The 72,089-nt window shown below is 39.0% G+C and overlaps 1 pseudogene across 1 annotated transcript; it reads left to right on the top strand.

Annotated features, from left to right (window-relative positions):
* The first annotated feature begins 28,366 nt into the window (after positions 1-28,366).
* Positions 28,367-57,201, top strand: LOC308347094 (ATP synthase F(0) complex subunit C2, mitochondrial-like; annotated as a pseudogene). Its single transcript has 2 exons — positions 28,367-28,536; positions 56,655-57,201. The product of its transcript is annotated as an ATP synthase F(0) complex subunit C2, mitochondrial-like (transcript).
* The last annotated feature ends 14,888 nt before the right edge of the window (positions 57,202-72,089 follow it).

Here is a 72,089-nt window from a genome sequence, read left to right as displayed (position 1 = left end):
ATATTATATATATAATGTGTTATACATATAATATATATGTGTATATATATATATATAGATAGATAGATAGACTGCACATAGTATACATATAGCTTGGTGAGTTTGGAGAAGAGTATACATCTGTTAAAAAAAATTACCACCATCTATGCCATCAACCTGTTACCTCCAACAATTTCTCCCTGCCTCTTGTTTTACAATTGTTATTATTATTTTTTGAGAAGAATACTTAAAATCTACCCTCTTAGCATATTTTAAAGTATACAATACTGTTAACTATAGGCTCTATGCTGTACAGTAGATCTCTAGGGCTTATTCATAACTAACTGAAACTTTATGCCCTTTGACTACTACCTCTCTGTTTCCCTATCTTCCCAGTCTCTGGCAATCATCATTCCATTCTGTGCTTTTGAGTTTGACGATTTTAGATCTGTTGTATAAGTGGTATCATGTAAGTATTTGTTCATTTGTATCTGGCTTATTTCACTTACATAATATCTTCCAGTTTTATTCATGTTGCAAATGGCAGAATTTTTTTAAAGACTGAATAAAATTCTACTGTAGGTATATACCACATTTTTTTAACCGTTCATCCATGGATGGACACTTAGGTTTTTTCCATGTCTTGGCTATTGGGAATAATCCTGCAAGGGACATGGGAGTGCAGACATCTCTTTAAGATCCTTTTTTTAAAAAAAATTATTATTATTATTATTTTTTATTAACATATAATGTATTATTAGTTTCTTTAAGATCCTGATTTCAGTTCCATTGGTTATGTACCCCAAATAGGATTGCCAGATCATATGACGATTATGTTTTTAGTTTTTGAGGAACTTGTTTTCTATAGCAGCTGCACCAATTTACATTCCCACCAACTGTGTGCAAAGGTTCCCTTTTCTCCACATCCTCACTGATATTTGTTACTATTATTTTTGGATAATAGGTGATATCATTGTGGTTTTTGATTTGCATTTTCCTGGTGATTAGTGATTTTGAACATTTTTTCATAAGCTTCTTATTGCATTTATATGTCATCTTTGGAAAAATGTCTATTCAGTTCCTTTGCCCATTTTTAAGTTTGAGTTTCTTTCTTTTTTTTTTTTTTAAGATTTTATTTATTTATTTGACAGAGAGAGATCACAAGTAGGCAGAGAGGCAGGCAGAGAGAAAGAGAGGAGGAAGCAGGCTCCCCGATAAGCAGAGAGCCCGATGTGGGGCTCGATCCCAGGGCCCTGGGATCATGACCCGAGCCAAAGGCAGAGGCTTTAACCCACTGAGCCACCCAGGCGCTCCTAAGTTTGAGTTTCTTATGTATTTCAGTATTAATCCTTTCTCAGATAATGGTTAGCAAATATTTTCTCCCATTCTGTAAGTTGCCTTTTCATTTTGTTGATCATTTCCTTTGCTGTGCAGAGGCTCTCTAGTTTGATGTAGTCCCACTTGTCTATTTTTTCTTTGGTTGCCTTATCCAATAAATCATTGCCAAGGCTAATGTCAAGAAACTTTTCCTCTATATTTTATTCTGGTAACTTTATTGTCTAAGGGTTTAATCCATTTTGAGTTAATCTTTGTATATGGTGTAAGATAAGGGTCCAATTTCATTCTTTTGTATGAAGATACCCAGTTTTCCCAACACTATTTATTAAAAAGAATATACTTTTCCATTGTGTATTTTTGGTACCCTTGTCAAAATCAGTTACCCATATATGCATGGCTTCATTTCTGGGTTCTATTTTGTTCCACTGGTTTATTATGTATTTCTGTTTATATTGGTACCTTGCAGTTTTTATTACTGTAGCTTTGTACTATATTTTGAAATCAGAAAGTGTGGTGCTTCTATCTTTGTTCTTTCTCAAGATTTCTTTGGCTATTTGGGTTATTTTGTGGTTCCATACAAATTTTAGGATTGTTTGTTCTATTTCTGTGAAAAACGCCCCTGGGATTTTGATAGGAATTACATTGAATCTGTAGATCACTTTGAGTAGTATGCACATTTTAACAATTTTAATTCTTCCAACCCATGAACATAGGATATCTTTTCATTTATTTGTGTCTGCTTTAATTTCTTTTACTAGCATTTTACAGGGTTTTTTTGTGTATAATTTTTTTTTATTTTTTTATTTTTATTTTTATTTATTTATTTTTTTTTAAATATTTTATTTGACAGAGAGAGATCACAAGTAGGCAGAGAGGCAGGCAGAGAGAGAGAGAGGAGGAAGCAGGCTCTCCGCTGAGCAGAAAGCCCGATGCGGGACTCGATCCCAGGACCCTGAGATCATGACCTGAGCCGAAGGCAGAGGCTTAACCCACTGAGCCACCCAGGTGCCCCTTGTGTATAATTTTTTGTCCTTCCTTTAAGTTTATTCCTAAATATTTTATTTTATTTTATTTTTTTGTAAATGGGATTGTCAACTTCCTTTTTGGATGATTTGCTATTAATGTATAGAAGTACAACTGATTTGTGTTGATTTTTGAATCAATTTTTGTGGAGTCTTTGGGTTTGCTAGATAAAAGATCATGTCATCTGCAAGCAGAAATAATTTTGCTCTTTCCTATTCTATTTAAATGCCTTTTTCTTTTTCTTGTCTAACTCCTCTGGCTAGGACTTCTAGTACTATGTTGAATAGAAGTGGCAATGGTGAGTATCCTTGCCTTGCTCCAGATCTTAGAGTAAAAGCTTTGTTTTTCACCATTGAGTATAATGCTAGCTGTATGATTTTCCTACATGGTCTTTATTGTGTTGAGGTTAAGTTCCTTCTATACCTAATTTGTTAAGAGTTTTTATTATGAAAAAGCATTGAATTTTGTCACATGGTTTTTCTTCATCTATTAAGACAATCATGTGATTTTTACCCTTTCTTCTGTTACTGTGATGTATCACATTATATTGAACCATCCTTGCATCCCAGGGATAAATCACATTTGGTAATGCTGTATGATCCTTTTAATGTGCTGTTAAATTTGTTTTGCTAATATTTTGTTGAGGGTTTTTGCATTGGTGTTCATCAGGTATGATGATGACCTGTAGTTTTCTTATGGTGTCTTTGACTTTGATATTAGAGTAATTTTGGTCCTGTAAAAGGAGTTTGAAAGTGTTCTTTTCTATTTTTTTGAAAAAGCCTGAGAATACATATTAAATCTTTAAGTGTGTGGTAGAATTTACTTGTGAAGTCTTCTGTTCCTGAGTTTTTCTTGGTTGAGAGATTATTTTATTACTTACCCAATATCCTTATTTGTTATTGGTCAGTTCAGGCTTTCTAATTTTTCTTGATTCAGTCTTAGTGGATTGTATATTTGTAGAAATTTATGCATTTCTTCTAGGTTGTCCAACTTGCTGACATATAATTGTTCACAATTTCTTTTTTTTTTTTAAATATTTTATTTGTTTATTTGACAGAGAGAGAAGGAGAGATCACAAGTAGGCAGAGAGGCAGGCAGAGAGTTCACAATTTCTTATAATTTTTTCTTGTGGCATTTCATTTTATTTATTTGATTCTTCTTAGTATGTTGGTTTTGTGCTTTTTTAAAAAGAATCAACTATTAAGTTTTATTGATTTATTCTACTTTTTAATTCTTCATTTATTTTTGCTCTATCCTTTATTATTTTCTTCCTTCTGCTAACTTTGGGCTTAGTTTGTTCTTTTTCTAGTTTTTTAATGTGTAATGTAGAGCTGTTTATAGAAGGTCTTATTTTTTAAAAGATTTTATTTATTTATTTGACAGAGAGCAAAAGCAAGAGTGAGAGCAAGAGAGAGTGAGTGAGAGAGAGAGAGATTGAGTACAAGCAGAGGCAGCAGAGAAGGAAAGGAAGAAGCAGGCTCTCTGCTGAGCAGGGAGCCAGATGTGAGGATGGACCCCAGGACCCTGGGATCATGACCTGAGCTGAAGGCTGATGTTTAACCAACTAAGCCACCCAGGTATAGCCCCCCCCCCTTTTTTTAAGATTCAGTTATTTGAGAGAAAGAGAGAGAATGAAAGGGGGAAGGACAGAGGTAGAGGGAAAGGGAGAGGGAGAAAAAGAAGTAGACTTTCTGCTGAGCACAAAGCCCCATGCAGGGCTCGATTTCATGACCCTGAGATCATGACCTGAGCCAAAATCAGGAGTCAGAAGCTTAACCATCTGAGCCATCCAGGCACCCCTTTCTTCTTTTTAATGTAGGCATTTATCACTGAACTTTCCCTCAATACTGGTTTTGATGCATCTCATAAATTTTGATATGTTGTGGTTTTGTTTTCATTTGTCTTGTGATATTTTATAATTTCCTTTTTTGATTTCTTCTTTAACTCAATGGCTGTTTAAAAGTGTTTGATTTCCATGTGATTTTTTTTTCATTTTCTAACATTATTGAGTTCTAGTTTCATTCCATTCATTTTCATTTTCTAATGTTATTGAGTTCTAGTTTCATTCCATTGTAGTTAGAAAAGTTCTTTGAAATGATTTGCTCTTAAATTTGTTGTAGTTTTATGACCTTGCATGTGATCTATCCTGGAGAATGTTCTGTGAGAACTTGAAGAATGTATGTTCTGCTGTTTGGTGGATTACTATTTATGTCTTTTAGATCCACCTGGTATATAATGTAGTTAAGTCTGCTATTTCCTTATTGGTTTTTTGTCTGGATAATCTGCTTATTATTTTAAGTAGAGTACGGAAGTCTTCCATTATTATATTGCTATCTATTTCTCCTATTTCAGCTCTGTCAATGTTTGCTTTACAAATTTTGGTGCTCTGATGTTGGGTGCATATATCTGGTGCATGTATATTTATAATTATTGTATCTTCCTGTTGAATCGATCCTTTAATCATTATGTAATAATCTTCTTTGTCTCCTGTAACAGTTTTTGACTTTAAAGTCTATTTTGTCTGACGTAATTATAACCACTCTTGCTCTCTTTTGGTTGTCATTTCCATGGAGTATCATTGTTCATTCCTTCACTTTCAGCCTATGTGTGTCCTTCAGTCTAAAGTGGGTCTTGTATAGGTAGTACATAGTTGGATCTTATTTTTTTTCCCATTCTACCTCTCTATCTCTGTTGGTGAGTTTAATCCATTTACATTTGAAATATTATTGATAGGTAAGGGGTTACTATCATCATTCTTTTTTTTTTTTATTATTTACTATCTGTTTTGTATTTTTTCTCTCTTCCTCTTTGATTTGGTGATTTTTTTTAATAGTAGTACACTTTGAATTTTTTTTTCTCTTCATCTTTTTTTGTATCTGTTGTAAGTTTTTCTTTGTGGCTATCATGAGACTTGCATAAAACTTATTGTTACAAAGGTCTCTTTTTGAATTAATAATAACCAAACTTCATTTGCATAAAAAATATGATACCTTTCTTCCCCTCCATACACACTTTATTGATGTCAGAATTTGCCTTTTTTATGTTCTATATTCATTAACCAATATTTTGTGGTTATAGTTCTTCTTAATATTTTTGTCTTTTAACTTTTATAGTATGGTTAAAAGTGTTAATGCACATTAATTCAGTATTATATTATTCTGTATTTGTCTACCTATTTGATTTTACTTGTGAAATTCATACTTTCGTATGCTTTTATGTTGCTATTTAGCATCCTTTTTGCTTCAACTCGAACTCACTTTAGTAGACCTTGTAGGTCAGGGCTAGTGGTGACAAACTCCGTCAGTTTTTCTTTGTTTCAGAAAGTCATTATTTTCCCTTAAATCTGCAAGAAGAGTTTTCCCAGGTGTACTATTATTGGCTGGCAATTTTGTTTTTCTTTCAGCCCTTTGAATGTATCATCTTACTTTGTCCTAGCTTGTAAAGTTTTTGTCAAGGAATCTGCTTATGCTATAAACGTATTAGAGGACTCACTTGTATATGATGAGTCACTTTTCTTCTGCTTTCAAAATTCCCTTTGTTTTTGACTTTTGACAATTCATTTATAATAAGTCTTAGTGTAGATCTCTTTATAGGTTCACTATATTTGGGATCTTTTGGGCTTCATGAATTTGGGTGTCCATTTCCCTGCCCTGATTTGGGTAGTTTTCTGCCATTATTTCTTTAAACAAGATTTCTGCCCTTTCTCTTTCTCTTCTTCTATGTGCATATATTGGTCTGTTTAAAGATGTCCCATAAGTCCTGTAGGCTTTCTTCACTACCCTTTTTTCTTTTCATTCTTATTACTAGGTAATTTTAAATGACTTGTATGAACATTTGTTGATTCTTTCTTCCACTGTTGAAGGTCTCTATTGACTTTTCCAGGTTAGTCTTTGGTTCTTCAGCTTTAGAATTTGTTTTTATTTTATTATATTATTATTATTATTATTTTATGATTATTATTTCCTTATTGAACTTCCATTTTATTCATGTATTATTTACTTGATTTCATTTAGTTGTCTATGTTCCCTTGTAGCTCACTGGGCTTTTTAAAGATGGTAGTCTTGGGGCACCTGGGTGGCTCAGTGGGTTAAAGCCTCTGCCTTCGGCTCAGGTCATGGTCCCAAGGTCCTGGGATTGAGCCCCACATCAGGCTCTCTGCTCCACAGGGAGCCTGCTTCCTCCTCTCTCTCTCTCTGCCTGCATCTCTGCCTACTTGTGATCTGTCTGTCAAATAAATAAATAAATAAATAAATCTTTATTAAAAAAATAAAGATGATAGTCTTGAATTACTTGTCAGGCAGTTCTTGGATCTCTATTTCTGTAGGGCTGATTACTGGTGCTTTGTTTTGTTCCTTTGGTGGTATCATGTTTCTCTGATTCTTTGTGGTCCTTGTAGCTTCATTGTGTTGGTGTCTGCATATTTGAAGAGGTCCTTACCTTTTCCCATTCTTTAAGGATTAGCTTCTTCAGGGAAAACCCTTCACCATTCAGCCTGGCCAGAGATTCTGTATATATCAAATGGTAGGGTCTGTAGGTAGGGTGTACCTGGTGCCTGAGTCCGTGTGCAGGTGTATGTGGTACCCAGGCTTATAGAGACCAGTTGTGGGCCACTGTGTCTGGAGTAGAGGTCCATGGGGAGTAGGCGTGGAGTCTGGTACACAGTGACAAGCCTATCCCTGGGGTTCACTAGGATGAGCATGGAGCTTAGGTCTTCAGGGGCTGCCCTGGTCCTGGGTTTCACTGGAGTGGACCTGGTGCCAGGTTCCATGGCAAAATCAGACACTCTTTTCATTCTCCTTTCCCCATGAGAGAACTCTCAGCAAAGAGGACCTCTCTCGGCACTGTAATGCATGGCCTTGGGGGAAATGTGATGTAAGTAAAATGAAATTGTCCCTTTTCGCCTCTTCAGTGCATCTTTTCTCATTTCCATATTCTTCCCTGGTGCTGTAATCTCTCACCTGGATTCTGTAGGTCTTGTGAAGGTACTTTTATCTCTTGGTGGTTTTCAAAGTAGAATTTTTGCGAGGACATGAGGCCTGGAAACTTCTATTCTGCCATCTTGCTGATGTCATTCCTAAACACAGTATCTTATTTGATTCTCACAAAATTTTATGTTATAGTATAGTTATCCTATTTTCCCCCATATGGTACTAGCAAGGGGCAGAACTGGGATTTGTTCCCAAATCTTTTGATTCCAAATCCTATTCTCATTCCGTGACCCAAGGAGGTTGCCTTATTGAATTCTTTCCTTCCCTCTTCTGATATTTTCCATGTCCTTTTCATTTCAGCTGATATCATACTACTCTTGTATCTCATAGATTTTTATTGAATAAATTCATCTGTAAAACTTTTCACAAAACATGGCCATGGAGAAATATTCTATAGTTATATTTGGACGGTTTTTCTCTAGAACTTTGGTCAAAGTGCAAAATGGAAATAGATTTGTGTCTAGGGAATATTTTTGTACTCTGGAGATCTTCCTATATCAAATATGTCACAAAAAATGTAAATATTACTAAATGCCAAAAATGCTAAAAAGTGAAGTTTATCTGTGTGGTATACATTATATGTAATGTGCTACTCATTGTAATAGCTTCTACTATCACTTATCCACCCCTGACCCCCAGAAGTCCTGTTATGTCACTTAAATTGCTTGTGTTTTAAGGAGGACATCTGGCGATTCCACACTGCAATAGGATAATGTCTAACCTAAGCCATGTCCTAGTCTCTTTCTACTATGATAAACACCTGGGGGTCCAAGGATGCCAAATTCCAGCAGAGTCAAGTTCATGCTTTGACATAGAATTTAGCTTTATTTCCTATTGTTATCTTGCTGACTCTGCATTTCCAGATTTTAGTGTAGAGTTAAGGGGACTTGATGGCTTACCTGTGCTTCCATGTCTTAGATGATTTTTCTAGTTTCGGTCCTTGATCCTCCACACATCTGGGATTGCTCAAAATCCTTTGGCCATATTATCTCACCTACATTGTCATTTTGATTCTCTCTTATAAGTACCTAGTTATTTCTAAGATTTTGAGTTAAAAGAGTCTGATCAATTGGATATCTACTCAAAACTGTGGAGAATATTTGCTTGGGCAGGCCTGTTTGGCTACTTTTCTATTATTTCTCCAGTTAAGACCTAGGTCTTAACTTTATTTGGTATACCTAACTCCATTGTTCCTTCTTCAAGCAATTCTGATAAAGAACAGTTGAAGATATCTCAGAAAGTTTAACCTCTAGATTATAAGAAGGTAACTTGAAGAAAACCCATTTGGCCTGACCAGGGGACAGGAGTATGGGGTTAACTTAATGGAAAAGCGTGAAGGTATTGTAAAGGCACTTGATACAATGCCTCTTTAAAAGTTTCCACTTTATTTTGTTTTTTTTTTCCCTGATAACAGAGATACCCTAACTGGGTTTTAGATCTGTGGTTTCACTGGTTTCCTGAGAGCAGATCCTGGGATTCAGAGAGGCTTCTCCCCAGTGCTATTCTTTTCATTGCTTAGTCCAGTGAATTCTATGCCTCTGGTATAAAGAAGCAGCTCACCAGGGAAGTAAGAGACCTAACCCCTATGGAACTGAGTTTGGTTATAAACGCAACTGGAGGCACAAAAAAACCAAGGCTGTCTAAATGCTGGTGGTTAAATTACAGCCCTAAAGGAAGATGGGAAGTGTGGATTTAATCATTCATTTATTTGTTAAGCATTTATTGATTTACTGAGGTGTCAGACTTAAGATAAATAAGATCAAGGACCTCTACCTACAGTGTTGTTGACATAGATTCTCAATCTGGTAATTTCACAATGTGACATGGCAAGAAGTATAACAGCATATGTTAACTAATAGGGAGATGACATTTGAGAAGATCTTGAAAATATCCGACTTCACTTAGGTCTCTGTGATCAAGTTTTCCTTAGAATTTTTCAGGCAATTATGCTAAGGTAACACAATGGAGTTTCAACCATTATTGACAGAATCAAAACTTGGGGTATGAGTGTGGTTTGAAAGTTAGGGCTTAGAGAAGATTCTAGGAGGAAGTCTGTATTAAAGTGATGTCTTGATCTCAGGGTCATGAGATGGAGCCCCATGTGGGACTCTGTGCTCATAGTATCTGCTTGAGATTCCTCCCCCACTTGCACACATGCTTTCTGTAAAATTAAAAAAAAAATCTTTAAAAATAAAGTGATGTCTTAGTGGAAGAATGTGTATTTTTATATATATAAGAAAATCTTGCAAATAGTTTTATTTTCTAAACTTCAGTGTAAGGGTTTAAAATTTTAAAATATAGGGCAATTATATATATACATACACACACATTCACACCACAAATATATATGTGTGTGTGTGTGTGTGTGTGTATATATGTATACCTTTTTTTTCACAGAATTACTATTTCAACCCTAAAACTTCCTTTTCACAATAGAACTAAATATGCAAATACTAATTGGCTTAGATTATTATAAGTAAGAGTGCTAATAAAAAAAATAACCTATATTTAAATCTTGATTTGTGTATAGTAAGAAAGGTTATAATTTAAAAGATTGTGAAACTTTGTCCCATGAATTAGAACATAACCCAAAATAAAGTATGGCTAACTTAAGAAGTCTCCTAAAAAACAATTTTCATATATTCCAGAAATATTTTTTTTACAACTCAAAAAGAATATAAGATATTCTACTATATACTCCTCACTATAAATTTGTAGCTCCAATTGTTGAGAAATTACTCTAGTGATGTAAGTGCTGAAAAAAATGTCTTAACTGGAATTCGGAATCAGAAATACATGGATACTTTAAAAATATACTTTCCTTGGTGCCAGACTCATTGAATCAGGAACAGGTATGAGTATGTGCATGTAGATTTTTCAGACAGACATCTCTGTGTAAAGTACCATTGCTGATAGATGTTAGATGTTACTGATTTTAAGCCCCATGAGGACAGGAGCTTGGTCATGTTTATTTTGTCCCTAACAACTGACTTATTATAGGACCCAGTTTGCAGAGTGAATGGACGGGTGGATAGATAAATAGATTGACTTGCTTTGTTTCAGATTCATTTGATGCTTTTTTTCCTATTAAATTCAGACCCAGTACCAACAAATTCTTGTTCTGGCACTAGGAAAAGAGTGTTTAATCTAAGTCCTTTAAGCCCATCTAGTCTCTGCTGAAAGGTCTCATTCTGTGGGGGCTTTAGACCTTCCTTTTGTCCCTGTGAGGTTCTTACTGTAATAGACTAATGAGCTACAGCTGCTCCTGCATTTCCTCCTCTTCTGGGCTTCTCCCTTGAGCTGTCTGTAGTCTTCTATTCCCTGTGCTGTGGCCAAAGATGTTTTCTAGCTAGTTGAGGCTGCAAGAACTTACATGTCTCAACTCTGTCTCCTCAGACTCCTCCCCAGAGCTACCTGAAAGCGCTTTCTTCCTCTTCCTATGTGGCAGGAAGCCACCCTTTTGTCATATCCTGCCTCTTCCAACTCTGTGGCTTATGAGAAGAGCTCTGTTTTAGTCCTCCAGACTTGGTCCACAGAGAGTTAATAGATCAGCTTTGGGAGATTTCCTGAAACAAACAAAAAAAAATCAACTGGAACATATCCTCCCTCAATTCCCTAGCTCTTAAAATTTAAAACCAGAGTTTTCCTGATTATTTCTCAACTTTGAACTATTTTAAGATTTAGTTTGAAAATCAAAGTTAGAAAATGATTTCCCTGTTTTAGATTATTGCTACTCAAAGCGGGATCCCCGTTAAGCAGCAGCATCTCAGCCTACCCTAGAGTTTGTAAAAATATGGCGTCTCAGCCCCTATCCTACCTGCAGAATCAGAATCTGTACTTAAACAGCTTCCCCTGGTAGTAGGTATGTACATTAACATTTGAAAAGCAACCATTCTTGGTGATTTCTGCTGTTTCTGAAGTATCCTCTCAGCTATAATAAGGAGCTAGTGACAGCTTTACTAGGAATTAAAAATGCACCAGAAAATTATGTGTGTCGCATCCCCCAAACCAGAACAATACTTAATGAGAAAACACCTGCTAAGGTCAGGAATAACACAAGAACAGCCAATATCGTTATCACTATTTAAAACCATTTTGAAATTGTCATCTAGTGCCAATAGAGAGAGCCATATGAATTAGAAAGAGGTAAAATTATCTTTATTTACAGATTATATATCTGTTTTCAGCAAAACTGAAAAATTGCTGAAGAAAACCTAGCAAAACACTTAAGAGAATTTAGTAAAGTAGCAGGTTATAAAATTAATATGTAGAAGTCAGCAGGTTTCATATACAAAAATAATTGGTTGGAAGTTAAAAACCCCTTTTATAATTGCAACAAAAATAACAAAAGTACCTAGGCATCCCTCTAATAAGGGATGACTAAAACATATATGAAGAATTTTTAAAATATACCAGACTGACAGGAAAGTAGCCACAAAGAGTAAGCCATACCATGAGTTTGAATAGGAAGACTCAACATTATAAAATCTCTTTTGATAATGCATATTTTCCCCCTTGAAGCTAAAGAACAAATTGATTTTTATATTTCATTTTTAAAAGCAATTAAGCATAGACTGTAGAACCTTAAAAAAGAACAATGAAAGGGGGCTATATCTTAACCCAGATGTTAAAACATATTACAAAGTCTCTATATATAGAAGAAAATTATATTGACAAGTGAATAAACAGACAAGCTAATGGAACCAAATAGAAAAATCAGAAATAAACTTAATTGCACTTGGAAATTTAGACCATGATAAAGGCAGAATCTGAAATCAGAGGACATAGACTTTTCAAAAAGCGATGCTGGGACAAGCTATATGAAAAAGATAAAAATGGATTCATCTGCATATTGTATACTGGTGTAAATTCTAAAAAGGTAAGAGATCTGAATGTAAAAGATGAAATTGTACAAATACTAGAAGAAAACATGGTGAATCCTTCATAACATACGAGTGAGTGAAAATTTCCTAAATTAAGGGAAAAATTTGATAATTTAGCTGTATTTTTAAAAAATCCTGCATGTCAAAACGACATTAGAAGTAAAGTAAAAATACAAGTGGCATGGGGGAAATATTTATAGCTTCTCTCACAGAAAGAGTTAATATCTCTAATAATTTAAAGAGCTACAAATTGAGAAGAAAACAACCAACCTTTTTAAAACAGGTCAAGAAATACATATGTATAGGTCACAGGAAAAGAAATGAAAACAGCACTTAAAGATACAAACAGATGCTCAAACTTGCTCATCATAAAAGAGTTGAAAGTTAAAACTACATTAAAATACCATTTCTCAGGGACACCTGGGTAGTTCAGTCAGTTAAGCATCTGCCTTACGTTCAGGTTGTGATCCCAGGGTCCTGGGATCCAGCCCTGCATGGGCTCCCTGCTCAGTGGGGAGCCTGCTTCTCCCTCTCTCTCTGCCACTCCCCCTGCTTGTGCTCTCTCTCTCTCTGTCAAATAAATAAAATCTTTAAAAATAAAATACCACCGTTCATCTTTGAGGTTGGCAAAAATTAAAGACTCTAACAGTTGCATTCTGTTGACAAGACTGAACTCTTCCTGCACTTTGCTGATGGGAGTACAGACCTGGTGGAGGGAAGTTGTCTATATCTAGCAATATTGCGTAAATATTTATGCTTGACCCAGCAATCCTACTTCAAGGAGCCTTTCCTAAAGTTTCACTGGGAAGTATGGAATGACATGTACAAGGCAATTTATGGTAGGACTAATTTGTAATAGCAAAGTAGAAAACCATTCAAATGTCCAACAATGAGGCTAGTTGAAATAAACTATGGTACATTCACACAATGGAGGACCAGGGAATAGTTTAAAGAAATGAAAGTTATGTCGTCCTATGGATATTTTTAAGTGACAAAAATAAAGGGCAAAACGGTGTCTGTAATATGCTACCTTTTATCCAAGAAGGGGGGAATATAAATATATATTTGTATTTGCATATATTAATAAAACATTGGAAGGATAAACTACTGTAGATGGTTGTCTGTTGATGGAGGTAACAGGGCAATGAGGATAAAAGTGGATGACAGACTTCTTTAAATATAGTTTGATAATTTGACCTTGGAACCATGCAAATGTTTTTATCCTGCCTTAAAACAAATATAGATAAAAATGAAAACAACAAAGAAGGCAGATTCATAAAATTGAAAAAAAAATGAAGCAAAATAAAAGAAATGTCTTTTAAATTTGTGGCTTTGTTTCTTAGTAACATAGAGGATTATTTCATGTCACTTTAGAACACATGTAATTTAAAAATACATTTTTAGTGAAATATATCCTAAGGACAAAAAGAACTGCAAAGAAATCTTAAATTATACTTAGTAATTATATTGTTAGTATTAACATAGATTTGAAAACATGCATGTTATGGGATAAATAATGACATTATGTCATTAGGAAATAAGATTTTTAGGATAAAAAAGATACATATATAAAATTAGAGAAGTTACATTAAAACCTGTATTTTGGAAAGATGATATGTACTCATGATATATTTTTCTCTTAAAAACAAAACACCAAAAACAATAAAACTGATTTCCTAGCTCTGTAATTTGAAAGGCCTAGAAACAATCTCAGTAGCAACTAGTATCCCTGCCTCTCAGACTGTGGTCTCTAAATACTGTTTCCTGAGGCTCCCGGGAGAAGTTGTAGATTCCAAGTCTGATGCAGGAACTATACAAGATAAGCCTGGAACATTGTGTGGTATCAGAAAGCAAGGAAACTAAAATAGACTACTGGACGTTTAAAAAGACTCATAAACTAACTTGAAGGGATGCCCACTGGCCACAGATGGAATCATTTGAACATCAAAAAGAATAATAAGTACAAGTTGAAAAAAATCAAACATGTTAACAACCCATGTTCAAAACAAAACAAACTAACTGGTGATCTTTCAAAGTTGCTAGGCACTAACACATTATTCTAAAAAGCAAATAAGGAAAGAATCAAGCATTTTTCCTGACTTCTTAGACAAACTATTTTGGAGTTACCAAATACTTTTGATGAAAAAGTTGTCTCTATAGCAGAATACAAACTAGTGAGTTCTGAGAGAATGATAGAATTAGAAAATCACCAGTTTGCATTCCATAATGAAATAACCGGCTATAGGTCATCAATGATCATCATTGACTACTAGAATTATTGGGCAAAAGGTTGATGGAGAATCTTAAAATGGTTGGATCACGCTTACAACATGTGAATGCACTCAATCTTAACATCAGAAAAAGAATAGCAGTTAGACATCAGTTCCTTCCTGATGTGATCCTGTAGGAAGTCATTGGATCTTGGAAGTTACCTAGAAAGTATCATTCCCAAAAAACTGAACCTGAATCTAATCAAACCCTTACCTCTAGCTACCTGGGTATATGAGACAGAAGAACATGTTAAATGACACCATAAGAATACAATCAGCCAATCCAGGATGGAAACCAAACAACTTGGTCTCTTCAACAATAAAAGGTAAAAAAGGCAGTAGGTGGGAGGGAATTGTTTTTAGTTAATAGAGACTTTCAAGACCAGTCAATCAAATGTAATATGTGGACTACATATCATATTTAGCATAATGTCTTCCAAGTTTATCCATTTGTAGCATGTATCAGAACTTCCTTCCCTTGTAAGGCTGAACAAACTGCATTTTGTTTATCCATTTGTCAATCTATGGATACTTATATTGTTTTCACCCTTCCAGCATTGTTTCCATGCTGCTGTGAATGAGTGTACAAATAACTGAGTTTCTGCTTTCAGTTCTTTTGGGTATATACCCACAAGTGAAATTACTGAATCATATGGTAATTTTATTTTTAGTTTTTGGAGGAATCACTATACTGTTTTCTGCAAGGGCTGTACCATTTTACATTCTCAACAGGAATGCACAAGAGTTCCAACTTCACATCCTCACCAGTACTTCTTATTTCTGAGTTTTTGATAATGGCCATCCTAGTATCTCCTTGTTGTTTTGATTTGCATTTCCCAATGATTAGTGATGGTGAGCATCTTTATGCTTATTGGTTATCTGTGAATCTTCTTTGGAGAAATTTCTTTTTTAACTCCTTTGCCCATTTTTTAATTGGGTTGTTTTTGTTGTTGAGTTAAAGAAGTTCTTGATATATTCTGGATATTAACTCCTTATCAGATATATGATTTGCAAATGTTTTCTCCCATTCTGTGAGGTGCCGTTTCACTCTTTTCACACTGTCTTTTGATATATAAAAGTTTTCAATTTTGATAAAGTGTAATTGGTATATTTTTCTTTTGTTGTCATATCCAAGAAATTATTGCCAAATTCAATGTCAGAAAGACTTTCCTTTATGTTTTCTTCTAAGACTTTCATAGTTTCAGCATCTATTTTGAGTTAATTTTTGTACATGGCATTAAGTCAGGTTCCAACCTCATTCTTTTGAATGTGGCTATCCAATTTTTTCAGCGCCACTTGCTAAAAAGACTATTGTTTCCCCATCGGATGGTCTTTGTATTGCTACTGAAAATCATTTGACCAATATGCAAGAGTTTATTTCTAGACTATTCTATTCCAGCAATTGGGAATATTTGAATAATGACTAGATAGTTGATGCTATGAAGAAATTAACAGTAATTTTATTAGGTTTGAAAATGGTTTTATGGATATGTTATAAAAGAAAAGTTCCTCTATTAGGTATATACCAAAGCATTTACATAAAACATAGATAAAATATAGATAAAATGCTATAATATCTGGAAATTACTCTGAAGTACACCAACTGGGTGGTGTGAGGTGGTAGGCAGGGCAACTGTATGTTGGGGAGAGAGATGAAACATGATTTGTTGAATATTAATAGTTTTTAAAGCTTGATGGTGGGTATATGGGAATCTACTATATTATTCTCTGTGTATATTTGGAATTTTTCAAAATAAAAAGTTAGAAATTATACAGGAAAGCATCCTTAAATATCATCTTACCAGAGATGCCTAATAGGCATCTCAAACTTTACCTGTCTCTGACCTTGCCCTCCAAACCTACTCTTAGTCAATAGACCTTCATAATATGGTTGTTGAGGCCAAAACCATGGAGGAATCCATGATTTTCTTCATACTTCCCAGTAAGTCAAATTATCAAATTCCTCTTGGCTCTGCATCCAAAGCACTTAACATTTTTGCTGGTGCCTACCTGGTCCAAACCACTATCATCTCTTACTTGGACAACTTCAGTCGTTCTTACATTTCTCTTTTCTTCCATCTTCCCATACCCCAGGCTCTACAAGTCATTCTCTACATAGTTCCTAGGGTAATGTTTTAAGGAATTAAACTGAATCAGATAAGTAAAATGCTTAAAACTTTTTAATGGATTTCCCCACATAAATAAGATCCAGACTTCCACAAGGCTCTTTGTTAGCTGGGCCCTGCTTACTCCTCTCTCACTTTGTAGCTCTTCTCCCTAAAATATTTTGCCCTGAGAGGCAAGTCTCAGCTCAGTCAGGTCTCAGACAAGGGTAATTTTTTCAGAAAAGTCTGTCTTCACTACTCTCTGGAAAGTTGTCAATTCTACTCCCAATGCATTGTCCTCCCAATTTATTGTTCTTTCATGGCACTTCTTATTATCACTTGTTTATTGTCTCTTGCCACTAGAATGTCAGCTCTATGAGAATGGGAACATTGTCTTAATTACTTCTGGTTCACATTGGCCTAGAATAGTGCCTGGTACTTGGACAGGTGCTCAATAAATTTGTGTTCAATGAATGTGCTTCCAGCAGATTCTGGCATTGTGTGAAATGCTTGTCTTTGGAGAGGGAACTAACCAGAAATTGGAAGACTACTACTAATTACAGCAGTCTAGGTGGGAGGTTAGTTGTCTAGGTAGGAGGGGAGGCTGAAAAAGTCCCAAATGGAGAGGAGATGGAAATACACAAAGGAAAATCAACAGAGCTGAGCAGCTAATTGTATGAAGAAAGAGAAGAAGAGTGGAAAAGAAATTTTGATCCCAAAATGACATGGCTGGGGAATGATAGTAGGATCATTAATAGGAATGGAAACAGGAAGATGAGGGGAATTATGGATTCTGTACTTTTATGTATTAGGATGGGATGCTATGTTAGCAGGGAATTCGATATGAGGAATGTGACCCAGGAGAGAGGTCACTTCTAGAGATACCACTTTGGGAATCATCTACTTGAAAGTGCTAATTAAGCCCATGGGGCTGATTGGAAGCTGCCACAGGAGAGAGCCCAGAGAGAGAAAAGTGTGAGACAAACCCCAAGCTGGCAGAGGACAGCTCAGGGAGGAGGGATGGTCCTGTGTCGAATGTTGCCCCAGGGCTGCTGAAGATGAAGCTGTTAGGTGCCAGTGAATGCTGGTTTTGAGTCATATCATTCTCTTTTGTAAACCTCATTGTTTTCTACTATAAAAGTTGTTTATATTTTCTTTCTAGTCTATCAGCCTACAGAAACTTTCCCAAAACCCCAGTACAACAAAAATTCAGCTTTTCTCTGTCTCTGCAGTCCATGTTACATTCTAATCGTTGCCTCTCATTGGGTTTTCACCTTTTCTCAGATAGAATATTGCATTGCCTCACTCTCTGTCACTGATCGGTCCATAAGCAGCACTGCAGTAATAAAATAAGCATATGCCATTCTTATGGGAAAGCCCATATTTTCTTTCTTTTGTTTATTTTAATTATACAGTGATAAATCCACCATAGTAAAAATTTAAGCATTCAGAACCATAAAGAATAAAAAATTATATTGTCCTCAAAATCAGGCAACCCCTCTCCAAAGTTTACTATTGTTTATCATTTGGTGCGTATGCTTCCAGATGTGTGTATATGCATATGTTTTAGAGAAAGAGAAAAATTATAAATTTCATGACACACACTCAAGTGTGTAGGAAATATAAGTTGATATTTCTATAATTGAATTTCATTTGTATTTTAAGTACCTTTATGGTAGGTGGTGGGGAAAGAAATCTCAAGTGAATTCAGAGTTGTCCTAGTCACACAATGCCCTTCCCCTACTGCCCTATCTCCCCCAGGATTGCATCTAAATTCCAGGAGTGGGGAGGGCAGGGATAGGGTGGCTGGGTGATGGACATTGGGGAGGGTATGTGCTATGGTGAGTGATGTGAATTGTGTAAGACTGATGAATCACAGACCTGTACCCCTCAAACAAATAATACATTATATGTTAATAAAAAATAAATTCCAGGAGCTTTAGGGTATCAAGTTTTAGGGGGTGAGGGGAAGGGGCTTAAGTGGTCATGGGTCATCCCTTATCTACCCAGGTGGTCCTTGACTATCCATTTAGGTTGATAAGTCATCACTCCCCATCTAGTCTATACAGGTCACTGTTGTGTCTTTCTTATGTTCAATTTCAAGGCTTCTTGGATCTGATTCTTCAAGCTCCTCTTGCCCTTGCAGAAAACATATAATATTCCTCCTGCGTCATGCAGAAAACAGCCAACTGTTTCAGGTGGTCTCAAGTTCTCTTAGCCTAGACTTAACCACAAACCTGTTTCTGTTACTGTTCTGCACCATGTTGCCTTGCATTACCAAGGTGTTTTATCACTTCTTTAGGTTTTATTTCACAATGAAAGCATAAGTCCCCCTTGCTTTTGGGTTTCCCAAAACCATTTTAGGTTGCCATTATTCTTCCTTTGCAGAGACTAGTTCTCCAAGACCCACATCAGCATCAAACTCTTTTGCCTCTCTTCTGATTCTACCCCTATTTCAAGTCTGTGAGTCATTTACATCATTAGAGAGTCAGTTGCCCAAAGGTAATGGTTTTTCTGAAATGAAGAGGGCCCCAGAGATGTGGGAGCTTCATTGCTAAAACTGGGAAAGTTTGGGCCAAACAGGCACCTTATCTGGGAGTAGGAGTGGGGATGAGTGGTGAAGGAAAAAACTGGCTTTGATTGATCAAGAATTCTTCAAAATTTTTTCTTTTTGACATAAACTTTATACTCTAAATCTCTCAGGGACTAGATACTTTTTGAAATGCACACAAAGAATAAACTATTTTCGTAGTTTCTTTTTTTTTTTTTTTCTTCCATGCTTGCCCTTGCTCCTTTGGACTGATATCTTCTTTAGACACATTGTCCTATTTCATGTTTTGATTTCCTTCTTCGATAGTGCCCTTTGTGTCACTTACTTGGTCCTTATCCTCTGTAATTCATGGGCAAATCCCTCCTTCCTGGGAGCCCAGAAGAAGTTTCCCAGGACTCACACTGCAGCCTGAGCTGAGGACCGTCAGTCTCTGCTTCTCTGAGAGAGGTGCCATAGTGGCACCCAAGATCATCAGGGTGGGCAGGGGGTATGGGAAGACTGGAAGAATGTATTTGAACTCGTGTTAATTCTTACATTTTGTTCTAATAAAAAATTGTTATTAATATCATTTTATGAACTGATACCAACACTCACACTCGATGTGATGTGAGATGGCCACAGAACATATATAATATGTGATGTATCATGAGGGAACGATGTCTGCTCCACAATGTAGAAGGGGATGATGGTGGCACTCTCATTTTTTGTTTATTTTCAGCTAATTACAAAGCACTGTAACTTACATATGCCTGGGTAAGTGGATTATGCTGATCATATTATCTACATTCAGTCAAAGCAAATGTTACAAAATATTCAAATGACTTGAAATATCAAAGGAGCAGTATCAATGTAAGCACAAGGATAATAGGACCCACCACCTACCCCCAGTCACTCTTCAGCCACACTTGGTCTCCTTGCTTTTCTTCAAACACTCTGGCCACAGCCCATCTCAGGGTCTTTGTCCTGAATGGTCCTTTTGCCTGACGTGCTCTTTCTTCAGTTATTGGCAGGACTCACTCTCCTACTTTCATCAAGTCTTTGCTCACAGGTCACCTGATTATCATTTAAAATTGCAATGCCTACCCTTATAATTCCTTCCTCTGCTTTATTATTATCTTCTTATGCTAGCACTTCTCATTTTCTAATATGTCTTATAATTTGCTTTTTTATTTTCTCTATTATATGCTCCAATATAAGCCTCATAAGGACAGGAATATTGCCAGTGCTTAGAATAGTGCCTACCACATGGCAGACCATACAGATATGTTGAATCAAGGTAAGAAAATTGCAGAACCAACACCCTTCCCACTCTTGGTTCAAGTTCTTCAGTAGCCATTGTATTTGAAAACATGCAAAAGTGCATCTCCGTTTATTTCTAGAAATTTCCAACATGATACTTCACAAATGCTCACACTACACAGTCTATTTTGCCAGGTGTCCTCACACTTACCTTCTGGCCCTAGTACTCATTCATGTGAAATCACTTGAGGAGCTCCAGTGCTAACATGGCCCTAGGAGAAGAGTCTGTCTATGCCAGGTACTTCCCAGGTTGTTATCTTCCCCAGACTTTCTTTATAGGGGGAGTTCCATGGCGGCAGTCTAAGTGGAAGAGGGAGCCAGGAGATAGTCTTGACCTCCATCTGCAGAGCAAACATCAAACTTTTTACTGAGATGCTCTGTTAATTTGGAGTGGATGAAAGCCTTGGGAGCTACCTGAAGTCTTAATTCAGGAGGGCAGGGGGAAGAATGGCTATATCTTTCTGCTGTGCTTTTTTTTTTTTGCCTGCATCTATGGGCCATTTTGTGTCTAGAATCTCACAGGTCCCTCTTGAAGAGATCCATCAGTTTGTCTTTACCTCTCTCTCTCTCTATGGAGGGCACAAAATTTGTTTGAAAAGGATTAGATTCTTTTACATGCTTTTTTCTTTTCCATTTTTTGTCCCCCCCCCCACTCTGCCTTTCTTCTTTCAAATGTAAAAGATATCTTCCATGCTTATGAATATGTGTGAATGTCCATTTGTATGCATCCATGTTGGGGGAGAGGGAGGCAGTGATAAGAGAGAGGAAAAGTTATATTGGCAACAGCCAACAGAAGATGACCCATTATATTAATATTGTTCATTTCCGAATGAAATATGACCTTAAACACTGTAGAGGTTATACCCCAAACTTATCACCACTTCCTGAACTTGTGTGTTCTGCTCTTCTCCACAAGATATACTCCTATAGCCTATCCCTCTCATGATCCAACTCAAATATCATCTCCTCTATGAAGCCTTTCCACCTCTCCCAGGAAGAGAAAAACTAATTATTAACTTAAATGAGTGAAGTTGATGAAGTGAAAGCTTGTTGGAGAAATCACCTTATTATGCTGGCTTCTCAACATGTGTTGAGAAATAAAGAGAAATAAAATGCCATAAGAGGATCAAGCAGCTTTGAAACCACCAGAGAAACAACCGCTAATTGCAGAGGGCTAGTTTAAATCCATTGGAAAGGATGCACCATTGATGAAAGCAGGAAATAGTTTGCTTTCCTATTACTATTATGATGAATGATGTTAATCCTCTGTCCAGGAGAGGTGGCATATTGTATCTGTGGGAAGAACCCCCAAAACTCTTGGTCAACTAGCTTCTATTTTATTTTTTTTATTAACATATAATGTATTATTAGCCCCAGGGGTACAGGTCTGTGAATCACCAGGTTTACACACTTCACAGCACTCACCATAGCACACACCCTCCCCAATGTCCATAACCCAACCACCCTCTCCCTACCCCCTTCCCCCCAGCAACCCTCAGTTTGTTTTGTGAGACTAAGAGTCTCTTATGGTTTGTCTCCCTCCGATCCCATCTTGTTTCATTTTTTCCTTCCCTACCCCCCGTACCCCCCACTTTGCCTCTCAACTTCCTCATATCAGGGAGATCATATGATAATTGTCTTTCTCCAATTGACTTATTTCGCTCAGCATAATACCCTCTAGTTCCATCCACATCATCACAAATGGCAAGATTTCATTTCTTTTGATGGCTGTGTAGTATTCCATTGTATATATATGTATATACCACATCTTCTTTATCCATTCATCTGTTGATGGACATCTAGGTTCTTTCCATAGTTTGGCTATTATGGATGTTGCTGCTGTAAACATTTGGGTGCACGTGCCCCTTCGGATCACTACATTTGTATCTTTAGGGAAATACCCAGTAGTGTGATTGCTGGGTCATAGGCTAGCTCTATTTTCAACTTTTTGAGGGACCTCCATGCTTCAACTAGCCTCTAAATCTCTGCTGGGATAAGAGACCCCTTTTTTATTTCTGGGAGGTTTTTTCCTTCTTTTTCTTCAGTTTATTTTTTAATGTTATGGCCACTCACAGTAAATACTGTGAATCAAGAGAACGTCCTCCAAAACCTATTTTGTTCATGACGTTTCTTTGAGACTTGAACGTCCTTCAATTACTGGCCTGTCTAAAAAAAAAAGTTTTGATGATAATGGTGAGTGGTATTTATTGAGTGCCTGTTATGCACTTAATGGTGTTCTAAGTGATCAACATGTATTAAATCATTTAATACTACAGCAACTCCAAGAGGTGGGTGTTATTATTGTTATTATTTACAGATAAGGCACCTCAGATGTAGAGAGGTTAATTAACTTGCCCAAGGCCGCTCAACTGTGAGAGGTGAGTTCAGGTGGTTTGTTTGCTCTTCCCCAGGCCAGCATGGCCATCTACTGCCTCCCTTTAAGAAATGAACTCTTAACACTGCTATTCAAGTTTACGTTTCACATGATAAATACAGAAAAATGTATTTACTATGAAAACTATAAAAATGAATCTATAATACACACAATATTTTAACAGTTTGTAATGATTAGGCTGGTTTTAGAGGACAAGCTAGCATCAGGAAACACAAACCCTTCCCCTTCTTACTGTGTTAATGGTTCCATCCTCCCCAAGCCTCTTAAACGTGACATTATTTCGTTTTTATGTTACATTTATTGATTGCCTTCATCCCCCTGTAATGTAAGTCTCAAGAGGTCTGGGATCCCATCTGTTTACTTCTGTCCCCGCAAAGGCCACAACATAGCCTGGAATTGAGTGGGCGCCAAGTAAAGCAGACCCAGCCTTCCTTTATTATTTATTACATATTCATTATACTGTTAGATACATCACATATTATATATTTATATTTAGGAGCTATTAGAAAGATAGAAATTATATATTAAATATATATTACATGTTTATATATTTAAATATTATAAATTTATACATATAGATAGAAATATAAAGTTATCATACATAAACAAATTAATAAAAATCCTGACAGCCCACCAATATTTGTTGAATTGAATGCTTATTTTTTGGAATTGTTCTTCATTGTCTTTAGTCGGCGAACAATGTTACAGTTCTTACTTTGTGTGTAGCCTTGCATTAATGGAGTTCTTTAGAAAATGAAGACATAGTCAACAACTTAAGTAACATTCAGTAGACTATGACAATTGTGTCTTTATAAATACATCCAACGTGGCATTAATAAACACCCATCTTCACCTTGTGTTCCAGCCTCAGCAAACACTAGCAGTCCCAGACCATCCCTGGTCACATCTCCCTTTCATCTTGCACATGTTGAATTTTTGCTTTGTTCTCAGGACTTTGCTTGAATGTTAGTCCTCACGAAGGTTGCCCACGCGTGCACACACATACACCTCTCTACAAGAATACTTCTCTTTTTCCCCCTGGGATCTCAGAGCACTCTATAATTACTTATTTGTTTACATGTCTGCCTCTCTGACTAGACTTTTTGCTCCTAGGGGGAAGGATTAGGCCCTATGCATTTTTGTGTGCATTTTTGTATCCGTGGTACCTGGCCCATACTAGTTACTTAGTAAATGCTGCATGAATGAGTCATCTTAATAAGATCAAAGGGGAAGTCAGACAGACTACCCAAACAGTAAGTAGGATAGATGAAGATAACATTTTTATTTTGTTATCCTCTATTTGAAATAGCGTGCATAGCATGACATTGCAAGTGGTGGGAGCCCTGACTTGAACCATCCTTAAAACATTTTTAAAAGTTTGCAGTCAGATGAGTTAGCCATTGTTTGCAAAGATCTCACATTAAAGTTCTGAAGTTCAACTGAAGTTCAATTGGAGCAAAAAAATGAAAATGCTGTATGTGTTGGGCCAGGAGAAGCCCTTCTCAGTGTTGACAGCACGCGAATGAATTTATTCTGGGTGATTAGTAGGACACATCAGCAATGAATTATAAATTTTCCCTTGCAAAGGCAGCTCTTTCTCACTAATTTATATATAGGCAAAAGCCACATCTAGCACAGAAAACAAGATAAAAATAACTGCATGTATTTATAAGCAACTATAGTTACAAATCAGTACATTCCCCTTTTAAGAAAATAGTGTAAAATTTGAGTGTGGGTGGTAGTTTGATTATGGAGATCTGTCATCTGCTTTCAGATTCATTTCAAGAAAAGCACTGGCTAATTAAATTTAATACTCATCTTCTTCCTTCGAAGTAAAGCCTATGCAAATTATCTGGGGGCAGATTGGATTCCTTAGGAAAAGCACTATCCTCTGAGGTGGCCCCAACTCACAGCTCTTTCTAGTAATTAGAGGTCCAGGTGAACTGGCGAGCAAAGTGTTCTGGCAGAATTTTCCACTGGAAGATGTATTCTTCAGTCTTCATTCCCTTATCAGAATTAGGAATATTCAACACTTTCACATGGAATAAAAGTCACATCTTTTTTAGCTGCAAAAACCCCAGTCTTCATCTCTATAACACTGACTGCTAACGAGAAAGTCACCAGCTCTTTCTCGGTGTGTTTTCTTGGAGTTAAAAAGCCATGCACATCTGGTTTGGAAATTGAGAATTCTTCCTCTCCTAGGCTAATGGCAAGAGTGAAATAAGAAAGGTAAATCAGCCATCTGCTGAAGAGCTCACTAACAGGTCTACAGGGGGTGGGCAACATTTACCACTTAAGGAATCTGGATTTCAAAGTATTCACAGTAACCTGTTTGTCTTCTTGATGCCACCATATCCTCTAGAGCCTGGTTAATGATCTACTAAACATATGGCTGGGTCTGCTTGCCTTTCCCATTTCCATTAGGATTTAAACTTCTGGAGGGCAGGGCTATGCACCCTTGTGTGTGTGTGTGTGTGTGTGTGTGTGTGTGCATGTGTGTGTGTTTTGTTTTGTGGCTACAGAACACCTGGAATAGTCTTACGCTCAATTTTTGGGCAATGTTTCAGATGATGGCTCTGGATGCGTCTTGAACAATTCATTGAACACTGTGGATTCCCCCCTGCACAAAAATTGTTGTTTGAGTGTATCTTTTTAGAAGGGCTACTGATAATACAAGCAATTGCTTTTTAAGGTTTACTAATAATACAAGAGATTCAGTATGAAAAATCTCATGGGTGGTTTCCTAAGTTTTATGCATCAGGAAAAGACAAGCACATCATTGGTTACTAGGGAAGGGTACGTGCATTTTGAAACACGTAATTAAAATCCTAAAACTTTAAATACTTTCAGTACTAATCACAGAAGTGTGGACCTAACCTGCACATATTTGATCACTTACAATGACCAGGGAAAAGATGAAATTGCCCGGGTGTACCTTATGTTACTGTTTTTCACCTTGTATTTCCTAGTTGCCATTGAGATTTGAGTTTTGCTAAATAAATTTCATGTATTTGTAAGTATAATGGTCAATGCTATTGCTGCTAAGAGCTATAATTTTTGCATCTGCCCTTTAGAAGAAGTTTATTAAGGAACCTGTCTCCCAAAAAGAGAGCCTGGCCCAGCAGAAAGGCATTGAGTTATGGTAATGTATCTTTCTAATTCCAGCTCCATGACTTCCTTTTGTCTGAGCTGAGACCTCCTTAACCCTTCCAAACTATAGCTTTCTTATCTACAAAATACAGTTAATAATTCCCACTTACAAGGTAATTGTGAGGGTTAGACCAGAAAATTTATGCAGAGTATCTGGCACTGAGTGAACACAACAAATGGTAACTATCAATGAAAAAAATAATAGAGTCATTAGAGATCTTTTTAGAGAAAAGCAACAGCCAAGGTTTACAGTATATATTTTGAAGAAGATAACTTTTAAATCAGTGGGCAACATTCCTCAACTTTGCCTTTATTCAGTTCTCCATATATGCTTGAAGGCAACTTATAGTAATTAACTCTCCCTAGGCCTAAAAATATCCTTAATTGTAATTCTGTGTTTTCAGTGTAACTTGCTCCAGATCATCCATTTGTTTCTTCCTTTCATCCATTCTTCTCATTTAGCCACTCAAGAATCAATTCTGAGGTTATTCTTTGCACTGGGCATGTTGAAATGTAACTGCTCCCCACAGGAGAAGGCAAGTCAGAGTCAGGTGTGGCTCAGAGGCCATCAAACCTGGGAGTGAGTGTTATCTTCTGAACTTGCCATCTTTGGGGCTCATGACACAGGCTTAAACTTTGTCCTATCGGGTTCTTCATCCATCAAATGAAAATACTTCCCCTCCATCTAACAGGATGGTTAGGATGTCCAAATGAGATAACGTGTGTAAAATAATTTTATAAATAATAAGTCATGATCAAATACTTAGCATAGTTAATAATAATATCAGTGGGTTTTAGGCTTCAGGATTGTTTTGAGAACTTCTTTCCTGAAAGCCCAGTATTTCTGCATTTGCTGTTTATAAATTGAATCAGTTAATTGTGGTTCTCTTCCATCCAGTTGGCCTTTCTCATTTCATCTACATCGGCAAGTCTGTTTGCCTTGCACTTACAAGAGCATAGAGATTAGGCTGTAATTTTAATTAAATCCATGTGGTGTTTAGGATTAGTGCTCGTATTCATTCTTGATGCCGCCTGAAATCACATTTTTGGTAGGTGGTGAAGTTGTGACAGGTATGTATGGGGTGGCGGAGTAGTTCTATGCTTTAAAGACCCTCTTAAGTTCTCCTTGTATAAGAATTAAGAAACAAAAAAGTATCAATTGCCTATGACTTGCCCAAAGTGTGTTTATTTTAAGAATTTCTAGTGGTATACGAATAATCTGTAAATTCTAAATCTGCATATTTCTAAAATATTTCTGAGGGGGTATCTCAAATATCCAAAGAACTTTCTAAATAGAGACTGATAATTTGACCAATGCTTGACTCAGTTTCCTGGGAATGAAGTATGGAACTTTCTAGCAGAAAATTTGGCTTCCATTTTATAACACATTGTATGGATGGGAGCAAAAGTAAAAGAACCTTCTCCAAGAGGGCACACCTACGCTCATGAGGGTCTTGTAGGATATGTGCAGGGTTGGCTATAAGCAAAGCAGAACGAGTGGCTTATAAGAGGATGTGACGTTGGTAGCGTCAGGTACTTGCTGTCAAATATCACCCCATCTGGGTATAAGAGATCTTGAAATGCCACCACTTGGAGAGAGAACACATGGTTCTTTGGGGGAAGATGTAGAGGCAGCTTCAGCTATAAAAATAGTCCTTCATCAGTTAAAAGGTCTACTACGTCTATCTCTAGCACACAGAAAAACACTGAGTACCTGGAATTAGCTTAAAGAATAGAGAGTTAAAAAGTTTATAATGAACAGTAAATCAGACCGAATGCCTTCCTCCTTCTGACGTTGTCCACATAATTCGGGGGACACTGATTCCTCGTCCAGCTCCAGGGGTCAGTCCTAAATCAACCATGGGAATTCCTGTCTCCTTGGCCCTAAGTGGGCCAGAACACAGTTTATCACATGACATTCTGCTGCCAACTGTCGTTACTTGGTCTAAGTTGGCTCTGATAGACTGAAAAGATGGATTTTTACACCAGAGTTGGGAATAGTTTTTCCCCCCTCTTTCTTTCTTGCTAGCTATAACCAAGAAAGCATGTTGCCCATTGCTACCAGCTGCCCTACAACTGCTGGAGGATAAGGACAACACACTGAAGAGGGCAGAGCCACATGAATGCCACAGAAACAGAGCCAGAGCCCTGTGCCTAGAGTTTGGACCTCCTAGTACAGAAATAACAATTTTCCTTATCGTCTAAAAAGTCAGTTGTCTGTATCCTTTAGCCCAAAGCATTCTAATGAATCCAGCCCCCCGTACAAATTTGTTAAATGATTTGTCAAGTAAATGAGTAAGGGTAAAAGTGAAGGGGAAGGCAGCCAGGGAGGCCGGGGTGGGCTAGGGTGTTGGCCAGTGAAGAGCTCTGACACCTGTGCCCGGAATGGATTCCTGGACTGAAGCCTTGGCCACAGAGCAGCTCTGCCTGGGGTCTGAGAGGAGCCCTGAGAGGACCGCTGTGAGGGGCTGCCCGGGAGCTGTGCTGGCCCAGGGCCTGCCAGGGGTCCACAGGAGGGAAGCTAAGCGCTCTCTGCGCCGCAGGCTCGCTCCAGGGTTGGGCTGCAGGAGCCTGAAGTTCACTTCCACTTGTTTACTTAATTACTAGAATTGCAAATTCTGTGAGGCCAAGTGTTTTGTCTACTTTGTTCACTGCTGAGTCCCCTCACCACCTAGAAGAGGAGCTGCCTCTGGTAGGACCTCAGTACATATTTTGTATTAAAAAAAATAGCTTTATGAAGATATAATTCACATGCCATAAAATTGACCCCTTCAATGTGTACAGTCCAGTGGTTTTTATTCTAGTCACAGAGTTGTGCAACAGTCACCACTATCTAATTTCAGAATGTTTTTATCATAACCAAAAAGAAAGTCATTAGCAGTCCCTCCAAAATGCCCCTACCGCCAGCTCCTAGAAAGTACTAATCCACTTTTTTTTTTTTTTTCAACGAAAGGAGAATCTTTCAATAGGACACTAAGAAGAAACCTAAAGTTCTCGCTCAGTTTGCCCTAGTTTACTACCATCACCTCATTTTCCTTGCCCTGTCCACTCTCCATCAACCCTGGCATAAAAGCACACAGGTCTAAATGCCTCTTCAGGTCATTATTTCCTTAGGAAGAGTCCTGTGTCAGGTACACTAAATAAATTCATGTTAGTTTCTTCTGTTTATCTATCTTTGTCAGTTTGATTTTCAGACTCAACCAGGGACCCTAAATGCATAGAGGAAAACTTCCTCCCCTACAGTATCAAGACTGAATTTTTAAGAATTTGCAGTGTAATTCGCATACCAAACAATTCACCCGTTCAGTGGTTTTCAGTACATTAACAAAGTTGTGCAATCATCCCATTGTCTAATTCTGGAATATTTTCATCAGCTCAGAGTGAAATGCCACACACCTGAGCCGTCTCTTCCCATTCTCTTCTCCTCTCAGCCCCTGGCACCACTAATCTCCTTTCTGTCTCTGTGGATATGCCTGTTTTCTCAACATTCCATATAAATGGAGTCAAAGTGGAGATTGTGACTGGCTTCTTTCACTTAGCATGATGTTTTCAAGGCTCATTCATGTTGTAGCATGTATCAGCACTTCATTCCTTTTTGTGGCTAAATAATGTTCCATTGTATAGATATACTACATTTTGTTAATCTATTCTTCAACTGATTTTTGGGTTATTTCCAGTTAAGGCTATTAAGAATAATGCTCTTATGAACATTTACCTACAGGTTTTTTATGTGGACATGCTTTTAATTCTCTTCGGTATATATCTAGGAGTGGAATGCTCTTATGAACATTTACCTACAGGTTTTTTATGTGGACATGCTTTTAATTCTCTTCGGTATATATCTAGGAGTGGAATTGCTGGGTTATATGTCGATGTTTAACTTTTTGAGGAATTGCCAGAATGTTCTCCAGAGTAGCTGCGACACATTACATTCCCTAATTTCTGTACCTTCTAGCCAACTCTCATTGCCTTTTTAATCATAGCTATTCTAGTGGATGTGGAGTGATATTTAATTGTGGTTTTTTTTGAAACATATTTTTAAAGAGCCAATAAATCTGGATCAAAACCTCATTTGACATGTGTCATGAGTTTTTTTGCTCTCCCCTTCTGCTTACCTTGAGAGGATATCTTCTTGAGAACTCTCAGAACCACTGGAAGGTCAGAGGTAATCCTGGAAATCTAGTGAACTGGGGGGCACAAATTCTGTCCACATAAGTTGTAATTCATTTTATGTTAATGAGAAATTCTGATTGACCATTCAATATCTCTTTGATTAATAGAAATGGAAAACAGGGGCACCTGGGTGGCTCAGTGGGTTAAAGCCTCTGCTTTTGGCTCAGGTCATGATCCCAGGGTCCTGGGATCGAGCCCCGCATCAGGCTCTCTGCTCAGCAGGGAGCCTGCTTCCTCCTCTCTCTCTCTGCCTGCCTCTCTGCCTACTTGTGATTTCTGTCTGTCAAATAAATAAATAAAATCTTTAAAAAAAATAGAAATGGAAAACAAATAACATACTGCTTGGTAACTACAGTTCAGTAAAAAATGTTTTTAGTAACATGAGCTTTGGAAGAGTAATTGAGGCGAGAATAAGTGATAAAAAGAGGTCTTGGCTGAGGCAGTGTTTCGTGATGTGAAGAGCACAGTATCTGGACACTGCCTAGGTTTGAATCCCAGCTCTCCCACTGCTTAACTGTACAACGTTAGTCTCTACTTCTCATATATCTATATCCATCTGCAAAATAAGGAAAAATTTTTCTGCCTATTAGTGTGGTGAGGACTAAATTAGTCATTGAGGTAAAATGCTCGATACGGTGATGGACACAGTAAGTGCAACATAGGTGCTGTTATGATTATCATTCGTTGCCAAACTGTTGTAGCACAGGTCTTGTTTTATTTTTTTATTTTCATTTTTTAAAGATTTTATTTATTTATTTGACAGAGCGAGAGAGCACAAGCAGGGAGAGCAGCAGAGGGAGAGGGAGAAGCAGGTTGCCCGCTGAGCAGGGAGCCCGATGTGGGGCTCGATCCCAGGACCCTGGAATCATGACCTGAGCCAAAGGCAGACACTCAACCATCTGAGCCACCCAGGCACGCCACAGGTCTTGTTTTAGAAACAAAGACATAAAGGCCCAGAGCAATTTGAAGACTTGTTCAGAATACACTCAAACTTCGCTTCAACCCAGAACACGTGTGTCTTGACCCTCATACCCACACTCTACTCCACTGTCTCCTTATTTGAGTAAGAAGCCAGTAAAACACAAAGAAATACAGAAATTTCTGGACCTATCTTCTTTCTCCTGTAACTGTTACTGCACTCAGCTCTGTCAGAAGGAGGAAGGACTGTGGCAAAGGAAGATTTAGTCTTCATTAAAATGTCAAGTACAATCATCCTATTCCATTCAGTACAACCAAATCGAAACTGGCAGTGCTCCGGACATGCCTCAAGGTTGGGGATGGGTCAGCAGCCTCTGCCTCACTGATTACAGAGGAAAGGAGCTCGGTCAAAGAATGTGTAGCGAAGTTTGTAGCGAAGTACCACTTTGCTCCTATAATTGAAATCATAATGATGGCTAATGATTAGGATGGATTTCTACTGGGTTTTAATCAATTACTTGGCTGGGTTAACTTATGTTGCAAAGAAAGTAAGTTTGGAAGTAAGCCTGCCTTCCAATAATCTTGATGGAAAGAGAACTTGACAATGCACCTCAAATAATGAGCCAAAGTGAAGTTGGTTCTTTGGGAGAGGCTTGTTTTAAGACAGCAACAAATGTACAAATGTCTTTTTCTCTGAAAACACTGTCAGTTACACCCCATTGCAAGCCAGGGGCTAGATTGGATCAGGAAACTTCAACCTTTTGTGCCTGTGACCCACAACAAGAAATACATTTCTATCATAGTCAGGTACACACACACACACACACACACACACACACAATGAATTTTAGAAAATAAATTTTACCGTTACTAATTAGAATGCATTCTGTTTTCTATTTTATTCTATTTCATTTAAAAATACTGGTTGTAATCCACTAAATTGATTTTAGGATCCACTTATCAACTAGGACCTGCAGTTTGCAAACACCATATTAAATGGATCTTGGGGTATCCTCCTTAGTTCTGACACTATAATAATCTTTATTAGTAAGAATATTAAGAATACAACTTTGATAGTCTTTGCCTTACATGCTTCACCTTAAAATGTTGAAGGGCCTTGTGTTTAAGGGTATTTTTATAGGGAAAACATTTGCTTTTCACATATTCTTTACTCCCTTCTGGAGATTATTCTATCCCTCAACTTGGAAAGAAGTACTTGTATATCCTGAAGTGAATCTTGAAGCTTATAGTGTGTTTGTTTATTAATGACTCACAATAGTAAACTTTAAGTAGTATTACAAGAGAGCTTAGTTCTAGTGTTTACTATATTATATTTTTCCACTGCATACAGATTCACTCTTTTAAAAAATATATCGGGTTGCCTGGGTGGTTCAGTTGTTAAGCGTCTGCTTTTGGCTCAGGTCATGATCCCAGGGTCCTGGGGTCAAGCCCCACACCTGGGCTTTCTTCTCAGCGGGAAGCCTGCTTCTCCTTCCCCCACTCCCCCTGCTTGTGTTTCCTCTCTTGCTGTGTATCTCTCTGTCAAAAAAAAAAAAGTCTTTAAAAAATATATTAAGAATTTTAAATGAAAAACAAGTTGCACAGCAGTCTTTATCTTATGTTACTGTTTGTATTTTAGAGAACTTTAAGTATATACTTTTATTTACATACTTTTCAGAAAAGAAAAATTTTTTGGTACAATTTTGGGGGGAAATGCCATACTTACTTCAGGAGAATATTAGTGTGCATAGTTAATACCTCCATAAAACAAATGAATTGGAAGAGGATGCTCTCCAAAATTCTTTCCATTCTAAAAGTCTCGGATTCTAAACCCTTCCTGTTGCTCGGGTAGGCATTCTATATCCAAAACAAGTAGAACAAAACCAGTCCCTGCTATTGAGGAATTTACATTCTCAAAAGGTTGGGCATTGATATATATATATATATATATATATATATATATATGTCAAGGGAGAACATGAAAAGTATACTGCCATTTATAGAGACATTTGGCTATCTTTTGCAAATCAAGTTGTTCCAGACAGTTATTTTAAAAATAACTGTGTTATTTTAAGCAGCAAAAATTTAAAAAATATGTTAGATGGAAGTCCATCTAAAATGTGTTATACTCTTCACTTCACCACAAAATGATATGAATACAATGGACACATCATTATGAACTGCACTTACTAACTGGATAGTGACATGGCCCAGTAGTGCCGTCAGAGTTAGCCGAGGGACACTGGGCTGTTTGTCCTGAATTTAGTGATTTCACTCTGCAGTAACTTTTAGTAGTTTTGTTTTTCTGGATTCCTCTGTTAGACTACATTGTTGATATCTCTCAGAATGCTAACCTGGAGGAAGAAACTCTTTGCTCCATTTCAAATTCACTGGCCTAATATATTACCTTTAAAAAACAACTAATAACATTTTTTAGAACAACATGTCAAGTGTTAATAGGCTCTGAGTTTGGGCCTCACCTCTGAATAGCATACATGCATTTTAATGGATAGACTTTGTAATATCTACTTTAGTTACTTAGAGCTCTTATTTTTAGTGGTCCCTGGCTCTTGTCTGTGTTCCTAATAGGTGTGATTGTCTAGTAGCTTGGATTGTGGCCTAGAAATATCTGAAAGGATGTGCAAGAGAGGCCAGATGTGGAGGGAAGAACTCCATGGATAATATTGGAAGTGAAAAGTCCAAATATGGTGATGTTTAAACAAACAGTCACAGAAAATTTACTTCTTAGGGATTCTGTCAAGAAATCTGCAAGTCATTTATTAAAGTATATATTGAAGAATAGTTATAATTTTATTCTTTTTTTAAAGACATCTATTTTATTTTATTTAGATTTTATTTGTTTATTTGAGAGAGAGAGAATGAGTAAGAGAGCATGAGAGCGGGGAGGGTTAGAGGGAGAAGCAGACTCCCTGATGAGTAGGGAGCTTGATGTGGACTTGATCCTGGAATTTCAGGATCAGGACCTAGACCGAAGGCAGTCATTTAACAACTGAGCCACCCAGGTGCCCCTAATTTTATTCTTTTTCAAGAAAAGATTAAAGATAAGTAGAAACTGAAAAGAACAAAATTCTTAGCCACATGACATAAGCTGCTAAAAGGGAAAAAATTTAAAAAATTGGACAAACAGCTATATTTTTTCTCTTTAACAATATTAAATTCCTATTATTGTTTATATCAATTATCTTATTTGTTCCTTATAATAAAATCAAGGTTATCAACATAACAGCTAAAGACTGAGTGTGCCTTAGGATTGCCTGGCCCCAGGGGCACCAATCACAGAACCCTGGAGATGGGACACATGACTGTTGAGTGTCCATTCCTAAGCTTTCTTCCTCCAGGAAGTTGACCAGCTTTGTGACAGTGTGGAGACAAAGCCAGTGAGCTTGACATCTTAAAGCAAACCCTTTGTGTAGAATTGGTAGAGAGAAGCATTAAGAATAACCGCAGGGTGTTGGCGGGGGGTGGGGTTGGGTGGGTACCCGGGTGGCCCAGTCAGTTGTGTCTGCCCTCACTTCATGACCCCAGGGTCCTGGGATAGAGCCCCACATCAGGCTCCCTATTCAGCGAGGAGTCTGCGTCTCCCTCTCTCTCTCTCTGTCTCAACTTCTCTTTGCCCCTCTCCCCAACTCATGTGCTCTCTCTCACTCACCCCCTCTGAAATGAATAAATAAAAATCTTAGGAAAAAAAAAAAAGAATAACCGCAAGGTAAAACCCCGCCCCAGCAACTGTGCAGGGAGCTTTCTGATCTGTCAATTGAAAGAGATGCTCCATGTCTGTGAGCTATTTCTGGAATACTTGTGAGCACCCCAGATGTGCATTTGACACAAGCAAAATGCGTCACATCAAGTTCTAATCTCGTCTGAGGAAGCGATGCTTAAAAACTTCACCCAAACAAAGTCCAAACTAAACTAAATGAAGCTGTAAAATAAAACCAACCCACGCACCCAAACCCCCCACGAAGCAAGATCAGATTTCACAGAGGTTTATTTATGGAGGGGAGATGGGCCAGCAATGGGAAAGTCGTAGGACATTTGCATTATATTCAGACTTGAACAAAACACTGGATTTGCCATGCTGTATGATTTTCCCAAATATGTTAGTTCCTGGCCGCCTTGCTAATACCAGAGCCACGCAGCTGGAGGGGCTGAAAGACCACCTTGGAAAAGGTAACAGGAGCAACATTATGCGTCCTGAGGGCTTGTCTCTTTGTGGGTCCCCATAGTTTGTATTATTATGCAATCCATTATCTGGAAGGGGGAATGAACAGCATGCTAACGACAGTCCCTGAGATGACTAAATCCGGAGGTGTTATAAGCTTTGATAAATGGCCCGGATATGAACAGCAGTATGGTTCACAAAGACCAAAACGAGTCAGAAATATGGATGAAAAAACATGAAATTGCTCTCAGAAAGACGCAAACAAATATCTGGCACAAATCACATCAGAAGCATTCGCGGGAGAAGAGAAGAGGATCTTGAGAAGTGGGATTACTACAAGCAACCTATGATGGAGAGGCACAGACGAGCTTAGAGCAAATATGGAAAGAAGGACCGAGCAGGACTCTCCGAGGCAGTGCTGTAGCACCCCGGAAGGAAGTTTGTAGTCTCCCATACGAGTGTGGCTGAAAGTACTCTGAGCCAACTGTACTCAGTTTTGAGCACCTAAATAAACAATGTTGACAGTCTTGGCTGAAACCCAGAGATAAATAATGAACATGATTAATGGAAGGGACACATTGATTTATGAAGAAAGATTTATGGAGTATATCGTGTGGCCAAGTGGTGGCCTGAAACAGCATTGTAGACCATCTAGAAATGATACCTTCATATTTAGGCATTAAAATGTAAGGGGAAAAAAGAGAATGTAAGGATAAAATAGGATAGGATTGATTAACAAGAGGGGAACATAAGAATGAATTTTAAGTGCTGATTGAACTAACACTGAGGTCGTTACCTATTTTGATGGTGAAATGTTCAATCACGAATGGACTTTTAAAGGAGAATGCTGAATCCACTGTCAGTTATGACAACTCCAACCAGAAAGGTCACTGAAAGGAACAATTCCATCCTGGCTGTAATATGGATAAAACAAATGGGTCTCTTTTACTTCTGATTTCTCTGTTTCTCTTCTTTGACCTGTAAGCAAATAAGCTTGCTTTTAACAGAATTCTAAAAGAGCTGCCTTTGTCAGTTTAATAAGGGGAAATGGCAAGGGGAAAAAAAGCCCTTATTCTTACCTTAACAAAAACTGTAGTATCATTTTCTATACTTGTGTTTTACTGAAGGGCCTGCCCCTGCATCCAGAAATTATGTGTAAATGGAAAAGAAAGAACTCAAAGGCTTTATATAGTTTTAAAAGACATCTGCCTTCATTTTAGTGGGCAAGATTTCTTTTAAAACCCCTATTGGGATTTTCTCTGTCATTGGTTGAAGAGTTTTTATAAACTATGCAAACGGTCATTCCAACATGATCTTTTAAAACTGAGAATACAAGATAACCCACTTTTGTTCCCATTTTCTCATTACCCCATTGGAAGCAGGTATTATTTGTTGAAGGAAAACAAGACATTCGGTATAGATTTAAATACAGAAAAAAATAAGTAACCTGCCCAAGGGTCTCTAGTCTGATACGAAATGCTTAAAGAAATGAGGCTCTTTTCAGGATAATTGTAAATGGCACTTAGCATATGAGTGCAAGGTTGAAGAATTAAGCCAGGATCTTAAGAAGAGCTGGTTATGCTATTAAATGTATACTAAAGTAAACCCTTGAGTCATGCGAAGAATGAAGCTACTTAGTGAATGGCAAGATATATTTAAATGGCAAAATAAAAAATCATCTACAGTTTAGTTTGAGCTTAAACTTGATCTTCAGCTCTGACTCTTTGTTGGCATATCTGTAAGGAAACCATGACAAATTATAGTGAGCCTGTGTTTCATGATATCAGGCTACTGCAGTAGCTAGTGATTGCCTGATACATAATTGGCACTCAATAGATGTTTGTTGAATGAATGAATGAATGAATGGGGGAAAGGACTGGCCCAACTATATTTAGTAGTTGACCCTAAAAGGCTCCACGTGTCAAGTCTACCTATAACCAGCTCTTGTTTCTGCAGGATACATCAAAGTGACTATATTTCATCCTTCCGCCTCCATGTTTTTCTCTCATTCTTCCGAGTTATGTTATTGTTTTCCCTATCAGTCTAACAGGGCATTTCAGAGCGCCTACTCCGTGCTGAGCACTGGGCTAGATGCTGGGGTCACAAGATGAGTAAGACAATTTCTCTTCTCAAGGGGGTTATAGTCAAGACAGCCAGCTAAATCTTATACATTTTTATATTAATAGGAATAGTTTACATTATATATGTAAGCAAGAATATATAATAAGCAAATCATTACAGTTCACTAGATCAGTGTCACAGTAGGATTTTGTGTCAGGAGCCAGGGAAGCACAGAGAAGAGAGTGTTTAAGTCCTCAGGATTGCAGAAATGTGGCCAAGGTGCTGGGAATTCTTTCCCCTTCCAAGGATTTTCTCTACCTCCACTTTAACCCAAATCTATGTCTGTGTATGCATTTGGAAGACAGGATGATTAACTCCAGACCTCATACTTTTCTGTCCTCTACATTCTGTAACACACAAGGACGTCCCTTTTTATTGGGAAGTTTGGCCTCTAATGTTCTTTAAATTACTTGTCTGTAAAGGCAAAAAGGTCTGCTTAAAATTCATTTGTGATTTCTCTATGCAATGTTAACTTGTTTGTGTCAGTCTCTTTCCATTGCAACCTCAAGAAATTATTTAAAATGAAATCAATTTGCAGGAATGCCTGATTTCATGTGTCAAATATAAAGACCCACTAAAAATTGTTTATTCTCAGCAGGATTGTAGCTTGTGAAATTGCTGGTTTGCAAAATTCATTTTACTCTATTATTTTTATAAGCATATTTTGCTGTCAGTACATAGTAAAAGATGCAGTGGATAAAAGTACAATACAGGCTGTAGTCTGTAATATCTAAAAAAAAAAGTCTACTTAGCAACATATTAGGTATGCTTTATTCAGTCCACATAACACTAAGGTTTTTAATTTAATTTATGTTTCTGTTGACTGAATGTAAATAAATAAAAAGGAGGAAGTTCTTTGCATACCACTCTCTCAGGGGAAGGCAGTATAGAGATAACCTGCACTTTGATCATTTTATTTTACAATCAGTATCTTAGATGGCAGATTTAAGACAGGTTCTGTAGATTGCTGTTCGGCTTTTATTACGAAGGCCTGATGTGAACAGGATATATACCACAATATAATATTACTATCCATCTTGTACTTCAACCACATTTCAGTGCACAACAGTAAATCATCTGTAGCTAGATACTAGATAATATGTTGTGTAAATCCCCCTTCCTTGGTCTGTGTATGAGTTTAAATATAAGCATATTATCATGTTGAAGTACAGTTAGACTATCACAAGTTCCATTATCTACCACCATTTTCAAAGTAGGAGTAGTAATACGGGAACAGAGGCATCCTTCTTCCTTTTGAAATCTGTCAATCATGTTACACGTATGCCGACAGAGTTGAAGCCTACTGCCTGCCAAACTGCCCCAACACAGAAAGAGATCAGTAAAAGGATACTTCATGCAGTGTATATTCAGAGAAAAGCACTACCATGCCTAACGGAGAGGAAAGAGTGTTGGATTTTAACACAGGAGGCACACATCCTGGGAGATCCGGACTCATCATTCAGCTGCCCAGCTCTCGTCCAAGGTCTGGTCTAGATGGGGCAACTTAGTTATGGCTTTTGAAGCATTTTACGTATTAGGTACCATATCTCATAATTCACTTTGTTAATGGCATCAGACAGAAATTTAGACATTAGACATCTGATTAGAAATTAGACATTTCTTTAGGTAGGTTAATGCATGTAAAGTGCATAAACAGCTCCCAGAACTTAGTAACTAATTAGTGATTGTTTTGGGTGGTGATGAAGATGATGGAAGAAACAGGGACATTTTTATCAGGGCTGCAACCAGGCGGAGGCAAGTGACATGTGGGGGCCAGAGAGTGGGGGCCTCCTCAGCTTTTGAACCCTTGACCCCTTGTGTGTTTCACCCTCCTCCTGGCCTTGATGTTTTAATCAGACAAAAGCAATCCTATTTAAAAAATATCTCATAACACTGAGACACCGGCTGACTCAGCTGGGAGAGCAGGCAACTCTTGATCTCTAGGTCGTAGGTTTGAGCCCCACATTCTGTGCAGAGATTACTTGAGTAAACAAACTTTAAAAAAAAAGTGTCATAACAGGATAATTATAAATTATGCAGCTTATACCTATATGCTCTTCTGATAACCATTACATATTAGTTATGGACAGCTGTTAGATCTTATATTTGGGACATTAACAATAGAAAAAAATTGTGAATATAGGAGTATGTACATTTAATAGACATTTAAAATGTGCATATTATGTGACATATGTTTACACAAAACTAGGCACATCCATAAAATATGTATACATCATAGTATTTACATTCTCTGACATAATTTAGGATATGTTCCTATAAACACAATCAACTTATCAACTTATGTCCATCCTACTTATGTATAAAAACTCACAAAGATACCCATGTGGGACCCATATGCAAGCCCCTTCTGCCTTCTGAGGACTCAGCAAATTCAAAGTTACCTATTTAAAGGGATTGACAGTGTTTTACATCATCCTCTCTGCCTCACCGATGCCTCCAAGTTCATCTAATTTGCCAGGACCACAAAGCAAGCCCAAGGAAAAACTCCGTTTAGGACTTCGATCTTCAGCGTCCCACATATTGAAAGTAAAAACTGTCCACCTAGGGCTTTTTTTTATTGCTTCCCGCAGGCTGATATTGTTGAGACTCCAGCTGATGATAGACTAGCAGGTGCCGGCTCAGGAGCGGGAGCGGGAGCGGGAGCGGGGCGGGGCGTGCAGGGAAGAGCGGCGGCAGCGCGCGCAAGGAGCGCAGTGCCCAGACCCGATCTCCGGGGAGACCGTGTGTTTGTGCGCGCACTATCCTAAACAGGTAAATTTAGAACTTCGTGTAGGTGTGCTTATATAAATATACCTCTGCCTTATTTTTCAAGGCACTGAAGAAGACCGTAACAAGACTGAGATCTTCTGTGTGGTTAGGCTTTCTTTTTTCTTTCCTTTTCTGTTTTGTTTTGTTTTAATGGATAACCGAATCCCTGTTTGAAGTCAGAAATGCCAGGAACTCAGTGGCAAGTGGACATGCAGGAATTCTGGCAGGGGCCTTGTGACTACTTATTTTACCTTAAAAACGATGATCTAGATAGTATATGAATTCCTTCTCCATGTAAACATTTGAGCACCACAAATAAAGCTAATGTTCCTTTAAACCAGTCCCCACTTCCCCATCCTGGTTTCCTTCCCGGTTTGATGTCTGCTACTCTAGAACTTCCGCTGCACATTTACATTTTATATATATATACACATACATATACATATATATGTATGTGTATATATACACACACACACATATATATACACAGACATATATAATATTTATATATGATAATTAACAGACACGTAATTATATATAATGTATACACATAATTAACATATATAATACATATATAATGTATATCTATATATGTCTATATATCCGTATATATGCATTTTACATGTGTCTGTATGTACTTTTATAGGAATGGTATGGCTCTGGAATTTCTTTCTCCCATTTTCCACATCTTTGGAGGTGTTTCCACCATCATACGTATTTTATATACCTGGTTCTCTTTAGCCCTGGCATCATATGCCACGGTGTATTTATACAGGAGTTTATTTAATTAAGTCCCCACTGAGCACAATGAATGAAACTAACTATGTGCATAGTAGGAATTTGTTGAACATGAATAAATACATTTTCTTTGCTGGGCAACAGAAGGGAAAACATCTTTAGAAATGGATGCCTACATGTGATTAAGGGACGACCATATCCTGTACTTAGTCATAGACTAATTTCCTCCTACGACACTAGTAAAAAACATTCACTTGTCACAGACTATGTGTCAAACACCATGGATGCTCTTCACATGCATTTCTTCATCTCTGATGCACATATTCTTATTATCCTCATTTTACTAATGGGGAAATTAAGGCTCACAGAGGTTCTGTTATTTGCCCAAGGCTCATTGCTAGCTAGGGGTGGAGGCTGGTTTTCACACCCGAAGACCAAAGCCTCAGCGATTACCCCCTTTGGCATTACGCTCCTTCTACAATTTGAGAGAGAGGAAGAGGGAGAGCGAGAGAAGGCAGGAGGGAGGGCATATTTTGTGTTCTCTGCTTCTGTTTTTATCTCTCGCCTTCTACATTAAAAAAAATAATAATAACTTGAAGATGAAGAGTAAGCTTGGGATGGGACGCAGTAGGAATAGGACAAGGACAAGAAATAAAGGTTACATAGGCAAGAGGAAGTAGTAAAGATAGTGGGTAGAAAAAAAGGACATAGAAATTCCCCAAATTCCAGGCTGGAGCACCCAAAGAATATAGAATAAACCTGATAATTTGTGAACGAATATGACCAGCATGTTTGGGTCATTGGAAATTTAAAGGCAAGTTAGTGGGGGAGGGCAATAACTTTCGGGGGGGTGAGGGTTCAGAGAGATGTTCTGGAGGTCACATGGGCTGGAATGGGAAGGTGTCATAAAACAGCCTTGGAGGTCTGATGGTCCAGAGAGAGATTTCCAGAAGGGTGAAACACGGAAGGATGATACATCACAGTTTCTTCTTTAGGTAAGTGCCCTGTGTGATTCGTTGATAAACACCGTAGCTTAGGGGCAGTGGGGCACAGATGAAAGAAGGCAGCTGACTCGTTGTGGCAGGGGGTTATGGAGAGGGACTTGGAGACCAGAGCCTGAAGAAGAAACCAAGCCTGGAGAAGCTGGCTCAGTGGTCAGTGGCCGAGGCTCAACCTTTGCCTGAATGGGGTGGTTCTTTCTGCGGCATCCCTGCCACTCACTCAGCCTCTGAACCAATTTCACTGGTGACAGAGAGCTGTTGATTGAAGCCTGGGTATTTTCAGGAAATTCCTTATTTCACTTAGCCAAAATCACCTTTCCTACTTACACCCACCTTGCGCCCATTTTCTTCCCCAGGATACAACATGGAACAGCTCTAGAGGACCTGGTCCCTTGGTCTTCCCAGCCTATCTCCACCATACTCAACCCTGGGCTAAATATGTCTTCTTCTAGTCATCATGTTCTCTCACCATCCTGAATTATATTCTCTGGGTACACTCTGACTTGTCAATGTTCTCCTTAAAATATAACCCCTAGAACTGATGATAAAAGACCAGACACCGTGTGCCCAGTGATGGTTACAGTGCGGTTTTTACCGTCCTTGGCATGGACAGCCTTATTAATGCGACTGAAGATTGCTTACTTGTGTAGCCATGGAAGTCCTATCTGGGATTTCCTAGCTGTTGTCCTCCCCTATGCCAGCAAGATCTCTTCATAAGATTTCCTTGAATGGCTTTTTGAAAGGTTAATGAACCAGTGTTTTGAGTGGTGGGTTTGGAAGTGCTTTTGTTACATTATTTTTTTTTAATTTTTTTATTTTAATAAACATATAATGTATTTTTATCCCCAGGGGTACAGATCTGTGAATCGCCAGGTTTACACATTTCACAGCACTCATCATAGCACATACCCTCCCCAATGTCCATTTCCCCACCACCCTCTCCCGTCCCCCCTCCCCCCAGCAACCCTCAGTCTGTTTCTTGAGATTGAGTCTTTTATGGTTTGTCTCCCTCCCAATCCCATCTTTTCATTTTTTCTTTTCCTAGCTCCCCCCAACCCCCCCCCGCCTTGCATCTCCACTTCCTCATATCAAAGAGATCATATGATAGTTGTCTTTCTCCGATTGACTTATTTTGCTAAGCATGATACCCTCTAGTTCCATCCACGTTGTTGCAAATGGCAAGATTTCATGTCTTTTGATCGCTGCATAGTATTCCATTGTGTATATATACCACATCTTCTTTATCCATTCATCTGTTGATGGACATCTAGGCTCTTTCCACAGTTTGGCTATTGTGGACATTGCTGCTAGAAACATTCAGGTGTACGTGCCCCTTCGGAGCACCACGTTTGTATCTTCAGGATATATACCCAGTAGTGCAATTGCTGGGTCGTAGGGTAGCTCTATTTTCAGTTTTTTGAGGAACCTCCACATTGTTTTCCAGAGTGATTGCGCCAGCTTGCATTCCCACCAGCAGTGTAGGAGGGTTCCCCTCTCTCCGCATCCTCGCCAGCATCTGTCATTTCTTGACTTGTTAATTTTAGCCATTCTGACTGGTGTGAGGTGGTATCTCATTGTGGTTTTGATTTGTATTTCCCTGTTGCCGAGTGATGTGGAGCATTTTTTCATGTGTCTGTTGGCCATCTGGATGTCTTCTTTGCAGAAATGTCTGTTCATGTCCTCTGCCCATTTCTTGACTGGATTATTTGTTCTTTGGGTATTGAGTTTGATAAGCTCTTTATAGATTTTGGATACTAGCCCTTTATCTGATATGCCGTTTGCAAATATCTTCTCCCATTCTGTCAGTTGTCTTTTGGTTTTGTTAACTGTTTCCTTTGCTGTGCAAAAGCTTTTGATCTTGATGAAATCCCAATAGTTCATTTTTGCCCTTGCTTCTGTTGCCTTTGGCGATGTTCCTAGGAAGAAGTTGCTGCGGTTGAGGTCAAAGAGGTTGCTGCCTGCGTTCTCCTCAAGGATTTTGATGGATTCCTTTCTCACATTGAGGTCCTTCATCCATTTTGAGTCTATTTTCGTGTGTGGTGTAAGGAAATAGTCCAATTTCATTTTTCTGCATGTGGCTGTCCAATTTTCCCAGCACCATTTGTTGAAGAGGCTGTCTTTTTTCCATTGGATATTCTTTCCTGCTTTGTCCAAGATTAGTTGACCATAGAGTTGAGGGTCTATTTCTGGGCTCTCTATTCTGTTCCATTGGTCTATATGTCTGTTTTTGTGCCAGTACCATACTGTCTTGATGATGACAGCTTTGTAATAGAGCTTGAAGTCTGGAATTGTGATGCCACCGACTTTGGCTTTCTTTTTCAATATTCCTTTGGCTATTCGAGGTCTTTTCTGGTTCCATATAAATTTTAGGATTATTTGTTCTATTTCTTTAAAAAAAAATGGATGGGATTTTGATAGGGATTGCATTAAATGTGTAGATTGCTTTAGGTAGCATAGACATTTTCACAATATTTGTTCTTCCCATCCATGAGCATGGAATATTTTTCCATTTCTTTGTGTGTTCCTCAATTTCTTTCATGAGTACTTTATAGTTTTCTGAGTATAGATTCTTAGTCTCTTTGGTTAGATTTATTCCTAGGTATCTTATGGTTTTGGGTGCGATTGTAAATGGGACTGACTCCTCAATTTCTCTTTCTTCTGTCTTGTTGTTAGTGTAAAGAAATGCGACTGATTTCTGTGCATTGACTTTATATCCTCACACTTTACTGAATTCCTGTATAAGTTCTAGCAGTTTTGGAGTGGAGTCTTTTGGGTTTTCCACATATAGTATCATATCATCTGCGAAGAGTGATAGTTTGACTTCTTCTTTGCCAATTTGGATGCCTTTAATTTCTTTTTGTTGTCTGATTGCTGAGGCTAGGACTTCTAGTACTATGTTGAACAGCAGTGGTGATAATGGACATCCGTGCCGTGTTCCTGACCTTAGCGGAAAAGCTTTCAGTTTTTCTCCGTTGAGAATGATATTTGCGGTGGGTTTTTCATAGATGGCTTTGATAATATTGAGGTATGTGCCTTCTATCCCTACACTTTGAAGAGTTTTAATCAGGAAGGGATGCTGCACTTTGTCAAACGCTTTTTCAGCATCTATTGAGAGTATCATATGGTTCTTACTCTTTCTTTTATTAATGTATTGTATCACATTGATGGATTTGCGGATGTTGAACCAAACTTGCAGCCCTGGAATAAATCCCACTTGGTCGTGGTGAATAATCCTTTTAGTGTACTGTTGGATCCTATTGGCCAGTATTTTGGTGAGAATTTTCGCATCTGTGTTCATCAAAGATATTGGTCTGTAATTCTCTTTTTTGGTGGGATCCTTGTCTGGTTTTGGGATCAAGGTGATGCTGGCCTCATAGAATGGGTTTGGAAGTTTTCCTTCCATTTCGATTTTTTGGAACAGTTTCAGGAGAATAGGAATTAATTCTTCTTTAAATGTTTGGTAGAATTCCCCTGGGAAGCCGTCTGGTCCTGGACTTTTGTTTGTTTGGAGATTTTTGATGACTGTTTCAATCTCCTTACTGGTTATGGGTCTGTTCAGGTTATCTATTTCTTCCTGGTTCAGTTGTGGTAGTTTATACGTCTCTAGAAATGTATCCATTTCTTCCAGATTGTCAAATTTGTTGGCATAGAGTTGCTCGTAGTATGTTCTTATAATTGTTTGTATTTCTTTGGTGTTGGTTGTGATCTCTCCTCTTTCATTCATGATTTTATTTATTTGCGTCCTTTCTCTTTTCTTTTTGATAAGTCTGGCCAGGGGCTTATCAATCTTATTAATTCTTTCAAAGAACCAGCTCCTAGTTTTGTTGACTTGTTCTATTGTTTTTTTAGTTTCTATTTCATTGATTTCTGCTCTGATCTTTATGATTTCTCTTCTCCTGCTGGGTTTAGGCTTTCTTTGTTGTTCTCTCTCCAGCTCCTTTAGGTGTAGGGTTAGGTTGTGTATTTGAGACCTTTCTTGTTTCTTGAGAAAGGCTTGCACTGCTATATATTTTCCTCTCAGGACTGCCTTTGTTATGTCCCACAGATTTTGAACCGTTGTGTTTTCATTATCATTTGTTTCCATGAATTTTTTCAATTCTTCTTTAATTTCCTGGTTGACCCATTCCTTTTTTAGAAGGATGCTGTTTAGTCTCCATGTATTTGCGTTCTTTCCAAATTTCCTCTTGTGATTGAGTTCTAGCTTCAGAGCATTGTGGTCTGAAAATATGCAGGGAATGATCTCAATCTTTTGGTACCGATTGAGACCTGATTTATGACCCAGGATGTGGTCTATTCTGGAGAATGTTCCATGTGCACTAGAGAAGAATGTATATTCAGTTGCTTTGGAATGGAATGTTCTGAATATATCTGTGATGTCCATCTGGTCCAGTGTGTCATTTAAGGCCTTGATTTCCTTGTTGATCTTTTGCTTAGATGATCTGTCCATTTCAGTGAGGGGAGTGTTAAAGTCCCCTGCTATTATTGTATTACTGTCGATGTATTTCTTTGATTTTGTTATTAATTGATTTATATAGTTGGCTGCTCCCATGTTAGGGGCATAGATATTTAAGATTGTTAGGTCTTCTTGTTGGACAGACCCTTTGAGTATGATATAGTGTCCTTCCTCATCTCTTATTATAGTCTTTGGCTTAAAATCTAATTGATCTGATATAAGGATTGCCACCCCAGCTTTCTTCTGATGTCCATTAGCATGGTACATTGTTTTCCACCCCCTCACTTTAAATCTGGAGGTGTCTTCGGGTCTAAAATGAGTTTCTTGTAGGCAGCATATTGATGGGTTTTGTTTTTTTATCCATTCTGATACCCTGTGTCTTTTGATTGGGGCATTTAGCCCGTTAACATTCAGAGTAACTCTTGAGAGATATGAATTTATTGCCATTGTATTGCCTGTAAGGTGACTGTTACTGTATATTGTCTCTGTTTCTTTCTGATCTACTACTTTTAGGGTCTTTCTTTGCTTAGAGGACCCCTTTCAATACTTCCTGTAGAGCTGGTTTGGTGTTTGCAAATTCTTTCAGCTTTTGTTTGTCCTGAAAGCTCTTTATCTCTCCTTCTATTTTCAATGATAGCCTAGCCGGATATAGTATTCTTGGCTGCATGTTTTTCTCATTTAGTGCTCTGAATATATCATGCCACTTCTTTCTGGCCTGCCAGGTCTCTGTGGATAGGTCTGCTGCCAATCTAATGTTTTTACCCTTGTATGTTACAGACTTCTTTTCCTGGACTGCTTTCAGGATTTTCTCTTTGTCGCTAAGACTTGTAAATTTTACTATCAGGTGACGAGGTGTGGACCTATTTTTATTGATTTTGAGGGGCGTTCTTAGCATCTCCTGGATTTTGATGTTTGTTCCCTTTGCCATATTAGGGAAATTCTCTCCAATAATTGTCTCCAATATACCTTCTGCTCCCCTCTCTCTTTCTTCTTCTTCTGGAATCCCAATTATTCTAATGTTGTGTCGTCTTATGGTGTTGCTTATCTCTCGAATTCTCTCCTCGTGGTCCAGTATTTGTTTGTCTCTCTTTTGCTCAGCTTCTTTATTCTCTGTCATTTGGTCTTCTATGTCACTAATTCTTTCTTCTGCCTCATTTATCCTAGCAGTGAGAGCTTCCATTTTTGATTGCACCTCATTAATAGCTTTTTTGATTTCAACTTGGTTAGATTTTAGTTCTTTTATTTCTCCAGAAAGGGCTTTTATCTCTCCGGAGAGGGTTTCTCTAATATCTTCTATGCCTTTTTCGAGCCCGGCTAGAACCTTGAGAATTGTCATTCTGAACTCTAGATCTGTCATGTTACCAATGTCCGTATTGATTAGGTCTCCAGCCTTCGGTATGGCCTCTTGTTCTTTTTTTTGAGGTGAGTTTTTCCGCCTTGTCATTTTGTCCAGATAAGATTTGCTTTCTCCTGCTGTGGAATTCTGCTGTTCTTGGTGACTGAAGTTGGTTTTGGATGGGTTTCTTGTTGATCTTCTGGGGGAGGGGCCTGTTGTAGTGATTCTCAAGTGTCTTTGCCGCAGGTGGAATTGCACCGCCCTTGCCAGGGGCTGGGCTAAGTAATCCGCTCGGGTTTGCTTTCGGGAGCTTTTGTTCCCTGAGCGCTTTCCGTAGAGTTCCGGAGGACAGGAATGAAGATGGCGGCCTCCCAATCTCTCGGCCCGGAGGAGCCGAGAGCTTGGGGTTCCGCTCCTCAGTGCACCCTTAGAGAAAAGCGCCCAACCGCCCCGCCTCCCTGGCTTGCGGTGCGCCTTGAGGAAAGCAGTCAATTGCTGGAGCCTGGAGAAAAGCGCCTGGTCGCTTCCATCTCCGTGGCCTCCGGCCACGCTCCAAGGCCACCCAGCCTACAACCGGCACAAGGTAACCCTGGGCTGAGAGCTCAGTCCTCGGCTCTGTCGCTGTAGCCGGCTTCCCCGCTCCAATACCTGTGAGCTCCTCGGCCCTCAGACACCCCCGGTCCTTCCGTGACCCCGTGGGACCTGGGGTTATGCTGACCCCGCCTGGGTTTCCCCACGGTTTAGCTCCTGGAGTGATGTCTCCCAGTGAAGCAGACTTTTAAAAGTCCCGATTTTGTGCTCCGTTGCTCCGCCGCTTGCCGGGAGCTGGCCCCTCCCCCTGGGGTCTATCTTCCCGTCGCTTTGGTTTCACTTCTCTGCAGGTCCTACCTTTCAGAAAGTGATCGATTTTCTGTTTCTAGAATTGTTGCTCTTCTTCTCTTTGATCTCCCGTTGGATTTGTAGGTGTTCACAATGGTTAGATAAGCTAGCTAGCTGATCTCCTGCTACCCGATGTCGTCTCTGCTTTTGTTACATTATTAAAAGTAACTAATCAAAAAAATAAATAAAATTTAAACCAATAAAAAATAACACTAACTAAATAAATGAGTTAACTGGTTCCATCAGGCCATGCATGTGTCATGTGTTTGACCTGATTCTATGCACTGAAAGAAAGATTGAAAGGTAGTAAAGGTCTGCTGGATGTGGGGGAAGAGGGTTAGATGTGTGTTTATGTCATGCATTTCCTCCATCTCCCAGAACTCTGGTCTCCTCCTCAAATAGTGTTGGACCTGAAATGAACTTGAAAATTCCCTCCTATTTAGCCAGAGGCCAGGTTTCCTGTGAATTATTTGTTATTTTTATAGAATGCGTGCTCAGAGGCTTCTCTTCCTCCATCTTTCTCTAGTTGCTTTTGAAGAAGATCCCTCAAAGTAGGAGTTGAGGATTTTCTTTTCCTGTCATTTCTGTTTACACTTGACTGGGGAGTCACAGTCACCAGTCCTATATTCAATTATGTAGCTCATCACACCCTCCTTTTGCTTCTGTGATACTGACCTCTCCTGGTTTTCCGCTCACCCAACTGTATCTTCTGTTTGGTCTCCACGTCTCTTCCCCCTTGCGGTGTATGCTCCTTGATCACCTCATTCATTCCCAAGCTGGTGACTTTCATGTGTGTGTCTCTTCCTTCTGGTTCTCTTCCTTGAGGCCCAGACTTACATATCCAACAGCCTCCTTGACATTGCAATTTAAGTGGTAGTAAGTGTCACAAACTTAACTTATTCCCAACTAAACTCTTACTCTTCAAGTACCCCCTAATTGCACATCTTGCAGTTTTTGTCATATAGTCAATAGGATTGTCATCTGCCTTGTTCTCTGTCCCTGATCTTGAGACTTAGATATTGAAGCAGCGTAGCACCATGACCAAGGGCTAGGCAGCCTGCATTGCATATCAGCTCTACCACTTACTAGCTGTGACTCAGGATCCCTTTCTGAGCCTCAGTTTGCCCATCTGTCAAATGGAGAAGACAAAAATATCTCTTAGGATTGTTGTGAGAGTTAAAGTATGTTTAAGGTGTGCGAACCAGTGTCTGACGACAGTAAGTGCTCCATAAACATTAGCTCTTGGTGGGACCTCTGCTCCCCTCTCCTAGAGCCACAGGCAGATTTACTGTGAGACAAATAAAATTCGGGTTTGTCCAGGACCCTTCCAACATCTTGTACCTGCTGTTATATTTGTATTTTTTTTTGTATTTGCAATTTTTAAAAAATGGCATTCACAAATTGTATAAATTCCAGGGCCACAAAATTTGAATCTTGCTCCTCCCTGTCGTCCTGCATAAAGACACCTTCAAATGCCATAGAAAGTGTATCTCCTGTTTCCCATCTCAGCTAACACAAACCTATCTAAGCCACTGCTGGCTCTTGTCTGGACCATTAGAATAACTTCCTAACTGGTCTCTTTGCCTCTGATTTTTCTCTGTTTAAGGCCTTCTTGAGCCAGAGTGATCCCTCTAGAAAGCAAATTCTCACTTAAACCCTTTCAATGGAATACTGCATAGAAATTTCAGGGAAAAATTATACACTTATGTAGAATTCTCTCTGTGTCTGTTAACAAATTTTACTTTAAAAGCATACTTCACTTTATGTTCCTGGACATAAAATTCACACTCCTTAATATGGGCTGTAAGGTAATGAGTGACTGACACTGATCGTTGCCTGACATAATCTATCCACATACTCCGCTCCAACCTTTGATCTTGCTGGAAGATTCTTGCCCGTCCCTCATTCTAAATTATATACCCTCTCTCTTCCTCCCTCATCCCTGGCTGCTTTCTGGTTTTCTATTATTCCTTCACAGACCTCATCATAACTTGCGCTTCATAAACATTTTCTGGGTTTATTTATTTAATTTTTCTTTTTCTCATTAGACTGAAAGTGCTAGGAGGGCAAGGTCCATGCCACTATTGTATTCCCAGCATTAGCACGATGCCTGGCATAAATGCTCAGGAAGTATTTCTTGAACAAATGACAGCCTCACTTTGGCCTGGTTTTTTCCTGGCGCTCAGAAGAAGGTGAGATATATTTCTGTAGGAGAACTTATCTTAGCCCTGTTGAGCCTAAAGTCACCTAAACAATCTCCCAGCTGACTGCTCTTATTGGTGCTTTGGCTTAAGGCAATCACCATAAATCGCATAAATAATGGGGGAAGTGAAGAATTGAGTGACTGTGATGGGATAGTTTAACTGAGTGGGAGAATAACTCGTTGTAGTATGGGTAGGTAGACAATATGATATTATGTAGGAAACCTGCTGACTTTTCGATATGGAGCACATCCATGCACATCACTAAAATTTGTGAATTCTTGTTTTCCCAGTGCATTCTCATATCATCTAATATTATAAGCTACAAAGTGAGAACATTATTTGCTCTTCCGATTGTTAGGTCTCATTTCTGTTTTGTATCTTATTACATTGTCCAGAATTTACAGAGTAATTTTAAATAATGATAGCTTTATCAAGTATCTTTGTTTTCTTCCTGGTTTTAATGGGAATTTCTCCCCTGGCTGTTGATGTTGGCTCTGTGTATGATTTTTTTTTAAAAAAATCACATTAAGGAGGGTTTTTTTTTTTTTTTTCTGAGAGATGTTTAAATAAGGAACAAGTGGAAACATGTGAAAAAGTATAACTTTTTTTTTTTTAATTCTATGAGATTCTGGTTTATTTTCATGCATAAAATTGCACTGATGATAGAATTTGACTTTTTTTTCTTGTTTCATTTTTCTAGGTAAATCTATTTATGAACACCCCATCTTACTGGTAATGGTAGAGCTGAGGTTGCAGAGATCATAAAATGGACTTGCTAAGTGACCCACACAAGTATTGAGCATTATGACTGAAGAAGTGACTGTTGTCTACTCTTATTTTCATTGCCCTTTCCTAACATGAACTCTGTATTTAATATATACTTCAGGATATACTACCTATAGTTACTATTTAATGAGTGCTTATCATGTGCCAACCTATGCAAAGCACTTTGTATGGTTGGTTTCATTTAATTCTCACAAAATTCTACGAGGGTAGGTGCTATTACTATTATTCCCATTTTACGGATGACAAATTAAGGAGGGTCAGTTTATTTGCCTCCACACAGCTGCTAAGTGGTAAAGCAGGGATTTGAAACTTCGCAGTCTATCTCCATGTCCTGTGCTGTTACTACCTCCTATGTTACCAATAAACCACTGTTAATTTTGAAATCTATTTAAAATTAGTTACCATAATTTCAAAGATCCAAAGCAAGAAATCAGTAGGTTGGAACCAAATTTGAAATGAAATGACAGAAATATGCAAAGGTTTTCATCAAAATTTCTCCATTATTTTAACATTTATAATAGATACTTGCCCTAAAAATCCCTGTGTTGCTAAGAAGCTAATTATCAAACTTTCTTGGTAATGAGCTTGTATAGTGTTTCAAGTCTACATCTACACCGAAAAGATTATCTAGAATTTCTAACATAATATTGTTTTCCTGAGTTACAGTAATGATTCCACATTTGTTTATTATCATTTATACTCAGTACTAGCACATTATCAAAATGAAGTCAGGGTGTTTACATTTCCATTAGAATGTTAAGGGTTTTTGCTGTTTTAAACAATTTTTTAAAGACAATGACAACCTACAAACAACTGAAAACTGAAAACACCATAGTCATTACCCAGATTTAGATTCTAAAGGGACAAAATGATCTCATAAAGAGTGCTACTTAAAACAATGATAAAATTCCAGTCAACATAATAAATGAAATCTTCAGAAATGCAATAATGTCATAAAACATTTTACCCTTCAGAACCAAAAAAAACCACGTTTGAATTAATATCTGGGATTATGGCCTTAATAAATTGATTGCAAGGCATTTTTCCTAGTGCTTACTAAACCTCATGGTCTCATATGATATTCTTGTGGCATACACCTCACATTTAACTTAGATCATCTGTGCCTGCTCAGGTCAACTCTTTGCTGTTACAGACACATGGAATCACATCACTGTTTATAATCTCGGCAAGAGTTGTCATCAGGACTGTAAGGCTTCCAAAACCATCTGAATAGAGAAAGTGTTTGTGCCTTTATTGCAGGCATAACTTACTCTGATCAAATGAATTTTATGAAAATCAATATGATGACAGGAGATTAGTGAAATGGACTTAATATTCTGTAGAAGGATTCTCCCTGCATCTTCAATAAATTTCCCTTCAAAATTTAGCTCTCTTAGTACCTTTAAAGCATGATTTGATTTACAAAAAATTTTGGAGATAAATCTGTTGCATGAAATACCATGTTTATCATGGAAAACAAATAGTAATTGAAGTGCATCCTCTGTGGTTGTGAATTCAATGCTATACAACTTCCCTTAGTTATTGCTTACAACAACCACATGATATAGCTATAATCCCTAATTTATAGATAAACATAGTAAGGCTTACATAAACTGAGTAGCTGCCAAAGATTGACTCTCATGTACCTTTGTGGTCTGCATGCTTATGGAGGGCTTGAGGCATGGTGAGAGAAACTGTGAAACCAAGGTAGGAAACACATGATGGAAATGAATTTAAATCCAACTTTTCTACTCCAAATCCAGTGTTCTTTCCACTACACCAGCCTGCCTTTAATAGTATTTTCCATGGCAGTAGTAAATGAGGAGGCTTTATCAAGTAAAGCCAACTGAGATGAAACTTAGGGACTCCTATCTGAGATAAAGTGGGTCATGGTTAGGCATAAAGTAATTACACTGAAATTTGTGAACTTCCATAATATTGTTCCGTCACAAGGGAAAGGTCCATCAATTCAAAGATGAGCCTGATCACTCATGTTTGGCTACAGAAGTGACTAACGTGATCCACCAATAAACAAATGTCCTAGGGACTTCCGATGGCAAGACTAGGGAATTCCAATCAACTTTCTGCAAAGGACAACCAGAGGCGCTGGACAAAATATTTTTAAAAATCTGTTTGAAAACATCAGATATCTAACAAGATAGTAAAGAATTACAGCCTAGGATATGGAAGAAATAGAAGGACAAGGACATAAGCCCAGTATCCAGGGCCATTTTTCCTTTTGGAACATTTGCCAATTCTGGAGGAGCTATTGAGAGCCTAAGAAGCTGAGAAGAAGTTTTTAAAATGTTTATTTATCTTTTCCATTTTTATTGAGACATAATTCACATGTAGCGTGGTATAAGTTCAAGGTGTATAGTATAATGCCCTGACTTACATATATTGTAAAATGATTACCATTATGATTACCAAAATGATTAATAATAAAGTTACTTAATACCCATCATCTCATCAATATATTAAAGATTTTATCTATTTATTTGACAGAGAGAAATCACAAGCAGGCAGAGAGGCAGGTGGTGGGCGTGGGGAGCAGGCTCCCTGCTGAGCAGAGAGCCCAATGCGGGGCTCGATCCCAGGACCCCGAGACCATGACCTGAGCTGAAGGCAGAGGCCCAACCCACTGAACCACCCAGGTGTCCCTGTTTGAAAATTTCTTAATAAATTAAGAATTTCTCAATAAGTACTAAAAAGGGGCCTCCCTGTTTGAAAATTTCTTTTTTTTTTAAGGATTTTTTAAAATTTATTTATGTATTTGACAGAGAGAGAGATCACAAGTAGGCGGAGAGGCAGGCAGAGAGAAAGGGGGAAGCAGGCTCCCCGCTGAGCAGAGATCCCAATGCAGGGCTCGATCCCAGGACCCCGAGACCATGACCGGAGCTGAAGGCAGAGGCCCAACCCACTGAGCCACCCCAGCGCCCTTCATCAATACATTAAAATCCTTTTCTTTAGGGGTGCCTGGTTGGTTCAGTTGGTTAAGTGTCTGACTCTTAATTTTGGCTCAGGTAATGATCTCAGTGTTGTGAGATTGGGCTCCACACTGAATGTGGAGCCTGCTTAAGAATCTCTCTCTCCCTCTGCCCTTCATCCCCTTTCTCTTTCCATCCCCCGCCCCTGCATCAAAAAATATTTTTTTTCTTTGCAATGAGAATGTAAGCAAAGGTTTTGATAGCTTCATGGGGCTAGGGTACAGATTAGAGTACAGGATTTACCAAGTTGTTGAGGGTTCTGGTGGAACTGCCTCAATTAGGCTGTATTTTTTTTTTAAGATTTTATTTATTTATTTGACACACAGAGATCACAAGTAGGCAGAGAGGCAGGCTGAGAGAGGGGAGGAAGCAGGCTCCATGCTGAGCAGAGAGCTCCATGCTGAGCAGAGAGCCCGATGCGGGGCTCGATCTCAGGACCCTGGGATCATGACCTGAGCCGAAGGCAGAGGCTTCAATCCACTGAGCCACCCAGACGCCCCAATTAGGCTGTATTTTGAAAGTTCATACTCAAAATATAAGGGTAAACCCAAAGCAGACAGAAATCTTAAAGAGCTCAGGTTAATTTTAAATAATCTCAATCCTTGAAATTAGATTTAAGTTCTCAAATTGTTCATGCCTCCAGCTACCTGATATGAATATACATAAAACTTCTTTGGAAAAAGAAACCATCATTATTGACTACAGATGAGTTCTACAAGTAGTTATATAAATACAGCATGCAGCACAAAATAGAAAATAACCCAACATATGAAGTGATAAACTTTATGAACAAAATACAACAGAAACAGACAATAGAAAAAGGCCTACCAGGGATTGCCAATACTGTAGTCATCAGACACAGACTAAAATAAAAATGTTTACTGTGTTCAAAGAGATAATACCATGTTGCACATTTAAGACTAAATCTGGCAAATATAAGATACAATAACAACACAAAAAAAGACTTTTTCTTAATTTTAATAAAAAGACATAGATAAGAGAGAATTAGAAAATTAGAAGAAAGGTCAGAAGAAAATATCAAGAATGAACATGGAGAAAAATAAGCATGGCTAAAAAATATAGAGGATACAGTGAGAAGAGGTAATAGTATATATATATATATTATGGGAGTCCAAGAAGGATTGAGGAGAGAAGACAGAACGGATCAGAAATAATATTGGAAAAGATAATGGCTGAGAACTTTGCAAAACTAATGAAAGAAACCAAACAACAGATTTAAGAAGGTCTAAGAACCACAAGCAGTATAATTGTAAAAAATTTTAATTTACATACAACAAAGAAAAAGCAATGAAAACCAAAGAGAATATATTCTTAAGCATAAATCCTTTACATGCATTTATACCTATGTAAATCACTGTTACATTTTCAACCATTGCCTTTATTTGTAAAACTTGTCTTCTTTTGTGATTTTGATCTATCTTTACATAATCTTTGATTGTTTATAAGTAAATTTCTTTTTATTTATTTATTTATTTATTTATTTATTATTTTTAAAGATTTTATTTATTTATTTGACATAGAGAGAGAGTGAGTACAAGAAGGAGACTTTCCACTGAGCAGGGAGTCCAACATGGGGGGTTGGTCCCAGGACCCTGACCTGAGCTGAAAGCAGACACTTAACCGACTGAGCCACACTGGCACCCCAAGAAGAAAGGCTCTTTGTTGTTATTTAGGGATTGTAAATTTTTCTTCTCATAGGAATGGCAGAGCAGATTCATGGAGTGACCCAATCAACTGCTTGTGGATTAAGTAGCAATCCCAGCATCTCTAACTCTGTAGGGAATGAAAGTCTGTCTGAAGTTATGACAAGGAAGGAGCTGACAATAGGGATATTGTTTTACTAGCTGTATTGGGGTTCCCTGAGGAAAAGAGCCAACCTACATGTATTATTTAAGATTTATTTATGGCCTAGTTTAAAAAAAAAGATTGAAACACATGTAAAGTAAGACATTTAAAAGTAAAACACAACAAGAAAGAACATAAGTAGTAGATAATTTCTGGGGCAGATCTGAGGGACGAGATAATAAATTTGGATTCCAGTATTCTGGCATAAAAACAAAGAGGGATAAACCCAAGTTTACTTAACTTTGACTTTTAATTTTTTCAGAAACACACAACATACAGATTCAGTTAAAAAGGCAACATTTTGCCCCGCCCCTCTCTGTCTTCTCTGCCCTGGGAGCAGCTCTCCTGCCACAGCCACTCATCCCCTGAAAACGTACGCCTGTGCAAAGTTCGCCTCCACCCCGTTCTTGGTCAGGAGCACCTCTCAGCTCTTGAGCTGATCACTGTCTGCAGTGGTGCTAAAACCACCTGAGACACTGTCAGATGAGGCACCTTATAAGGGCCTCAGCATCTTGGCAGCCTCACGTCCCCTGACCTCACTTATTCCTAGCTGCAGCTTCCAAACCAGTGCCATTTCAAGGGATGTCCCTACAGCAGCCAAGTTCATTGAGGCTGGGACTGCCACGATAGGGGTGGCTGGCTCTGGGGCTGGAACTGGAGCTGTGTTTGGGACCCTTATCATTGGCTATGCCAGGAATCTCTCCCTGAAGCAACAGCTCTTCTCTTACACCATTCTGGGCTTTGCCCTCTCGGAGGCCATGGGGCTCTTTTGCCTGTTGGTGGCCTTTCTCATCCTCTTCGCCATGTGAAGGAGCCGTCTCCACCTCTCATAGGTCTTTCTGCCGTGTCTTGTCTACACTGTATATTCCTTATCCTATACCTCCTCAGGCAGGCTGAGGAAAGTGGTTGGCTGAGGGTTTGACAGAGGGAAGACAAATAAATGCTGTATTAATAAGAAAAAAAAAAGGCAATATTTTCCCTGGCTATTTAGGAAAGGAGACACCAAAAGTGATTTAAAAAGCATTGGATTTGGAGATAAGACAATTGGGTTAAATTCCAACTTTGCTACTCAATAACTGCTCAATTAATCTCATTGAGTCTCAGTGACTTCAAAAGAGAAGAGGATAAAAACAATTGACCCACCTACCTATCGGGGGTATTATGAAAAATACATTCAAGTTGGAAATAATAAAATAATATCAAAAAAGACTTGAGCTCCTAAAGAGACAAGAGAATGGAAAAAGGTATCTGCCTGCTTTGAATGAATTCAGGGAACCAGATAAAGTTGGATTTCATCTCAGTGGATTGACTGGAGAAAAGAATCCAACCCCAATGTCAGTAATCTTAGAAAAAAAAGAGGTATTAAGAATGAAGGTAAGCCAATATTGTCTTAATATTTACCAAGAGCATATGAGTGGGGGAAGGGAAGAACATTGAATTTTAGGAACAAACACCTAAACTATACTGATTTTTGGCAAGATTCTATAGTGAATTTTGAGATAGATTATTCATTAGGTTAAAAAGAAAATTGCAATCACCAGCAATCAGTATGGGTCTGCTAAGAACAACTTACAATACCTGGTCTTTTTGTTCATGGTAGGTTGGAGAAAAGCATCATGATTCCAGCGAAGCATCTGACAAAGTTGCCAGGTGTCACTGAGGACAAGGTGAAGACAGGAATGTAGAAGACAAAAATAATTAGGCAGTTTCAAAACTGACTGAAGGCCTGTAGGATCTCCTGCTAATGAACTGATTATCAACTAGGTGGAAAATTTTAGCTGACATGCCACATAGGGCCATTCAACTTGTGAAATTATCAGCTCAGATGAAAACAAAATACATGCTGTCTTCATTTTCAGATGCTGTAAAGGAAGTTAGTACGTTGAGTGATAAAATATGATCCAAGAAGATCTTGATAGGCTGGAAAGAACAGTAAATTAAAGAGAATAAATTTAATAAGGACAGATGCAAACATAGTAAACATTTCCTTTGCATTAAAAATCAACTGCACAGGATGGTGGAGATTTGGCTGAAATGTGGTTTATGCAAAAAAAGTTCTCAGGGTTTTAGTTGCCAACAAGGTCAACACGAACAAGTCATGTGATTTGCCAAAAAAACAAAAACAAAAACAAAAACCCCACAATCAACCAACCTAACAAACAAATAAAACCCTCCAATCTTCTTAGGCCAGATCAAGAGAAATAGCCCTTCCAGACAAGGAAATAATAGTATTCTGTATTTGGAATTGCTTAATTCACATCTGGAAGATTGTGACTAGATAAGGGTGCCACAGTTTAAGGGGAGGGTGTTGATAAAATGGAGCTGACCAGAGGAGGGTAATCAAAATGTTGGAAGGTCTGGAAGCAGTCATATGAGAAACAGCTATAAGATCTTGGTTTGTTTTGCCTGGTTAAAGGGATGGTGTGTGTCTGTGTTTACAGAGGGAGATAACATCATAATGTCTATAAAGAATTTAGAACAAGGCTCTTTACATAGTAAACATCCAATAAATGCCAACTATAATTATAACTCCAACAGGAGAGGACTCGAGTATTCTATGTAACCTCAAAGGGCAACACTAGGAACAATGTGTGGAAATTATGGGAACATTATTTTTCTCTCAGAACTAAACAAAGATTTAACAGATTGTTTTGTAACCTGGTTATCACCTGAGATGTTGTAGAAATTTCTGTGTTTTTATAATAGACATAACAATCTAAAGAGGCAAAATGAGCTGAAATTATAGATCATCTTGTGGGTGAGAAGCAGACCATCTTCTGTCAATTGGCCATTTTGGAATGACAAGTCTGTAGACTGAAATAAGACACCTCATTAGTAATGATTATGTTTGTTGTCTGAGTGGGAGATGTTTTTGCAGAAGGTATGACATTCGTTTCTTTTCTTTTTTAGGGAAGAAAATATTTTACAGGAGAGTGTTAGGATCATTAGCACGTAAAAGCACCCAATAAGTATTTGTTTAATGAATTAGTTATCCTGACAGAAAATAATTCCAGTTGTAACTGCTGGAAATTCCCATATGGAAATTGATAATGAGAAAATACTCCTTTCCCTCCTAGCCTTAGAGAAGAGTTTTTCCCCATTGTGGGGTGCTTTGTGCATGTGTGTGCACACATGCAGACATGTATATGAACTTAATCTGCCCAGAGAATTGTTTCTGCCTGAACTGAAGAGAACTATCACTGGTCTTGCTCTGAGATGAGGCGTACTTTGGCGCATAAGGCACTCCTCAGTAACTTACCGTCCCTTGTTCCTTCAAAACTGATGCTGCATTTAGAAGTAGAAGCAAAATGGAAATCTCTCTTCCTCTCTTCCCTTCTCCTCTTGATATGTGTTTTGGAAGTGGGGTAGACAAGCACACCTGCCCTATTGCTGACTGAGAAACTTGAGAGCAAGGGCACCTACTAGACCTGGCCAGCAGCCTGTTTTTTTCAAGGGACACATTAATAGTCATCATTAATAATGGAGCGAACATCTTTCCACTGAGCTACTGGTAAACTCACCTCCATGCCCTGCCCCTAAGCAACCACCTTGCTTTCTAGAGACCTAATCCATTAAGCTGTCTAACATTTAAGGGGAGATGCAAGATTGTTTTGAAGGCTAGGATGTACTTACCAACTCTACTTAAATCTATTCATACAAAGTGATATCACAAACACCTATTTCTCTGGAAAAAAGAACTTTAGAGATCATGCAGTTTTACATCATTCTATTAAAGTGAAGTTGAAAGACAGCCTAATACTCCATTGAAGGGGTTCACCTTCAACTTTAGCATATATGCTTTAGAAGTTTTATAAGGAATAGAAGAAGAGAAGAAATAGAAGAAATGTGGAAATAATTCTGGCTTTTAGAAACTTGCCTCCCATTCTGCAAGAGATGGTTTGGGCATGAACTTACGAGGTTCAAGGGGAAGAAGACAGGTCTATGTCAGGGGAAATAAGTAGAGTCATGGGGAGATACTCAGACCCTAACGAGATTTATTTTTATTACTTGTCAATGGAATTGTGAGGGAGGTGCTTTAAATGATAGGCTCTTTTTAAAAAGTGAACAGTCATGAACAGCATTAAGTTTCGGACTTTAAAATTATGTTTTATCTAGAAATTAGGACAGTGATAAGAGGTTGTCTGTATTGCCTGTACTGATGACAACCCCCTTTCCTTTTCCTCCCAAATGCATTGCCTTAAATCTGGTAAGTTGACCTGAAAGGAAGTAATTCTATAGACTCAGAAAGCACCAAGTTATAAGGGCAAGAATCTAATTTATACTTTGTGCTTGAGACTAATGTTGAAGGTAATCGTATAATATACCCTCTAATGTGATTCTTTAACACATGCAGGAATTTACAATATCCTCCTCTCGTTCATATGGCTTTATCGCCTGTGGAGCCACTTATCTTGTTTTTGTTTGTTTTCTTTTGCAATTATTTATTCCTCCCAGGATTAGAGAGTTTTGATTATTTTTAAAGCTGACCTATGACCTTAAATCCAAATTGTTATCATTCTTTAAGGTGAATTTTTAGGATATCCAGGAACTATTTGAGCACATTCTTCATTTACACTCAGTGTCTCACAAGATGGCTTATGTTTCGGGTGAAAACTCTGCTGAGGTTATTTTCGTCTCTGCTGCAAGCAGAGTGGCCTTACTATTTGTGTTAACACTGGGGGTAGGAGTCTCTAGGCAAGTGGAGACGTCTCTGATTTGATGTGAACGTTAAAATCTGGAAACAGGAAAACCCGTCGGAGAGCCCCCATTTTGAGATTATATTATCTGAACGTCAAGATATTTGTGGTTATCTTGTTTCTTTGCACCTAGTTCCACCACCTTCCGACTTGAACACAGCTGACTTCATCACTAAGATAAGTAACTGGGAAAGAACAGTGATGGTTTCTAATGGAGCTGGCACAGTTGTGAGATGGGAGAGCTTTTTAAGTGGTACAAAGTGGATTTGGGTATCTTTGAAGTTTCTTGTCTGTGATCGGAATGAACCCCTATGAGTTATAACTGGAGGGTGTTCTTATGATGCCACGTCCTATCCCTGGCATATAAAAGAAATCATTTTCTGGGGTGTATGAAATGCAGCAAGACCTTTTGTAATACCAGCATTGGGAGCCTGGATGAAGTCTAGCATTGCGCTTTAGGTGGGAAGCCTGGCCAGTGGGCTGTTCTTCCCTCAGGATGGTGGCAGGGTATGGAAATACGGGACCGCTCGGGTGGGGACACAGAAATGGCTTGAAGTTGTGGTGCTTCTTATCTTTGTGAAAGCTACGCTTATTAAGACATTGTGCTGGGTGTATTGGATGTGGAGGAGAGAAAGGAATGCTTTGGAGGGCGAAAAGAACGTAGAAAGAGTACTTCTGAGGAGAATCAGAGGAGAGAAGGAGTGTTCTCCAGAGTAGAACAGAGGAAGAACATGGTGGATCAAACGGGAAGGGAGAGGCTGAACCAGGGCAATTAGTGAATGTCCGCAGGAAAAGTAATTAGATGGAAGTTCCCTTCTACCTGGGACAGCTGGCCCGCGACCTCTTCCCTGCTCTGGCAGGTGACTGGAGGCTTATTCTCTCAAGAAGGTGAACTAGAGCAAGCAGGAGGGAAATGCTGGAAGGAATACGAGAAGATGCAGTTGGAGCGGGAAGGCAGCAGGCAGGAGCAAAGTGTCTGGATCTGCTGGAAGATTTACCAGCTGATGCCTGGAGCTGACAACTGAGCTGATGGGAGGAGCCGCGGTCAGAAACCAGCAGAGCAGCTCAGAACTGGTAAGGAAAGCCTGTTGCGGGCTTCAGAGTGCTGAGGTTCTGGAAGAACCTGATAAGGGGTGGGAACCTTCAAGCTGAGTAGGAATAGAGAAAGAATTTCTAAGAGACTGTTGCAAAAAGTGACTGTGGTTGGCGTTTAACCTCTATGAGCATTACTGGGTTTGGAAAGAATGATTGTCCCCGCGCAGGCAGTTCACAAAAAGGGAAATACACACGCTGGGTACACATATGCGAAGGTGTTCAGACTCACATGTAATCGAAGGAGATGCATATACAAAGAGCGGTCAGCTTTAATTAAAAATTAGCAAAGAATGTGGACCAGGGGTGTTGAAATAGGTGCTGGCATACTCCTGGAGGGAATATAATGGACCATTAATTGAAGACAGTGATTTGACAGTGTGTATCAACAGTTTTGAATTTATTTGTTCCCTTTGGCCCATAAGTTCTGGGACTCTCACCTCAGGAAATAACTGGAAAGACAAATAAATACAAATGATAAAAGATGTTTCACACTCATTAATTTTGATAATTAAAATTTAAAATGAACTAAATGTTCAACAATAGCATCCAAGTAAATTATGGTGCCATGCTGCAATGAAATATTATGCAGCCATTAAAATTTATATTTGCCAAGAGTTTGTAAATTTGAAACATGGGTGCAATCACTTTAAAGAGTAGAAGCATTTGTTTATATTTATGTTCTCAACAATGTGAAAAAAACACTTGAAGGAGACATGCCAAAATACAACTGTTGCTAGGAATGTTTGGATTATAGATGTTTTCCTTATCTTTAAAACTTCTTTATTGAATTTTTAGGTATTCTAAATAAGTTCTTTTTTTTAATTAAAAAGCACAGGAATGAGTTCCTTTGGAGAAGATCTGGAAGAACAGCTATATTTTTTATTGATTAATTTCAAACTCATCAGGGACCACAGATATAATGAATTTGTAGAGATGCAATATTTTAAAATCTGAAATTATGTTGGGGAATGAATAAACAAAGTGTGGCAGGCAGAATAATGCCCTCCCCCCACCCCGAAGATGTCCACATCCTAATCACCAGAATCTGTGAATATGTTAGTTTATGTGGCAGAGAGAATTAAAGATACAGATGGAATCAAATTTCCTAATTGGCTGACCTTCCGATGGGGACATTATCCTGGCGATTTTCCTGGTGGGTGCAATGAAGTTGCAAGGGTCCTTGTAAGTGGCAGAGGGAGGCAAAGAGAAAATGAAGGAAATGGAAGGGTGAGAAGAACTTGAACTGACATGACTGGTTTCAAGATAGAGAAATGGAATCATGAGCCAAAGAATGTGGATGACCTGTAACAACTAAAAAAGGCAGGGAAAGAGAGTCTTCCCTAGAGCCTCCAGAAGGAGCTAGCCTGCCGACAGCTTGATTTTAGCCCTTTGAGAACCATATCAGACTTTCGATCTCCAAAATTATAAGGTAAATTTGTATTGTTCTAAACCACTAAGTTTGTAGTAATTTGTTACTATAGCAACAGTAAACCCATACACCAACCCTGATGCCATCGCTGTGACAGAAGCCAAAGTCACTACTAAGAGGACAAGTATGTAGGCCAATATTTGTATAATAATTTCACATATACAAAATGCTCTCAGAATGCATTAGATCATTTGAAACACACAGCCATCTTGTGAAGGAGAAAACACGTTCTCCTGATTTTTACAAGTAGGAAAACTAAGATTTGGAGCAACAAAACAACTGGCTAGGGGTTGCACAGCGGCAGAGTTGGGATTCAGAGCCTGGCCTCTGGCACCCAGTCCCATGCCATGGTCTCTCTCTCACCATGTACACAAGGGTAAGCAAAAAGTAGCAGAACCCTTTGTAAACTGTGGGCCTCTACCTTGGCCAAGAACAGCAGAGGAACAGAATGCTGTGAAGAGCTGGTGTTAGGTTTATAGGAATTTTTTTGAAGATTTTATTATTTTTTTAAGTAATCTCTACACCCAGCATGGGACTTGAACTCCCGATCCTGAGATGGAGAGTCACATGCTCTCCTGACTGAGCAGCCAGGCTCCGTTTATGGGATTTGTTTTCTATAAAATTTTTGAACAGAAAAAATAAAAACCCTAAAGTAATACATAAAATGTAATCATCTCAAGCCTGTGATCCAATTATTTTCTTTTTCTCCTCCAAAGAAGGGAATCCATATTTCCACATGGACAAATGGGGGAAATTCTTAGTTTCTGGGAAGGATAATCTAACCTATAGCTTGGCCTTCTCATTGATGTCACTTTGCCCTTCTCTTAATCATAGATGCCCCCATCAGATGATGGCAGAAGAAATAAAAGGTGACATTTAAGCCCTTGGTGGTAGTTATTTTTATGTGTCAACTTGGCTGGGCCAAAGAGTACCCAGACATTTGATCAAACATTATACTGGGTGTGTCTGTGTGTTTCTGGATGAGATTAATGTTTGAAATGATAGATTCAGGAAAATATGTTGCTCTCCCTCATGTGGGCTATTCTCTTTCTTTCAACTGAAGAGCTGAACAGAAGAGAAAGGATGAGTAGGGGGGAACTTCACCTGTCTGCTTGTTCAGCTGAAACATTGGTCTTTGCCTGCCTTTGGACTAGAACTTATGGCTCTCCTGGCTTTCAGGCCTTTAGAATTAAACTTAAACACCACCACCAGCTCTTCTAGATCTCCAGTTTGCTGACTGCAGAGCTTGGGAATTTTCAGCCTCCATAACTATATGAGCCAGTTCCTTATAATAAGTGTGTCTCTCTGCCCCCCCTTTTCTCTAGCGATCCATAACTAATAAACACATCCAGAAGTAACTAAATGTTAGTAGAAAGTCTAACTGAGGAAAACAGTTTCAACCCCCCGAATAAGCTAATTTTAGCTGCTTAATTTCCTTTAAATTATTCTAGAGGTGGCTGTCCTCCCAGCATTCAGCAGTTCAAAGTTACGCACCAGGAATGGAACTGCTGATGCCCTTTTGGAAAGCAAGCACAGACTATCGGTAATTAGGGGTTCCATCTATCAGGACCAGATGTGGTCAGATCCCAAGAGTAGGGGCCTGGGCCTGCGGGAAGTGCTGGGCAGGGTGTCCGGATAAGGGTCCGCTCTACTGGGTAATGTGGAAATGAGCCTAGGGTCTCTGTTGACCAATGTTTTGATGCATGCTTCCTACTCTTCCTTTTAATATCTTCTAGGGTAGTCTCAATAGCCATCATGGCCACAAATGAACTTCTAACAAAAAGGTTGCAGAAGATTCACTTGGAGAAAATGTGCTCTGGAGAAGAAGTTGTTCCCCCTGTTTTGTATCCCTCCTCTCCCTTGCCATTCCCCTTCCCTTCACTCGCTCACTAGTTAGCTAGTAGTCCCTGCCCTCCCCACTCTGTAAGCATACGTAGGAGGTCTGAGGCTTGCCCTTCTTTCCCCTCTCTCACATTCAGAGGGGATGTAGCATAACCTCCCCTCCCTCTTGTGTGGAACCCAGATGTGTGGGACCCTCCAGCGATGACCATTGGGTTTGGCCACTGTGCCCTGTGGGGCTCTAAGGAACATAGTGCCTGCCTCTGTTTCACACTATCAACCCTAAAGTACTCCTGATGCACCCCATAGACCTTTGCCCGACTTCTCCTCCACCCTACCCTAGGTTTAGAGAATTAAGCTTCTACTAAAGATCCAGTGCCCCAAGACCCCAGGCGCAGACCCAAGCCATCTCTGCAGCTAGCCTTGAACCCTCATCCTGGGGTGAGCCCTCTAGTGCCCTTGGACAGACCTCACACTTGGCAGGTACTCCTTGATCTGGCTGGTGGATTCCCAGTCCCTGCACATCATGCAGTCATGCAGACTGCTTCATTAAGGCTGCTGCACCAACTGTTTGACGACACCCAAGCCTTCAGACCCCAAGCCTTGTCAGTCCGATCAAACCTCTTGTACAACCTGGCTTGTTTCCAGTACCCTCCTGCCCTTGGACGCAGTCTTACCTGTTTTGCTGCAAGCATGGAGGTGCGCTTGAAATAACTGCCTAAAGGTTCCTAGAACCTTTAGTGTTAGGAAAAAGTATCTGTCTCAGAGGGGATTTGGGCCGCCATTGTCTATCTCCTCTTGGCATGTTTCTGGAGGACTGAGAGTTTGTCATTCCTGGAAACAGGATTTAAATAGCTGCTGGGAGGGGCGCCTGGGTGGCTCAGTCTGTCAAGCATCTGACTCTTGATTTAGGCTCAGGTCATGACTCAGGGTCATGAGATTGAGCCCTGAGCTGGGCTCTGTGCTCAGCTTGGAGGCTGCTTGAGATTCTCTCTCTCCCTCTCCCTCTGCTCCTTTCCCCACTCTCTCTCTCTCTCTCTCACTCCCTCTAAAGAAAAAAATAAATAAATACAATCTTTAAAAGGCTGCTGTGAGCAGTAGGGTGGCTATAAGTTGAGGACAAGGAACCAACGTGCCCTAAGCAGCTATGCTGGCAGAGAATTTTCTGTCTTCCAATTTGTAATTTTTCCAGTGCCCACACGAGGCAACAGGTATTATTATTTTCCTTCACAGAGGGTGAAAGTGAATGTCAGAGAGGTGGAGGGAGCTGGGGTGCTGTGGCATGGGGATCCATGTCTGCATTATTCTCCGTCCTGTGTCAGGTGTCGGGTTCTGCAGTAGATGCTTAAATAACAGCACATGTCACAGACGTTTGAGGCACTCTGTATCTAATAGTTGTTTATAACCTTCTTCCTTGGAAGTCTGTGTTTGTGGAAAGTCAGGCTCCTACTTTCCTGGTCACAGGAGGTGATATATTGAAGTTCTTTTTCTGACGTGTGATAGAAGTGTGTTTTTCCCAATGCTTTGAGATGGGGAAAAAACCTCTGACCGACCCTCTGGAAAGTTGTATTTCTAGATGCACTGGAAGTTTTTAATAGTGAAAAAAAAAAAAGCTAACATTTCAATTTAAACAGTGGAGGCATTTTTGTCTTGGCGTTACTACAAGGTATGAGAAATGAAATCAACGTACTATCTATACTCTCTTAACAGGGGGAAGGGAGCACCTCGTGTAGAGTTTAGATAGTCTTATCTGGTGAAACACCCAGCAAATAATCTTAAATCATAAAGGTGGCTTTGTTGTTTTCTAGCTGTGCCCTGCTGCCCCCTATCGGGTCTGGGGATGATGTATGGAGGCTGTTCTCATAGGGGTGGGCCTGAGGGCTCGCTGCCTGTGGTGGCAGGTGTAACCCGTGTCCAGGCCTCCCTATGCTGGCTCTATGTCATCTAAGGCTGTCCGCTCTGTATTGATGAACCCTCAGTGAAGGCAGATGTGTGGGCTTTCTCAAGGCCTTTCCAAAGAGGGAAAAACAAAGGCTTCTATTGATTATGGAAAAGTCAAAATTTTTTTCACCTGGAGATAGTGGTTTCTATTGTACTTATAATGAAGGTGATCCTCTAACCCAGAGCCTGCCAAGCAGAGAGCCCGATGCGGGGCTCGATCCCAGGACCCTGAGATCATGACCTGAGCCGAAGGCAGAGGCTTAACCCACCGAGCCACCCAGGCGGCCCCCCCCGCCAGTGGTTTTTTTAAACCTTTCTTGGATTCCATATTCCTTCGAAAAGCTAATGAAAGTGATAAGAGCTCTTACCCCGGGGAACAAAATGTACATGTACATCCAAACAAAATTTTATGTGCTTTCAAGGGTTCACAAAGCCCCAGGGGTATGACCTAAACTACCTCCTCCCTTGGGGTTATTTATTCTAGTTTTCTTTTATTTATGAGAACCTATTGCCTTCCCGAGCTTGTGGTCAAACATAGCGACCACTATTTTTATTTTGGCATTCATAAAAATGAAATCTACCTAGGAAATTTCTTAGCAGTTTAGCATAAAAGTTCACTAATTAAGAATAACCATTGACCATCTTAATCAACAGCTGAGGCTTAGTTCTTTAGGTTCACCCCAAATGCATCTTACTATTTGCACTAACAGCTCATTTCTACCCTTGGCTGCATGGATGGGGACTTGGTGGGAGAAAGGAAAGGAGGAGTATATATTAGAGTCACCTGGAGGGCTTTTTAAATAGTCTCTTGCTCCTCCTCCCAAGACAGGACTTAGAGCTGCAGACCTGCCGGCTGTCTTCACGATGCCTCGTGGAAATGTGAGGGCTCTCCAGCAGAAGGTACGAATTCTACTACAGTCTGTGCTGTTTATTACAGTTTTGTGTCCAAAGAGAGGGTGGGTGGTTTAGAGAAGTCACAGAATCAGAGAATGTTCGAGTTGGGAGAAATGATGTAAACATTTGATGGTGGTCGGTACTAAGAAACACAATGTCCACCTACATTCTACCCCCCACTCCTTTTTTTTTTTTTTTTTTTGTTTAAGGTGGTGCCATTTTACTCAACGGTCTCATTACAAAAATAGCCAGAATGTGTATTGAGGCAGAATTAGGAAAGACCCTCTCTATCCCCACCCCCACCCCACTCCCAGCCCCATCCCAGGCTTCCACAAGAGTGGCGGCTGGGGGAGGGGCGGGGCAGCCTCTTCCACACAGTGCCCTTGTGGCTCTATACAGGGGCCCTAGCTGGAGAGTGGGGGTCTGGGCTTGGCCAGCACTGTCTACGTGAAGCCCCCACCCCGTCCCTTTTAAATAGGACTCCCGACATCAAACGTCTTCCCTGCACTGCTGTTGAGGTCTTCAACAGGACAAGCTGTCCTAGAAACTTCCTTCCACCCGGCCAGCCAGGAAGGTAGTGAATACCTATATACATACCCTGGAGATGTGCAAAACATTACCATGGATGGCATTCTAATTTTTCTGTCCTACTCTATTCTAGTGCCATACTGGTTCCAGGACACTAAATTAATGGCTATAGCCATAATTTGAAAAACAGTCATGCAGACTAATAGCCTTCAAACTAAATTCTTGCAATTGTCTGATGAGACCCAGGACTGCCTGTGGTGAGGGTGAGGAGGGGAAGGAAAAGGGTTACGGGGGAGAGAGCAGGCTTAACTCCTAGTACCCTCTCCCCCAGTCAGAGGAGCTCCATCAGGATTTTTTTTTTTTAACAGTATATTGGGATTCTCTGTAATACTTTATTTTAAAAACATTGAAAACCACTGGCCTAACCTATTTTACAGATGAGAAATTTAAATTCAATACTACTTGATTTATTCAAGTCAGGCCAGTGGTTGGTAACAGAGAACTACTCTGGTTTTCTTTTTCCATCCTTCTTTTGTTTTCAGTGTTAATTAATGTTTATTTGGTAAAATGCCAAATGATTTAGCAGAAATTATGAAGAACATCAAGCATCTCTCACCCATGTTTTATCCCACTCCTTTGTCTGCTTCTGATTTTTATTTTTATTTTTTATTTTTTTAAAGATTTTATTTATTTATTTGACAGAGAGAGAGATCACAAGTAGGCAGAGAGGCAGGCAGAGAGAGAGGGAAGCAGGCTCCCTGCTGAGCAGAGAGCCTGATACAGGGCTTGATCCCAGGACCCTGGGATCATGACCTGAGCTGAAGGCAGAGGCTTTAACCCACTGAGCCACCCAGGTGCCCCTGCTTCTGATTTTTAGACTTTGCTAACTATCCCATAACTCAGAATATCCTGTTTGCCTCTCTGCTCCTTAATTTATCACTTAGACAACCCTGTTGACTCCCCACTATGCAGGATGGAGGCTTAGCTCACTTTTCCTATCACCTCCTCTTTCCCTCTTCCCCGGTGTTTTCTAGTTATGTTATTTTTAGGTGTATAATTGATTACATGTGTTATTTTAAGTTAAAATGTAGTCCTCTATTTCTGATTATATCCTCGTCTTCTCACCCCATTCTATTGCCTTTTCTATTGCACCATTTCCAGCACCTCCAAAAACAACACCAATGCTGAGAAATTTTAGTTGACAGTAAGATGAATTAAAGTGTGATATGGCTCCTTCCAGAAGCTAGAGAAACTTTACACTGTATTATTAGAGATATAAAGTCAATAAGCATAAGGTTTGAAATAGGTGGATCACAAGAGAATTTCCATAACACACACACAGTCTGGTCCTTGGGAAAAGAGACCAAATATTCTTTGTATTTCTACCTTCCATTGCACCTAGGTCTGTATATTCTGTTTGGCAACAGAGGGTAAAACTCAAACTGGCAAATGAAAAAATTTTGACATGTCAGATACAGGCTTAAAATAGAGATTTCTAATAAACAGCCCTCCAATATGGAGGTAGTAAGTTAGTAATTTCCTTATGACTGAGCGTCCAAGCACAGGTTAGGAAAACCCGTGTTAAGTTTTTTCCAGAAGGGCGAGTGGCCCCTGAGTTATTTTCAATGCTGAGATTTTGTGATCTTGTGGAAATAATGGTATGTCTCACAAGGTGAGTGTTGTTAGGTCATGCATTCTTTCTCTTTTTTAAAAAGATTTTATTTATTTATTTGGCAGAGAGAGAGGGAGCACAAGCCAGGGGAGCAGCAGGCAGTGGGAGAGGGAGAAGCAGGCTTCCCAAGGAGCAGGGATCCCAACGCAGGACCCTAGGATCATGACCTCAGCCAAAGGCAGATGCTCAACCGATTGAGCCACCCAGGCTGCCCTAGATCATGCATTCTCGATGGGGGTGCTATCATCCTCAATAGAACAATAATCAGTTTTGGGGAAAGTGGGAAAAAAACCTCAATGATTTGTGGCCCTCCAAAAAGCCACATTATGTAAATAGTTTCACAATATATGTGTGACATTAAAAGTTTATGGCAGGCAGGAATTAGGAATTGGGGTGGGGTGGGGCAGCCTATGGTTCAGAGCTGAAAAATACTGAAAAACAGGTTAAGAAACACTGTGCTAGACTTCACGTTACATTGGTAAGTTCCTGTGTTGGTTACATCCCCTCCCTTGGGAAGTCTTCTGTGACTCCCTTATTCTTTATCCCTGGGTGGAAGGATTAGCTCTCTGGGTCCCACAGCCCATTCATTCTTTGAGTTGTCAGAGAGGCAGTTTGGGGAGGAGTGGTTAGTAGGACTGGATTTGCACCCGTTTCTGACATTGACCGGCTGTCTGACTGCTGATAACTGATGTCCTCTCCCCAAGCCCGAGTTTCCTCCTCGTAAATGGAGCTAATGACTGTCCGTTCATTCCACATCGGGTTGCTGGGATGTTTAAATTCTAAGCCCTCGAAGTGTGAATCTAGAACCACTAGCATACGCCCATGGGGCAAGCTTGTTAGATAGGCAGCATCTCAGGCCCCGTCCCATTCTGACTATATCAGAACCCGTATTTTCACAAGATTCCCAGATGGTTTGCAGGTACATTAAAAAATCTGAGGATTACCTTAAATGAAATAATGCTTGTAAAAGAGCTTATCACAGGACCTGATGTTGGGGATTATTACTATTCATCCCTTTCTCCCACACTACATTGTCAATTCCATGTCAGGACTTTGTCCTATTCATCCTTACGTCCCCAGCCCCCAGAGCAGTGCCTGGCAGATGGTAGCCACTCAAATTTGTATATCGATTAAAAGTCTGCTAGATGAGAAGCCGAGAGGGGCGAGAAGACAATGCTTGCTTTCTGAATATAGCTAGAGATGACTTTTCTGCTCAGTCCTATTATCTGACTCCCAGCTCCTTCTCCCTCCATCTGGAAATGAAGACCTTCTCCACTGGGAACTTGTCTTTTTTTGTTTTTGTTTTGAGGGCAGGCACATTTAATTAAGAAACTTTTATTGAGTGCCTTCTTTGTGTACATCTTGTGTGGAAGAAAACAAATACGAGTAAGACACATCCCACCCTGTGTCACTGTGTGTGTGTGTGTGTGTGTGTGTGTGTGTACTCTATCACAAATCTCTTGCAATACACTCATTTCAACCTTATCTTGGCTTAAAAGATAAGGAGCGAACCGAAACATATGGGGTTTGTTGGCACACTGGGGCTGAGTTATGAATACTGTCACAGACACAGGAACCAAAAGATTCAGGCAAGAAAAACAA

Source organism: Martes martes, assembly GCF_963455335.1.
Source record: "Martes martes genome assembly, chromosome: 8".
NCBI lineage: Eukaryota > Metazoa > Chordata > Mammalia > Carnivora > Mustelidae > Martes > Martes martes.
This window is presented reverse-complemented; position numbering and strand designations above follow the sequence as displayed.